The sequence below is a fragment of the Coloeus monedula genome, assembly GCF_965178545.1.
Source record: "Coloeus monedula genome assembly, chromosome: 2".
Lineage (NCBI taxonomy): Eukaryota > Metazoa > Chordata > Aves > Passeriformes > Corvidae > Coloeus > Coloeus monedula.
This window is the reverse complement of record NC_138782.1, coordinates 68,919,511-68,991,599: the sequence shown is the minus strand read 5'-3', so window position 1 is coordinate 68,991,599 and position 72,089 is coordinate 68,919,511.

Here is a 72,089-nt window from a genome sequence, read left to right as displayed (position 1 = left end):
CCTCTACCTGATTAAGTTTCATAACATAATCAGGAAAGCTCTTCCACTGGAAATAAAAGTTACTTTTTGAACTTAATTACATGTCAATACTAAGTGACATAAATTAATTGCTAACAATCTGTAATGACTTTTAACAGAAATCCTAACCCCTTGTAATTTGCTAAAATGTTAATTTGATTCCTTAATTGAATTTTAATTCACCTCTTTGATATACAGCTAGTAATTGCATTGCATATGACTTGATGTTTTTTCTAAAATAAATTTCTTTTTAATTTACCCAAACACCTTTTTACTTGTAAATGTTTAAAAGATTTCTTTGGTGTCCTTGGCAGACAGCTATGGTTACTGACTGGCGGTTGCCTTAGTAGCACAGAAAATGAGGGGTTCACTTCTGTGGACATTTGAAATTCACCACATATGAAATTGCCCTGGGGACCCTTTTGACTAGATCAGTATATTGTCATACCAGGAAGCCTTGAAGGAGGTGTAAGGTTCTTGTTGGCAAGGTGTGCATGTGGTTGACTGGGTTTTCTGGCAAGCTTTTTATCACTGCAATATTGTCTATTGGCTCTGTTAGCGCTCATCCCTGTGTGTTGAGGCTACATAATAAGTTACTGAAGAAGAGAAGTAAAAACAATGAGAAAGAGGAACGGCAGCTATAAAAAGTATCAATCTAATATACTCCAGACCTGTCTACCATAATTTTGAATTCTGGCTTTGATATCATCATAACTGTGGCCTTAACAAGCAAGAACAGAAAAATATGTTCTCAAAACTTTCTTAGGCTGTGGCCTGAGAACTTTCTAAATAGATAAAAGCAAGGAAGAAGTTCCCACAAGCCTTCCTCTGTTAACATCAGTCCACTCGTATAAAGAAGAGGGAGAACCATTTCAATGGAGCTGGTGCAAAAAGGTTCTTATGATTTCAGGATGAAAGGTCCCTTTTGTTCTAGGTATTCTGAAAATTATAAATGCTTTTACTTAAAAATTAAATAGACTTGGGTTTCTAGCTCATTTATCTCAGGTGGTTAGAGCATGACACTAATGCCAGCGTCATGGGTTTGATACCTGTGCAGGCATTTCACTTAAGTGTTGGATTTGATGATCCTTGTGGATCCCTTGCAACTCAAAATATTCTTTGATTCTGTGATATATATGCCAGACTCTTTACACATTTCTCTATTTTCTTCAGGCTCTGATTTACTTCTCAAACTGAGACCTGACTTCTGGTTATATTGGAGTGGGTTCCTTATTTACTTTATTTGGCACAGTCAGTAAAACCTTTCCAATGTTAAAACCACTCAGAATTCACAAGGACATATCTAAGCAGAGAGCATGTTTTAGGGGTAGCTAAACTTTAAACCCACTCTAAGTTGTGCAATTTCATATAATTTTTTTGGGATTATTTTCTCTTATAAAATCCCAACCACAAAGTACTTTTAACATTTAGTCCTTGAATTCTTCATTTTAGTAGCTACTGTTTTATTTTAAAAAACGCTGCTTCACAGATTCTCATACAACCTCCCTTCATTAGTAATCCATCAAGATTTTCCTATCACAGGAGCAGGCTCTGCACAAACTCAGCATACAATGCACAGTTTGTGTTTTATTGTGCATGTGAACAAGACTCTGTGGACCCTGAACGGCTTTAGGTGTAGAAGTGAAACCATACCTTTTTTTTTTTGTAGGATCAGTGCTTTTAAATTAATCAGGAGAAGAGCTCTGTCTTTGAAGACATGGAATATGTCTGGGTTGGGTCATCAGTCTGGGTTGGGAGAAAAGAAAGATGGGAGTATTTTTTCCTCTTTGACAGAATTTATCATGTCTTCTCATTACAAAGTCAAAGGGAAGTAAACTATTATGAAATTTAGATGGTATTTTCTTATTTTTTAATATTTTCTGATAAAATTTAACTCTTAAAAGAATATTTTAATTGTATGGTAAAAAATAAAAATGTTTATAAGGACATTTGAAGATTTAACAGGCTTTAACAGCTAATTGATTTAACTGGATTTAACAATTAACAATAAATTAATATATTTAAATATTTGCAAGAGGGCCTAGGGTTTTTGTGGAATGTGGAATAAAGACCCTCTCCAAAAATAGTCTTAATTTCTTGAAGTGTGCAGACATCTGCAAAGAATGTACATACTTAAAGCATCTAGAAGAACTAGAGAAGTTAATAAAAGTACTTCAGCTCTTCAGAGGACAAAAGCTTTGGAGAGCAAGAAAACACTTGAAATAAAAAAAAGGCCAAGTCTTAGGTAGATTCAAAATGTCAGGGAAATGAAAACATGAAGAAATGATGCCGGAAGAGAAGGAATAAAGTTTCTGCTGGTGTATTTTGTGTAATTAAAGTGAGAGAAGTTAGAAGACAAGGAGATGTGTGTGCATCTCCTTCTCGAATCATTTCCTAGTGTGTCCTTGAAGGTGAGTTTCTTACAGTGACTTTAACAGTCAAATGTAAAATTAATATAGGAACTGATGATAAATGTAATCTAACTGGGTCTGAAAAATCAAGGTCAGTTAATATACATTAACTTGTTTGAAAACAGTTTTGGAGGAAAACTTAACTCTGCAAAAGTTTTCTAGAAAATAATTAAACTAAGGATATTTATTGCAAGGGTTCAACCAGGAGTGCTGGTAAATGATTCAAAGTGTCTCAGTGAACACTTCTGCCAGCTCCCTCAGAAGCTTAGGGTGAATGCCATCCTACCCCATAAACTTGTGGGTGTCTCAGTGGTGTAGCAGGTTGCTGATCACTTCCCTTTGGGTTATTGGGGCTCCATTCTGCTCCACATCCCATCTTCCAACCCAGGGGCCTGACTACCCAAAGAACAACTGGTCTTACTGTTAAAGAAAGCAATGAAGGCACTAAGTATCTCTGCCTTTTAATTATCCTTTGTCATTCTGTTTCTCCATGAATCCAACAAAGCATCGAGAACCTCCTTAGCCCTCCTTTTATTGCTAATGCATTTATAAAGATGGTTTAATTGTCTTTTGCAGCAGTAACCAGGTTAAGTTCAAGTTGGTCTTCGGTCTTTCTCTTTTTTTGCCCTGCATAACCTCCCAACGTCCTAAGTTGCCTGCCCCTTCTTCTGAAGATCATAACTCTCCCTTTTTCCTCTGAGATCCAGTCAAATATTTCTGTTCAGCAGGGCCAGTTTCCTTCTCCAGTGCCTCATCTTTTGGCACATGAGGACAGACTCCTGCTCCTTCAGGATTTCCTTCTTGAAGAACATTCAGCCTTCCTGGATACCTTAGGAGTCTTTAGCAGATAGTCCTGCTTTGCATGGGTGGTGGGAAAGGGCAATCAGTCCAGTTACTGGTTTTAACAACTTCTGATTATTTACATTTTCTATATGAAAAATGGTAAGGTTTCAACATGTGGGACTGAGCACAGACCTGATTCTGAAGCCTCTGAGCAGGCCATACAATTGACTGAGACAAAGGAGAAACAAAAGCTTTGCTGAAATCCTTCCCAGGGCTCTACAAACTATGGGCACAAATCAGGAGAGTCTTTTTCTGAGAGTAGTTGAACTATTGAACTATTGGAGAATAGCAGGAAATATCACCAATTGCTACTTTTACCAAACCAACTCAAAACATATGCCTCTCACTTAAAAGGACTGGGTGAAACTAAAGTAAAATTTGCAAACAGTTTGAGATGACAGAAGCCAAATTTTTGCTGAAATTTCCATTCTTAAAAATTCTTTGTCCAGCTTTAATGACAGCAGGAATAGGTTAATTAAGTAACAATTGGCAGAAGAGCTGCATATGCAATTTACAGAAATATTAATTCTCACAACATTGCATAGTGTCACAAATCAGGATACGTAACATTTCAAATTATGGAAAAGTTTGTTGTTTTGGTTTGTTTTTTTTTTTAAATCTCAGTAAGCATGGTAGGTATTTTGCCAATCAAAATTTTGGAAGGCTAGGATTCACAGACAGCTGGGTAGGTAAAAAAAAAATGTTCACTTGGAAAGAAACAGTACAGTTAAATCAGGTCTATTTTATTTCGATTAATTTAGATTTTGGGTTTTTTTTAACAAAAAATTATGTAACTCCTGACACATCTTGCTTGCACTGGGCAAAATTTTTTCCAGATTAACAAGCTGCTCTTTCGCTTGCTTGAGGTCTTTTATTTCCCCCCAGAATTTCTCTACATTTATGAAGTGTCAAGTTAGCTAATTTTATTTAACAATTTGCATGGACTCTTTCCTCTTGACATCATTCACACATTTCAATTCCTAAAGAGGAAAATAATAGTAACTGCAGCACCTGAAAGCTGATTGCTTACAGGTGGTGGGGTATGACCTTTTTTGAAGAAGAACATAGTAAGTCTATTATAGTGAAACAATTAAATGTGTGGGCCTAAAACTCAGGAGAAATAAGTGCTGCTGCCTTTGTTACAGCCATTCAGAGCTCCTAGGAAACAATTAGCAAGCAAGTAACAGATCCAAATAGAGAGAAGGCAGCAGCTAGTAAGATAGCACAAATTTCTGAATTCATTTTGGAAATGAAAGAGTTCCTACAACTGTTCACTGCCTCGTCTAAATAGTTAGGATTTTTTTTAACAAACACTTTGCAGGAGAGAGAGACTCTTGAAATGGATGGTTTTCATACATAACTTAGTCAACAGATAGGAAGAAAGACAGAAAGTAGATGAAAGCAAATAAGGACAGCCCGGTAGAGAGTTGTCACAGGTGAGGCAGACTGAACCACAATCTGTGGTGGACCTGGGTGCTGGAGTTTGTTTAAGGACTGACAAGGTGAGAGCCTTTACTATGCTGGGTGTTTCACACATTCTCTCAGTTAGTGACTGACTCACCCTCTCCTCACAGTGCTACCTCAGGTCCTGACTTCCCTGCAGCAACGTCACTGCTGCTCCAGACACTCGTGCACAAAGATGAGTGTTCCACTCTTCTCAGGTACCAGAATTTGGCATCACTGGCCAAGCTCCCTGGGCATCCCTGCATTCATTTCCACACAACTCTGATCTCCAGGATCCAGGCTCCCCACCTCTAGGTCCTTTTCTTCAGCCAGGATTATGAGCTTCTGCTTTCCAGTTCCCTTATCTTTCCTGAGACCACTTCTATTTGGAACCATCTCTTCTTTCTTGGTCCCCAAGTCTCCCATTCTCTCAGTCTAAATACCTTATTTGTGGAAGAACAACACATGATTATCCTTCTAATTGGTGATTTTGCCTTATGCTTTCTTAGGAGGTTTCAGGATATGTCACTTTTTTCAGTCTGAGTATCATCAAAATTTGCAACTAGCCACATCAGCTGCATCTACCAAATCGTCTGCTTGAAAGTTGAAGACTTTCAAAAATTCAGTTTCAGATGCTCAGCCCAGCAGACATACACCCAAGTAGATGCTGCCAATTAGCATTCAAAATTCAAGCAGGGTTTTTCACATACAAATGAATATTTGGAAAGTTTGTTTTCTAGTTGTACCTTAAAGCACCTTGAACATTGCTATTACCTATCCCTGGTGGGGATTTTCCTCTCTGGGCTCTACCTGGATGATGGGAAAGCTGAAAACATCATTGAGTATCTCAGGCTTGTTGGATACAAAATGAGAACAAATGCACAAAACCTTGAATCCCACTACAAAATAGAATTTTGATTGTTTTTTTTTCTCTAGTCTATGCAGAGATCTCTGAAAGAAGACCTGTTTTTCTAAAACAAATTCTGAAAAATGAAAGCACTTGATATTGCAGCAAAATATAGAAAGTAAGCATCCATCAGTTTGGATGACCTGGAAGGCATGCCAGTGTTTCCTTCTGTACTGCTAGTGATTACACTCAGATAGAAGTGAAGAGAGCAGTAAGTGTGGGTCGATAGTCAGCCAAAGCAAGCTGCTCAGAGATTGAGGACACTGAAGGGATACTGCATTTTGTTATGCTCTGATTGAGATGGACTGCCTGGGTATGTTATGGGCATGAGAAGAAACTGCAAAATGATCCTATGGATTAGATTGCCATCAGCTTTTGACTGACAACAAATCTCTCACATGATTGAAAAATAACAATAGGTTCCAGTGAGAAGTCAGATAATTTTTATGCAATTGGTAGGCAATGCATGATCATGCAAGGGCCTTGCTTCTTTCTTGTCTAGACACTCTCTGAATACTACTATTATTTCAGATTCACTTTACAGAAATGTCTGGAAACAATGACAGGAAAGGTATAAATAAGTCTGTTCCAGAGCAACTCTTGAGTACAATGAGAGAAGAGAGAAGAAATGTGGGGGATAATGAAGATGAGCCCCTGCAGTGATGTTAGAGAGCTGCATGCATTGGTTCAGCTGCATATGTGTACTTCTGAAATAACTCTATTGGAGTCTTTGCAACCACAGTAAATTGAAATTGATGAGAGGTCGAAACTAGAAACCTATTGTTTCAGGTGTGACACATAGATGAGTGAGCCAGTCCTCTTAACTGTGCAGAGGGCACACATTTGTAATGTGATAGAGGATTTTGCAAATTCTAAGAGACATTTCCAAATCTCAGTGATATACTGCTTAGCCTCCTGGGTCACTGACAGTTTATGACTTCCTGGGCACTCACTGTTGACATTCCACACTGAAATTTATCTTTTTAATGTCTTTAAATATTTTCTATTAATGGGAAGAGGGAAAAAAAAAGAGGATTAATTTTGCACAGGTGTTTTTATTCTTCTGGTAGAAAAAACTATATAAATGTAGCCTTGCAACAATGTCAGCTAGACTAAGAATATGCTCACATAGAGTACAGAACTGTTTTCACATCTCATTTCCTTAACAGCTGAGATGGAAAATTAATTTAGAAACAAAATCAAATAAAAATATAGGCTTTTTTCCGTATTAAAAAAAAAAAAAAAAGACATTGCTGGTAAAATAAAGGTTTCACAGCATAGGCAATAACACTAATCAACCTTCCTCGTTAGGCAAGAGTAGTATTCACCTTAACCTATGTTATTATATATTTTTAAGACTAATTAGAATATGACGAGTAACAGGTTTGTTTGTTATTTGTCATGAAGAAGAAGTCTCTAAGTAACATAATTGCCCTGAATGATTTACTTACAATTTGATTTCTTTTGTACTAGGAAGTATGACACAAAATATTACATCTAGATGAGCAAAGACACAGCGTTTGGAAAAAACGGTTAAAAACTGTTATCAACAAAACTGGGTTTTAACACAACTACAAGAACAACTATGCAGAGCTGAGGTTTCTGTTAAGGCACAGTATTTTGTCTCTTGGTTTAAAAAAATCTGTTTTTCACTGGATCATAGATTGCTAAACAGTAGCATATGTGCCACAGGTGGCATGTTAATCCCCTTGAAATGATCAGACACACAGATGGGGGCTGCTTCCACCAGCAGTGTTACCTGCTGCTTACACTGTTCACGTTCAGGGGCCTGTAGTACTTTATCTCTGCTAGATCCCTCTTTGTCACGGACTCCTGCATCCGGTGATAAGACCCAATCTAGGTTTTAAAGAGTATTAGAAACTGCTTTAATATAAATTGTATGGGAACTATAGTCAAATGTATTTTTCACATTACGTTTATCTTCTCTAAGAAGTAATTGATGACAGACTGTGACTTTACTTCTCCTTTCAGACTATCAGCCTCTGCTCTTCTCCTAGGCTACTTTCTGCTCTCAGATATTCAAAAGGTCTCTTGCCTGCTTTCCTCTTCTAAGGTCCCTGCCCTCTCTCTGCAATGGCACCAATTCCTGAACTTAAAAAAATATCATATCTTTTACAGGCAGATGTCACACTTTCAACTCCATGAAGAGATGTTAATTAAACTGGAGAACAGGTTATCTTCAAAATAAATAATTTATATGAAAGATTTTAATTATCTATACAAGTTTATCAGCCAAGGAAGCTTTGGAAGAGCTCATGAAAAACCCACAAACCCCAGAAAATATATGACAAAATAGTGCTGATTAAATTTGGAACTAAAATATCCAATTTTGAAAAAAATCAGAAATTGCTCATGCGAGTTTAAAGTATGCAAGTATTCAAGTATTTAAGTGCTACTGTGTGATGGAACTTTTGCCACTTTGTCATAGGGAGAGACTGTTTCTCTTCAGCATGAGAGCCCAAAGCAGACCACTGATTGAGAAGTCAAACAGATTAGGCAGGTACGTGTGCCTTTTCAGAACTGAACTTTCTGGATCCAGCCCATTGCATCTACTGGAGCTGATGTGACCCAATGCAGCTTGTGCATAGCTGGTCTCATAAACTGGAAGACAGGAAGGCTGTGCTCCCCTGTTGGCCAAATATTTCAATTTAAAACTAAATCTAAAGAAAATGGGAAATGCCAAGCTGGAAATGGCTGGAAGGAAGAAGACAAAACTATTAAAATCAATGCATCTGTTGCAGTTTGTGACTCATTAAATCCCCTAGGTCTATGATTGCTGGAAGAAAACAGGATACACCAAGGGATATATCACTCTGTACCTTTGCTGCTTTTTAAATGCTTTCCCTAAACATTTTCTATTTGTCATTGCCACAGATAAGCTATTGGACTGCCTCAATCCAATGGTTACATTTACCAAGTTTAAAAACAGCAACAAAAAAAACAGTCCAGGATTGTTCTTTGTTTCCAGCTGGCACGATATGACCTATGTCCATACCATTAATGCTCTTACCCACCTAAAGAGGATGACCTTAATCAGACAGCCTGGTGGAAGTGATTCCTGGCCCATACAAACCGTTGATGCATGTCCAGGGTTTGTTTGAGAGGCTTCTAGTTGAAACAGGGCTCCTAGTAACAGTTTAATTGCTATCACAGCAATCCTCAGGCAGGAGACTGTGTGCTCTTTAATATGCTGCTATAGATGTAGCCAATGTGTCACTATAAACAGGGGGGAAAAACAAAAAATCTCCTCTCCTTCTCTTTAGGCTTTTAAAGCTCTCCAGTTGTCCGTTTATATCTTTTAGTCAACCCTTGAAAATCATCCAAAAGGATTCTTACCAGTGTGTTAGATGAGAAACAGCCCAAGAGCCTTCCACCTTCACAGCACAAAGTTTGGGACATTTATTGCAGGACTGGACTGTCTTTACCAGGAAACAAATCTGCTTTGAGCAGTCAGAATAGACAAACACATGGCACAGAGCAAAGAGGGACGGTCAACCTCTTCATGCTGTGTCGATACATTACAGTACCCTCTTGCACTGCTGTTTATATGTTGGCATATTCAGGGCAATTTCCCTGATCTCATTGTCATTTTCATCTTTCAGTGTCATGTTTTCCTTCTGGTCTTTTTCTGCTAGATGTCTGGTCCTTTTCATTTCCATTTCCTTGCAGGACTTTTGAATAAAATACATGACATCTGGTTTTGCAATAAAAGTTGGTTAAATCTCTAAAGACACAGATTGTTGGCAATCCATGTTTACTTAGAGTTAGTAGGAAAATATTGCCTATTTTGCTTGGAATTAAAAAAAAGAAGTTATTCTACTTAAGGATTAACACGACCAGGTGTCTTGTAAGAAAGATTGAAATCTCCATATATTAGATGTGATTTTCAGAGAAATGCAATTTCTGTTGCTAACTGATCTATTTCAGTAAAGATCAAAGAATGATTCGAAAGCCACTCACACCAGGTGCAGCTTTAAAAATAATTCAGATTGGTATACAAAATCATCAGCATACTCAATCCTGTTGACCTTTAAAATGGCTATAGACATTAATTTTGAGTACCTGTAAAGGTGAAGTCTAAATAAAAATATAAATTGGTCCTACACATATTCCATCATACAGGGGTTGTGACTCTTACATAAACCCTGATTCATTAGTTTTCCATGTTTTCAGCTCTTTGACTGATTAATTATTTAGTCTTCAGCTTTTGCAAATGCCTGATTATCTAGTGAAAAATAATTAAGGGAATCTGGACTGAATCATTCTTTAGAGGAGGGTGTCAAGTTAACCTTCTCTTGAACAACCATGCAATCAAATGAGGCAAAGCTGAACCATAACTAAATTGTCAATCAGAAGTCTCTGAAGATACTTTAATATTTAGTAAAACTTTGTCTGAGAATGGATGATTCTCAGAATTGAAAGCTGTTAACTACAGAATAGCAAAAAGGTTTTTCAGCTTAGACTGAAAATAATTTTTTTATTTTTTTCAGCTAAGTCTGAAAAGCACCTGTTTCTTGGATTTTGGTGCTTGTTGCTTGAATTTCTCACATTAAAATAAAAATGTCTAACTCACACCTTTAATTTATGTATGCTTAATAATGAATATATGAGCTCCTCGCTTTTATCCTGTTTCCATATGACATCATCGTTTGTTGCATAAATTGCATTCACCATGTGTTATTTGTCATTGGACTGACCTTAAGCTGTGTAATAGGTCTGAAATTTATTTTTTAAATCCTAATATTAGATTTTCCCAATTTTCCCTGATCACTAGTTAAATTTTCTATTCTTCACTTAATTTTCACTAATGCAAATCAGAAACTTCTTTCTTAAACTAAAATAAAAGCTGCTTTTGCATGTCACAGGAATACACACTCTGTTAGGCATTAGATTGTCTGGTGGCAAAGGGGAAATATGTTGTATTTGGGCATAGAGGTCTCAAGTTCTAAAAGTGAAAAGTACCTTAAAGATTAGCCACAGCACTGTGTAAGAAACACCACGACTCCCAGAATTTTAGGATGCAGTTCTGTGCCAGTAATTTTTCACTTTGAACTTGTATAGTGCACCTTTTCCTCTGTTAAGTGATCCTAAAGGAAAATTCTCTCAAAGCTTGTATATTCATCACTAGCCTTTCTGAAGTGAGAGTATGTGGCTTCAGGGGCACAAATCCAAGTTTTGGAAAATCTTTAGAGAATTTATTTAAAGAATAGGTTGACTGTCTTTGATAACTACATAGTTCATGCCAATATGATAATTTAAAATACTGATATATTGTCTGCTGAGACAAAATTGTTCTTCTATATATTTTTGTTCTAATTTTGTTTTGTTTTGTTTTCTCACATCTAGTTTAATTTTAGTTTTTAATTTTAATTTTTATCACAACAGCCAATTACTGTTGTGATATTCTATATAACTGTCAATTTCTTGAATGCTGAACTGGGTGGTCACTAATGCATTTATTCTGACAGCTGAAGAGTCTTATCTCACCTCTTTGTACTGTGTAGTTTATAATAATGTGCTTTCCAGAAATTTAGAGAATTTTTTAGGACTTACATCATCATTTCAAGATTTTTACTCCTGAGTTACCTGTAAAGGTATGTATCCATGACTGAAATACATGCAAGAGAGTTTTGTGGGGTTTTAAAAATAAATGTATGCAGCTCCAAAGGTAGATACCTGGACTTTATGGCCTAGAAATTCTAGGTGACAGTCATCTCCTCTACCACAGTTGTCTGGGATGTAGGTATTTAAACTAATAATCTTGCTTTATGTCCATAGTGAATAAAAACTAATGGAATTATTTAAAAACCAGATCAACTAGACTACTTTTGTCACTTTTTACTTTGGAATAAACTGCTCTTTGGAAGTGCATATGTTCCAATAAGTGTGGAGTTTATTTGCCAACTTTTTGACTAACTGTTATTATCTTTTGTTTGGTAAGTGGCACAGCCTGTATATTACCATCTCTTTTCTCCACTGCACTGTTTCGTATCACATAATGTTCTTCAGTGTATCATGCATTTCTTACAATTTTTAATTTGATAGAATACTTAGGAAAAAAATAGTGTCTGAAAAGGTTTCATTTTGACAATAATTACACTGTTCAATCAAGCAAGATTTTTCTTATATGATTTATTAATGGAGATGTTAAACGCCAATCATTTCTTCAAAATTATTTCAAGTGATCACCCTGAAAGACTTCAGTGAATGCAGAGTAAATACGTAATAGCTGTACATATTTATTCTAGGTAAGTTTTTTGATATCATTCGTTATTCATTAAAATTCTCCTGAACTTTGAATCCTCCACACAGTGTTGAATTTATTTTAAAATTTCAAGAAAGGATCAGACAAATTAAAAGCAAGTAAAAGTATGGCACTCATGTATATGTGCCTCTTCCCTTCCTTCCTCCATGATGATAGCAACACTTTTTATATGTGCAATTGCCAAATAATTAAGCTGATATAGAAAACAATGTTGAAGTGTTAAAAGAACAGCCCTAAGGATTTTTAGAAGCAAAAAATATTATCCCCAGGTTGTAACTGGAGAAACTGCACACATCTGATGCAAATGGACTCAGTCTCCCTGCATCTCAGAAAGATGGATTATTTCAGGGAAGTGTGCTCAGTGGTGTGTTGAATGAGGCATTGGCCGTAAGGAAAAGCCTTTTAGGATCTTGCAAGAAAAATTGATTTTAGGCGGCTCTTGCCTTGGGAATATAGAGGTCCATTCTGACCACTATCCTACCCGTAAAGGTTTTAGTAAGACCTTTCTGAGTCTTTTCCATCCTATGCTACATACATGGATATTCCTGATGACAGTGAGCTCAACACCACAGGATATGTTGCTCCTTGGTAAATAACCCTCTATGGGTATTTACCTAGCTCCTCCCAAAGCTGCCAAAGCATGGGCTGGGCACAAAAAGTGGCCCACAAGGCAGAATGAGAGAGTCACAACTCCCTGAGTGTCCTGCAACTTCATTCACAAGGTGTGTGTGTGCATCAGCAATGGCATTCTAAGAGTAATCCCAGAATTTTGTAATTGTCCTTTTTTTTCTTTTTAATTTTTGTTGTGCTTCTAGAAATCTTTATTTATATATCCAGGAGAGGTTGCTTAAGCATTATTTTGTGTTCAGATACAGCATGATTTCTATAAAAGATTTTCTATTATCTTGATCCCATAACAGGACTGCATTCATCCTTGATATTTTCTATAGATAGTATATATATTTTTATTCAAGTTAACAACTAAATTTCACACTTTTGGGAAACATAAAATCAGAGAGACTGTTCACTCATAGATATTTGACATAGTCTTGGACGATCAAATTCAGCAAACTGGATAACAGACAAAACAAACAAAAGAAAGGTGACTGAGGAGTGCAGGTTGCTAAATATAATGAAAATGTTTTCTATTTTAAGCCAAAACCAGAGTATCAGTAAGGAAGATATAGTTTTAGTTTAGGAGAGGAAGAAGAGAAAGAATTATACCTCAAAGCATGTCCAAGGTGAACTGAAAGTAGGAAAGGTATCCTAATTAGTTATTACTGGAAAACAGAGGAGTTGCACTTTGAATCTGGAGTATAGGAATGAGGACAGTTACCTGATTGAGTTGCTCATTTAGGATCAGGGAGAGCTGCAGTCATTGCATTGCTCTGTTTTGTACTGTGCATGATGTTGGGCTTTTGCCTGTTTCTCTGTGCCTGTTCTAAACAGAACAATAGAACTTGTTAAACTCCTTAGTGTAAAACAAGTGAGCTGTTCATCTTCCAGGATAATAAGAATTTGCTGCATATTGCCGATAATGGTGATTCCAATATGGTAACTATTTTCTGTCTGGAAATGTCTCAAGAAGAGGAATTTATTTCATCAGCCTGGCTTGTTCTGAAAGACAAAGTCTGTATTTTCCTGAACCATTGGAATTGTGTGTCATAATAAAAATTACCATTATACTCACTCTAACATACAATGACATAGATGTTCCTGAAACCACAGAAAAAACCCATATTTGTGTGTGTGTGCACTTTTGTGTTGGATGATGTAAAACTGTTGGATAGATTTCTTATGGATTGCTAAAGCAAGGAACAGTATTTAAAACAGGATCAGCAAATTCTAGCAGAGGCCACTGTTGGGGCCCTCCCCCTGCCATGTGGTCCTGGGAGAGGGGCCCTGGGGGGGAGGCACAGGATTTCCCTAGTCCCTGGTCAGCCTCGTTCCCCATTGGTTGTTTTGTGTTCCCCTGTGCAGGCAAGGACCCTCGGGTCCCGTGATTGCCTCAGTTCCTCAGCAGAGCCAGGCCATGCGGCTGGAGGAAGAAACATCTCTCTGAAACACCAATCAAGAATCGGTTCATATATATTTCGTTTCCACGGGCCTCGTTGTTTGATACACGTGTTGCAGTATCCGCGCTGTAACAAATGGTGGGAAATGCGAACAGAACTGTTGGGGTTTTAGGAGCTCTCCTGGTTCCTTTTGGTTTTTTCTGTTAAAGGAATTCCCCCTCCCCCCCCCCTACATACTGCTAGGGGAACAAATGGCTGGGTGCTTAAGAAAAACAAAAGACCTGGCTACTCTTTTTGTTTCACCTGGGTGTGTGGGCAGTCGGTCTCAGCGTTCGGACGGAGAGGGAGGCTGTTTTCTTCAGCCGCTTTTCCTTCTGCTGGAGAAAAGCCCTGGGATCCCAAAAGCCCGCCTTCCCTACCCCGCTTGGAGCCGGGCTGTGGCTGCCCTGCCCCGCTGCTGCTTCGAGCCTTCGCTGCGTTGTAGCCGTGCTCGCTCTGCCTGCCCAGACCTCCGGGGGGGTTGCCCGTTTGGATACATCGCATCTGCCACCCGGGATTTGTGCTCGTCCCTGCCATTCTAGCCTGCTGTTCCAGCCTGCTGTTCCAGCCTGCTGTTCCCGAGGGTCCGGCCGGACACCGGGATCGGCTGCCCAGGGGTTTGTGAAGCCTTTGTCCCATCCCTTCCCGGGATCCCAGGCCGCCATTGCCGCGTGCTCCCCGAGCTCGCTCCGGAGCGCCCCCTGCAGCCGCGGGGGAACCATCGCACCTGCCCTGCTCACCGGGAGCCGCCAGCGCCCCTGCCGGCTGCGAGCGGAACTGCACCCGAGGGGAAAGGGCCCGACAGCCGAGAAGGCTGGCACTGGGTTTGTGTGTGCTGTTACTGCCATAGTTATTGGTGTTTGACTTGTTATACACATATAGATATATAATAGTAAAGAACTGTTATTCCTATTTCCCACATCTTTGCCTAAAAGACCCTTGATTTCAAAATTATAATAACTCAGAGAGAAGGGGATTGTATCTGCCATTCCAAGGGAGGCTTCTGCCTTCCTTAGCAGACACCTGTCTTTCAAACCAAGACAAGAACGATCCCCGATCCCTAAGGACAGTGACTGATTTGTGAGTAAACTCTGGATTTCTCTTCTTGTTTTTGTTTTGTTGTTCCATCTCTAAATTGTGGAGGAACCGTGGGAAGACTCTTGGCTCTCAGAGCCACATATGGACATTTATCTTAAACTTGAAAAGATTCTTGAACAACAGTTTGTAAATTTTAGCTTAATTCAAGCTCAAAAGGAACTGAAACACTTCCTGGCATGGTTGTTTAAGAACTTTTTCTACGTTTCTTGGGATTTAATTCTTACCAAAGATTTTTGGAAGACCGTTTGGACACAGTTAATTTCTGAGTCAAAATATATGCCGATGGAAGAATATTTTTGTGAATATTATTTAATTACTGCAACTGTTGAACTATGTCAGCTGTGTCCTGGCGAAGGGAAGCGTGCCTCAGGGACCGTGTGGCCTTGGCCACGTGGACCGAGCCCTCTGCGAGCAGCAGCGAGGCAGTTCCTGAGCGCAGGCGGAGCCGCGCGAGCTGCAGTGTCGGCAGCAGAGCGAGGCACAGCGGGAGTGGAGCAACCCGGCGGTGCCCACCCAGCCCCACGCAGAGCGTGGTGGAGCGAGCCCCGTGAACGCCCGACCGAGAGGGGCAGTGCACGGGTGGTGGCTGGTGGCGGTGGCAGTGGAGCGGGGCCGCACCCAGCCCAAACACGCGCTGGAGCAGGGCGTGGGGGGGTCATTGGTCAGGGGCCTGGCCGAGATGTGGGTGCAGCGCCTGGCAGCGGCAGCGAAGCTGAGAGCAGAGGCAGCGGTGTGCGGGGAGCTGAATGGCACAGCTTGTCCCAGCCCGCGCGGCCCTGAATGAAATCCCGAGAAGAGCACGCAGGCATGAGCAGTCCTGATGGCCCCGGCAGCCCTGGCAGTTCCAACATGGGAGCGAGCGAAAGTGAGAGAAAGCAAAAACACAGCAAGACAGAAAACAGTGAAAAGGAAAAAAATCACCGTAGCTAAGGTTTTAGGAATAGTAAAATGGTATAATGTTAAACAAAATTATGGTTTTATAGCAAGATGTGACAACCAACAAGACATATTCGTTCATAGAACTGCTATTAAAAAGAATAACCCTGAAAAATGCATCCCAAGCTTGGGAGATAGAGAGGTGGTGGAGTTCAAAATTGTGCAAAGTAGAAAAGGGTTACAAGCATCGCAGGTCACTGGGCCTGATGGTGTTTCTGTAAAAGGCAGTATATATGCTAAAAATCGTAGTCATGCTAGACAATATCTCCATTATAAGCCCCCCCTACAGTCTCCCTTTCCTAATGCCACCTTTCCCTTTTATCCTATATCCTATTACCCCCAGTGTATTCCCAATCCATTTTTTCATCCATGGTTTCCCTCACAAAACCATGCCTTTGCCAATTGTTTCCCCAAAAATCCCTTTCCAATGCTGAGTGGGGGATGAAGAGGGGGAGGGAAGAAATTAACTATTGTTGTTTAGAGTTCCAACAGGTACAAATGGAAGAAACCCTCTCCTGCCTCAGTTTCCCCACAAAGCATTCTCAGAGAGTCCTGTCTGCCTTCTGTCAGCCTTCAGATGTTCCAGAAAATGTGTTTGGACATTTAAAGACTCAGGAGGGTGGCTTGTTTTGTTTTGAAACTGTCCTTGTTATCTCATGTTTATCCACTTGTTTTCAATGTTAAGTTTTAAATCTCTTTTTGTTAAAAATAAACGGGTGAAATTTCGGGGTCCCTTCCCCCCTGCCATGTGGTCCTGGGAGAGGGGCCCTGGGGGGGAGGCACAGGATTTCCCTGCCCCTGATCAGCCTCCTTCCCCATTGGTTGTTTCGTGTTCCCCTGTGCGGGCAAGGACCCTCGGGTCCCGTGATTGCGGCAGTTCCTCGGCAGAGCCCCGGCCATGCAGCTGGGAAAATAAACATCTCTCTGAAACACCTATCAAGAATCAGTCCATATATATTTCTTTTCCACGAGCCTCCTTGTTTGATACGTGTGTTGCAGTATCCGCACTGTAACAGGCCACATGCTGATTCTGAAGAAATGATGCAAGAGGTAAAATAGGCTACTTCTGATTGTACTAATTTCCAATGGCCAGAAAGAGTGAACATGAAAAATGCTTCTGTAATATAAGTACGTTATGCTGTTTACTGCTTGAAAGTGTCTGAGGATGTTGTCTAAGATAACAACTCTTAACTTCTGATCTTTAATTTCTCAGAATAAATTCAGGTTTAAAGACTCAATCCCACTCCAGTTCAAGTCAAAGCTGAAAGAACAACATAGCTGGAAAAAACCCCCTCTCTTAATAGTTCTTAATAGGATATAAAAATGTACTTCAAAGACATGTAACAGGGCAAAAATGCCCATGAAACTCCATACAGCAAATCCTATGTTGTGCCAAAAGCTCCAGAAGCCTGATTTCTAAAATGTTTGTTACAATCTAGATTTGATTTTCTACATCAAATTACTAGATTCAGTAAAAACATTGGATAGGTCAAAACACAGAGAAAAGAATAACTGCAATAATAATAAAGCTTCCTAGGGCTTTATGTTTAGATCAGAGCATTTGAATATAAACTTAAAAATGAAGCAATATTTGAAGGAGAAAAGTAATAAAAATATGCTGGGAGGAAGTATTAAGTGCATTAATGAAAGAACCTTTTGACTGATTAACAATTGCTCAGTTAGAAGAAACAACTTTCAAATGCCAAATGAAGGTAATGTGACTAATAACAAAATAGAAAATGATCACACTTCTTATCAGCCTAAAGGCAATGTAAATGTAAGAGTGCGCAGGTTGCTGTGGCAATGTTGTAAACTGTTTATCTTGGCTAGCAGTAAGAAGCCAGGCACAGAGGAATTTTATGCACAAACTCTGCAGTGAAATGGAAAAAGGAGAACAGTAGCTTTGAGGTTAATACAATGTTCCTTTTACTAATCAAGTTCCTTGTTCAGTATTTGAAGAACAAAAACATTTCATTGACTCTCTTCCAATGCCAGGAGGCAGATCGCAAATCTAGAGGTGTAAATGAGGAAGAACACATGACAGTTATCTCTTTTGATACATGCATCTGGCCACAACATTGTTGTATAGACTCCTCCAAAGCCTAAAATCATCCCATAAAATTAAAGAAAAAAAAAAAAAATTAGTCAAGGGAAATGGAATATAAATGCCTGAGAATGACATTTAATTGTGTATGTGCAGTTCTTTCCTTGAAAAAGCATTGTTTTCCTCCCTGCTTCAGGGGAGACAATGGTGACTGCCATTTTGAGATTCAGATGCAAACTCCTACAGGTGAGTAAAACCTGTCTTGATAGTTTTATTTTATTCTTTCACTATCTCTTTCCTGAGAAAAACCACTCTTTGAGGCCTGTGTGAGGTCAGTTGTTCAGAACATGGCAATGAAATTTTACCTTATTTCAAAAGGGATTTAATTTCAGCCAAGATTGAATTTTCCATAGAGATATCACATAGGCAGAATAGCAGATACCAAATATTCTATTCTGATGAAAAATTAAAAGAGAGCCTGAGTTCTTGCTTTAATATAGTTCGAATGTGTGGGCTGGTGGCTGAAATTCAGCTTTCCTATTCTTAATTAAATTATTGCATATTTTAAGGCTGACACAATTGTCTCTAATATATTTTTGAGCTATTTCTGCTGTCGTGATGGTCTTGAATTTTATCTAAAATTTTCATAGAGTTAAAGATCTGAACGCATAGATGGCAATTGATCTAGCTGAAAGAAAAACATCAATAAATAATTAATTTCTTCACTAACAAAGGGGTTTTTTAGTGTAATTTCCAGATCCCTATCTCAAACCTTGCCAGACTGATTTTTTTTCCTTTAAACAAAGCTATCATTGCACCAAACACTTTAAATATACACTATTAAATGACTTTTGGACTCAGTCATTCTCTGTTGGACCTATGTTTTATCCAGTTTTTTGAAACATGCAGAGGTTGATAGTTAGGAACACTACTAATAGAGATGAATGAAAATAGGTCTAATTTCCTCATTAACAGTACTTGCTTCTCTCACTGTTTGCAATCAACGAGTAACCCAGCCTTTTAAAAAAGGCCCTTACCACTCACCATATCTACACAACTTCTGCATTCAGATACCAGCCATGGAGCTCAGTTTCCTCTTCCATTTCCTCTTTGCAGCAAGTAAGTAGCTCAACAGACCCGTGAAAGTGATTTGACTCTGGCAATGCCATTTTCCAAATGGCAGCACCATTTCATTTTCACAAACATCTGTCAGACTGTGCTGTATGTCACCTTAATAGAGGTTATTGCAGTTCCCAGCCTGTGTGTATGTACTCTCCAGGTGACTCACAAATGCACGAGTTTCCAGCTCTTCTGTACATCAAATTTACTGCAAATGTATAGGCCATTGGTTCAGCACATTTTCAGGATGTCCAGCATATCCAGGAAATTTAAAATGTATTTTTCCCTCTTTACATCTGCCTTCTGTCTGCTGCATCCATCCTACAAGCATGGCAATGAGGACATGTGTCATGCATATTGCACGCTGGGTGCTTCCTCCATGCTCATGCCTGGGGCACCACAAATTACAGTGCAGAGATTCCAGATTCCACTTGGAAAATATTTCCCGTCAGGAAAAAAGATAAGCCCAGAAAAAGCCAATGTCTAGCAGCCTCAGCTATATCAGGAATTGCCATTTTCTGTGTTGAAAATAGGGCCAGAATGCACTGTGCACAGCTTCCAGTGTGGGACAGTGCTTAGGGGGCATGAATAAGCCTTACTGACATCTGTGTTTGAGTCCAAGGAAGCCTGAATTATTCAGCATGTGCTGGTGTAATTAGTGTCATACACACAAATTAAACAGTGGCACACACTGTGAGGGACAATCCCTAGCCACCAGCTGAAGCTGTCGTGAATTAGTAATGCTGACTCATGGGCTTGGTAATGGGCATGTGGTTGGCTAGTTAGAGAAGATTCATTAATTACCCATATATGGATCCTGTAGAACTGAGTACAGCCTGAGATGTAAAACTGTGCAGTGACACCTTTCTGGGGAATATTTTCATATATCTGCTTAGCAATAAGAATTCGTTTACCTAAATTAGACAATTTGTCCTGTGTTTTTTTTCATTCCTGGTGAATGAACACTTAACCTTATGAACACTACAAATACTAGAATTTCCATGGCTGTTAATACCTTGATATTATGATGTCTACATACCAGCCAAACTTTTTATATGTAAAAACAATACCCCTGCTGTGGTTTAGGAATGGTATTCTCCAATTTAATGCACCCACTTGGAATTACTCCAAACCATGTACCACTTGCTCACTCCTCCTCTGCCTCCCCTGCAGTGGGCTGGAGAGGAGAAATGGAGGCACAAAAGGTTAAGATTATGGGTTGAGATAAGAACAATTTACTGGAAACAGCAATGAGATAAGAAAATGAACAGTAATAGTGATAATACTAATGGCAGAGGGTGCAAGAAAAGAAACATTATTGCTCACCCTGTGGAAACCCCCTGACAATACCCTGATCGCTCCCTCCACCACATTATCCTGGCGCAGAAAGGAGCCCTTCCCCTGTCCCCAGAAAATGATGTGAGCTCGTATAGAATAACCTCTGAGTCCTAGCCATACCCTGTCCTGTCTACTGCAAAAATTAACCTTATCCTGACTGGAACAAGGACAGCCACATATTTATAATATTATTTTAACATAATAATATTGAATATAAGCCCAAGCTGTGTCAGAAGAAGTAATTCTTATCTCAAAGTGTTTGAGATAAATGATTATTTTCCAACCAGTTACTGCAACCCTGTAATAATATGATAGTCTGCCTGGCCCTAACCCATTGCTACTGTTTGAATGTCTATACTCTCATGCTCCATTAAAACAAGCTGGAACTGATCCAGATGGTTTTCAGTAAGACTGTCTTGAAAAGTCTTTAGGAAGCTGGAACAGTCCTGGAGGCTTGACTCATAAATAGTGTTCATGAGGGACAAAACAGAGTTGAACAAGGAAGGTCAAATATCCTAAAATGACTCTGAAAAGGAAGGGGGAGCTCTGCAGATGGCATTGGTGAGAATAGTTCATGACCGATATTTGAATTCTAGAACAGCCACCACAGAGCTGGAAGACAGGTCTGAGACAAGGGCAGCTCCTGGGACAAGGTGCAGAAGCTCCAGACAAAGCTTTTCACATCTTTTTCTACCAGCTTGGACGTTTACACATCAATGTGATCTGAGGTTGCACTGCTGTGCAACATGGGAGCTGGCCCTGGAAGCAGGCAGTCAGCTCCCCAGTGGAGGCACTGAAGGAGAGGCTGCAGAGCCTGTAGAGTTGGACAGAGACAGCAAATCTCTCAGATCTCCTGCACAGCGAACAACTTCCTGCAGTATCTTCTGGTTTCTTGTCATGGTTCATTGGGAGCATCATGCCTGTAGCACATACCTTTCTCTTGCTCTGTGCTCCAAACAGGGTACCTTTGTAAACCTTGTATGTTTGAAACGGAATGTCTAACATTATGGGTTTTAACCCAATCCTTGTAGACAATATTTTGTCCTGGACATCATCTAACATTGCTTGGAGACACAGGAAAATTGCTGCTCTCATGATCAAGGTGAGCAGGAGAAAAAGACATTGTTACCTGCGCTGTCTTATGAATATCCATACCTGTGGGTCAGTAGTTCACTGTTATTTAACACCTATACAAATTCAGTTTATTTTTATAAAGGCAGTGTGGAGTATCTGTGGAGTTATCACTTTAAAAAAAGTTTATTGTGACTCTGGATTTCTGTCATAAAGATTTTAAGTATTTTCCTACTTTGTATTAAGAAAAAAAATGCTTTAATAGGATAAAATAAATCAATAGGAAAGCACTCAGCTAAGTATGTTTTCCAGGCTTTCATCTTCTTGTTGTTGGTAAAAAAACAAATTGGAGAAAGCATCTTTAAATCAGTGTGATTAATTTCCAGGAAAGGTGTACACTGGCCAGGGTTCTATAATTTACTGTGCAAGACAATGCATATAATTGTCTTCCATGAAAAAGTGTGAATTATGTAGTTATGTGGTCATTTGCAGATTAAGAATAAAGAGGAAAATGCAGCTGAAAAGTGCAGTTTTGTTTCAATCACTTGTATTTTTCTATCCTTTGTTGATGGCTTGTCCTGACTTTTGAAGCATAAAACCTGACTCCCAGCATTCTCACTGTGTGAGGAGAATATGACTGTGTAGTCCCTGTAAAGCTAAGGTGGCACATTAATGTAGATGATGATTCACTCTGATTAAAACAAAACCAATATATGTATGTGGTATCAGGGGAAATATACACCCTCCCATAGAATCATACAATGGCCTGATTTGGAAGGGACCTTAAAGATCAACCAGTTCCAACCCCTCTGCCACAAACAGGGATGCCACCCACTACACCAGGTTGCTCAAAGTTGCATGCAATCTGGCCTTGAACACTTCCAGGGATGGGGCATCCACAGCTTTTCTGGGCAACCTGTTCCAGTGCCTCATTACAGGAGAGAAGTTCCTCCTGACACCTGATCTAAATTTCTCTTCATTTGATTTGAAAATGTTCTCCCTTGACTTATCACTATCTGCTCACGTTAAATATCTGTATTCCTCTTTTTAATAAGACCTCTTTAGGCACTGGAAGGCAGCAATGAGGCATCCCTGCAGCATTCTTTTCTCCAGGCTGGACATCTCCAGCTCTGTCAACCTGTGTTTGTAGGAGAGGTGCTCCAGCCCTCTGATCATCTTGATGACACTCCTCTGGGCCTGCTTTAACAAGTCCACATCTTTCTTGTGCTGAGGAGTCCAGAGTTGGATGCAGTTACTCCCAGTGAGGTCTCATGAGGGCAGAGCAGAGGGGCAGAATCACCTCCCTTGACCTGCTGGCTTCTCCTCTTCTGATGTAGCCCAGGATCCAGTTGGCTGCCTGGGCTGCAAGCACACATTGCTAGGTCATGTCCAACTTTTTATCTGTGAGAACCTCCAAGTCCTTCTGCTCAGGGCTGCTTGTTATGTGTTCTTCTCCCAGTCGATATTCGTGTCTGGGATTGCCCTGTCCCAGGTGCAGCACCTTGGCCTTATGCATTTTCAGCTTCCTGAGGTTCTTGTGGGCTCACTTCTCAAGTTTGTCCAGGTCCCCCTGGGTGTCATCCCGTCCTTCAGGAGTGTCAGCTGCACTGTTCAGCTCCATGTCATCTGCCAACTTGCTGTGTGTGCACTCGATCTCACTGTCCATATAATTGATGAAAATATTAAAGAACAACAGTCCCAAGACAGAGCCTTCTCACCAGCCTCCAGCTGGACACTGAGCCATTGACTACAACTTTCTGGCTGTTCCCATCCTGACAATTTCTTATTCACTGAATAGTCTGCCCTTCAAATCCATATATCTCCAGATGGAGGTAAGGATGATTGATGTGTGGGACTGTGTTGAAGCCCTTACAAGGTATTTTTAGTATTATAGGACGCACACAAAAAACTGGATTTGGTTTTGTTTGTTTTGTTGTAGTGGTTTTGTTTTGGTTTATTTGGTTTTGCTTTGCTTTGTTTTCTCTCCCACAACTGAATTTCCCTTGTTTGACTTTCACATAGATTGAGTTTTGCTGTTGTCTGGGACCAATTGAATAAGGACCAGGCAGCAATCTGACATTAAATTGAAATAGAAGACATTCAGTGTCCACATCCTGGTGTTGACTCAAACAGGAGGAAGTGGACATCAGGTTTGGAAGGAGGGACAGAGTGATAGAGCATGATGATAACTTTCTACTGTGGGTGAAAACCAGCCAAATGGCAGCTTTTAATGGAAGTCTAATGATGCTAAGCTAAAAGAGAGCTTAAAGAGTGTTTCCTTCCTTAAGCAGCTGTGTATTGGGAGTGAAGATATCTAGATTTAGGAAAAATCTCTGGCTTAAAACAGATAGGAGGGCAAATTGTGGTTACTGCATCAGTCCACAGCTTATTTTTACAATTATCAATACCATAGTATTACAATTGTCCTCTATTATATAGGGCAGGTATGGTGCAGTTCCTTCACTTAGAAAAACTCAATTTCTATAAAAGAAAGGAAACTAAATGGCAAAGAGCAACCTGAGGGGACAATGTAAGCAGATATTAATGTCAGCAATGATATCTCACTGATACACCACAGACCTAAGTCAAATATGTGCAGAGAAACCCCACAGAAAAGGCCTGTTGGGTTGTCCAGCTCTTGGAATATTGTGCCATTGTCTTTGTCTCCTCCTGCTTCCCTGACTCAGGCAGTTTCCCTGCAGCATCTAACAGAGCTGTATCTGAGAATCTCACAAACAGCCCTCTTCCTCTCAAGTTATACATAGTGGCAAATGTTAGAATATAATTTAAGCATAATTCTGCCAAACTGATTTGTATTTAGTACTTCAAAATGGCAAAACCAGAGCAAACCCTTTCAAAGAGTGCTTCAGTTTTATAAAAAAAAAATTAAAAAAAAAAATCAAAGTCTTTATTTCCTTTTGCCTCCTGCAAAGAATGTGAATGTTTCAATGCTTGCACTTGAATAAATCCTGAAATATGCTTCCTGCACATGCCATTTCATGTACTTAGCCAAGCACAGTAAAATATTATAACTCATTCGTCGCCCATTACACAGTGAGTTGGTTGTTACAGCAAACCATTATAGGCTTCTTAACATATGTTCAAGAGCACAGTAAACAGGGCAGAGGGGGGATCTGAATCCCATTTATCTTGAGATCTTTCCAGTCTGCACTGCTGATTAAAAAGAATCTTACAGTAGGTGCCAATGAAAGATACGAGACCTTTGTAATGGTCAAGTTGTATAAAATACCTTTGTGTAAAAGTGAAGCTGGGCTGAGATCACCGGCAGTGAGACTTAAAAGATCAGTTCAGGTAAAGCCAGGCTGTGGAGATGATATGAGAACTGCTGCTGTGGCTTCAGTGATGTGATTTCATCTTTAGAGTATGAGTGTAACTCACAGCTGACAACTTTATGCCTTTTTCCACAACTCTTTCCTCTCTGTGCCTTTTTCTACAACTTCTTCCTCTCTATGCAGGGCTGTCTGCCACCTGCCAGTGAATCTGATGTTATGGTTTAGAAATCCTGTTTGAATTGCTGACAAGTTAGCCAAAACATGGCCAACTGCCCAGCCTCACAGACACTAGTTGCACCTGCAGTTCAAGTTATACAGCAAGTATGATCTAGTAAGACATCTCAATGAATCACCAACCCCATAACAAGCTGCTATCCATGTAAATTGTTTATAGCAATAAACAGAATTCAGTGGAGGAATCCATTTCTAGTTCTCGTGCTGACTGTGTACTTAGTCAGCATCTATTATGAAGTCTGGCTGTGCTTTGGGGAATAGTCCTGGTGAGGTTGATTGCTGCTGTATCCCTGGCTGACTTCAGATAAATCATACAGCTCCATCTGTGCCTCAGTGAAATAGCACTCTGGAAAGCTTACATTTCTTGTATGTGCCTGAATACCTGTGATCATCTGGGCCACAAGAAATGATATTTAAAGTCCCCTGAAGCAATAACTAAGTGTTGCAGGAATAAACTGCTCTCAGCAGAATAGCTCTCAGCATGTCTATACCATCAGTTAAGTACATGTCCTCAAGACAGATTTCCTCACAACTGCACATTATAAATCCTCTAACTTCCCCTTACAATTGCTCATCAAAGCCCAAGCTTGGAGTTTTCTGCACGTGGGACCCCTAATTACAGGTATAGGTTTCTACTGCAATGTCCTAGATAGACTGAGGTGGTGTGGGACAATCTGTTCCAGCTCAGCTTTTCCAAGCCAAGCACAGATGGTTTGGTTCAAGGCTCCAGCCAGGAGAATAGACTGAACACACCCCCATGTTCTCCCCTCTTAACTGGAAACAGAGTCCAGGGTGTCCAGCAACCTGAGCCTAGCTGCTGAAAACTTGGTACTATAGAGAAGAAAATTGAAGATATTTGGAAAATGGAAGGAAAGTATTTAAGTGGGGGGGAAAAAAGAAATTTCAACATTATCAATGTTCTATAACTCAGTCTTGTGCAGAAGTGCAGTTGTGCACAGATTCAAGGCTTCACCACATACCTCTTTCCAAAGTTTGAGATTCTGGGACATGTTTTAAATGCTGAGTATTTATTATTGCTTTTGCATGTATAAACTGCAACTGTTTAAAAGGAACAACTAAGTTAGGCTGTGACCTAGAATTTTTGAAGTAGAAGTCAGCAGATAACTGCCACCTCCCTGCATGTTCCCACTCCTGCCAAGATCTAGACAGAGAAAGTGATCTGACTTGAAGAAATAAAAATTTTAAAAATCCATGTGATTACTTCCAGCTTTATCAATTCCTTGGTCTGGCTTGCAGCAAAGCATCTCAGGCAGCTGTGCCAGTACTACTGAGGAGATAATGTGCTGTGACAGGAGCCACTGGTGCTGAAGGCTTTGTTTTATGAAACTGGTCTCAAGTCTGTCTACAACTTGAGCAAGGATGAACTCTAAAAATGTCTGGTCTCTTAAATGATCAGTGAACAATGTCCCACTTCATAGAGAGCAGGGTATCAAAAGGAGGGACTGTGAGTGAAGGATTTGTTTAAGTTGTAACTCTTGTTTGATTAGATGTTATTAGGTTGATTATCTGTGAAGTTTTGGTCAATTAGTGATCAATTTTACATTTGTAACTGATTCCTATCAACACCCTGTCCCATTTCCAGCTTCACTTAACAGTAGTAAAGTGCAATTTTACCATCCATTTAGAATGTTTCATGCAATTGCATAAGGTGTTCTTGTAATTTAATTTCATAATGATACTAAAAGTTTATAATTACATCCCATTTTGACTTGTGATGTAGATTTTTGAGTTACAGTGGTAATTTCTAAATTGTATAATGATAACTCATATTTAAAAATGAAGAAAAAATAAATACAAATGAAACAGTTGGGATTTCATGCACCCTCAGCAAGTTTGGTGATGACACTGAGCTGTGTGCAGTTGACACATTGGAGGGAAGGGATGTCATCCAGAGGGACTTTGACAGTCTCAAGTGGGTCCATATGAACCTCATAAAGTTCAACAAGGCCAAGAGGAAGGCCCTGCACATGGGCCAGGACAATCCCAAGCACAAATACAGGCTGGATGGACGAGGATTTAGAACAGCCCTAAGGAGGAGGACTCGAGAGTGCTGGTGAATGAAAAGCTCTGCATGACTTGGTGCGCTCACAGCCCAGAAAGCCAAACGTGTGCTGGGCTGAATCAAAAGCAGCAGGGCCAGCTGGGCAAGGGAGGGGATTCTCCCTCTCTAGTCTGCTCTGATGACACCCCACCAGGAGTACTGCATCCAGCCTGGGGTTGGCCAGCACAGGAAGGGCATAGGCCTGTTAGAGTGAATCCAGAGAAGAGCCACCAAGATGATCAGAGGGCTCAAGCAACTCTCCTATGGAGAAAAGCTGAAAAAGTTGGGAATGTTCAGCCTGGGGAAGAGAAAGCTCCAGGGAGATCTTATAGCAAATATTTCAGTTGCTGAAGGAGGTCTGCAAGAGAGCTGGATGTTTGAGAAGGGTATGCAGGGGTAGGAGAAGGGGGATTAGTTTTAAACTGAAAGATAGTGGGGTAGATTAGATTAAGGAAGAAAATCCCCCACTGTGGGAGTGGGGAGGGATGGGAACAAGTTGCCCAGAGAAGCTGTGCATGTCCCATTCCTGGAAGTGTTCAAGGCCAACTTGGACGGGGATTTGAACACCCTGGTCTAGTGTGTGGCATCCTTGCCCATGGCAGAGGGGTCCCTTTCAATCCAAACTATTCTATGCTTCTATCTTTCTATGAAAGGAAAAGACAGTGGATGCTGATTTGCAGGCCTGATTATTGCTGAACAAAAGCCTTTGTGGCTTTTTCATGTCAGGTGTCTTCTGAGTGACACCTGAATGTAGTTCAGTTTAGCTAAGAATAAACAGGCTAGAGAATTCACCCTCCACCCTTCAGGGCTGTAGCACAAGGAGCATTGCTGATGAGCAATAAAGAGCTTTTTGTGCAAGTGATGGATGCTGTGTTTTGTCCTCAGCCACTGGTCGGAAGAGCAGTGGCAAGTGGTTGCTTGCAGCAGCAGCTGCCAAAAATCAGCTGGCAGACACAGATGGTCTAACCTGTAATGAATCTCTTTTTTTGGTCAGTTGTACTTTGTGTCTGAACTGTCTCATCTGATGCTTTAATCCCACCTTGCTCCTCTTTTTCAAAGACAGTAGAAGTGAGCTGTCTTTCTCTTTCTCCTTCCTTCTTTCCTTGCTTCTTTCTTTTTTGCCTTTTTCCCAAATCATAGAGCTTCGGCAGAGGTTCTTCAGGTACTTCACTGTGTGAAACTTTAACAGTGGTTGGTAGTGGAGAGTTTTGTAAAAAAGAAGCAAAGCTAAAAGCTCTTTTTTTCATTCAGGGTTCCAAAGAGAGTGTGCAAAGGATTAAAAGGGGCCTCAGAACAGATGAATTTCTAGGTCAGACTGTCAGGTACCTTGCACCATCTGTGTGCTTGTACACCAGTACAAAGGCCCCACAAGCGCTTGGATTGTATTCTTCTTACATTGCAGGGCAATAGTTGATGGTCTATTGAATCAGAAAGCTGAGGGCTTTTATTATATCTGTGATATAATAACATAGACTATTCTAATACATATAATATAATATAATATAATATAATATAATATAATATAATATAATATATTTAATATAATAATACATCAACTTAGGCACTGGGGCAGTACCCTTACTTTTCTGCACTGAATGGCCTGCGTGTTACTGGACCTGGAAACCATTCAGGAACAGAAAAGGTAATATTTGGTCTGCTCAATACAGTTTTTATTCTCCCTGCACACTCTTATTTTATTCCTTAGAAATAACTTTTGCTACAGCTTACTTGGAGAATGAGAACTGTCATGTATGCATTATCTCACATTTTCTGGTTCAGACCTCTGCTACAATTGGAGGCAATGAGGGATGTTTAATACAGCAGTATGACATGATGAGTTTCAGTTTATTGTGTTGCTAGTGTATCCTTTGGGCATACCATATGGTGAAGCTGCCCTACAGCTTCCTAAATGATTTCTATTTTTTTTTTTTATAACTCCAGCTGAAAATGCCTACCTGAACAGGAAACTGTTTACAGAAGCACAGGAGGGCAATAAGAGAAAATCGGGGCAGTGGGGTGTGTGGGGGGGTGTGTGTATCTGCTCTTTCATTAAAGAACATTCTTGTAGAAATGTGCATGGTTTTGGTTTATTTATTTGTAAAATTCCCAAATTTATTTTTTCAAGTGAAAAAATCAAGGTAAAAATTGCTGATGATATATAGCAGGCAGCAGAAGGGAAGGGAAAGTAAAAAGTGCACTAAGGAGATAATAAGTATAATAAACACTTGGTTGCACATTTTGAGCCCAAGGCCTAAACTGTTTGCATTAATACAGATTCTTGAGTTCAGCTTAATTATGTTTGCATAAGCAGTAAACAATTGTATAGAATTTTTTTACTTCTGTAGTGCTTCGTAGAAGATATCAAAATAATTTTTGATGGTTTGGTTATTCAACCAAATGGTCCTGCAACTGTTACCTGGCCTTATATAAAGTTCTTCTTTCAGTTATGCAGTTAGAAAACTCCACAGTTAGGCTTCTGTAAATTACTAAAACTGGCAAAGCATATACCTTGTAGTCTTCCCTTTATCTCTTCCAATAGTTTCCTCTTCTACTTTAATGATTCTTTGGTATAGAACATTGAGACTGTGTCACAGGTTTTTCATTCTGGCAGGCTTCCTGATTTTTTTCTTATATTCAAATAGATCCTGATCCACTAACATCGATGCAGTTCAAGCATTTTTGTAATGAATTTTGGAATTCTCACAATTTAAAAATTTGTACCTAATGCTGGTTTCTGATCTTCTGGGTTATGTTCCCACTGTTCTTGGTAACAGTATTGCTATCCAAGTCTATCTGTGTCCTCATTGTTTTCAACCATGCTGTAAACCTGGCTCTGAGCAGAGAGTGGCTAATCAGAGCGTGTGAGCTGGATTTGGGAATGAGCTGTACAAAAATGCTTCTGAGTGCTGACATCCTTGCAGGGCACTGGTCTTAGTAAGGAAAGGTCCCAGTGGCTCTTTCAGGCTGAAAGTTCTCTCCTCAGAAGAATCAGCTGATTATCTCCTAAAAGCTCCTATTATTACTTGTCAAGATCCTAATTCTAATCTCATCCTACATTATTTGCACATGACAGGCCTTATTCTTCATTCTTCTGTATCTTTTTTTTTGCCATATAAATGTACTATTAAGTCAGCCTATTTCCCCAGTTGAAATTGCACGTGGCATGAGGCTCTGATTTATGGCTGGGTCAGAGACTTTCTGGAAATCTTAGAATTTGGCCAGGCAGAGGGGACTTATAGACCCACATTTTCTCTATCTTCTCCCTTCCTGTGGTGAACAGTATTCTGTCTGGACAGGGAACCAGTGCTACCCATGCCTATGGATGCTATTCAAAGGAGGAAGAGACACTAAGTAATGTATTTATGTTTGATTTTTTTGATTTAGGCCTTAGATTTACTGATACAGCACCAACTCAACTTTTCTTTGTATCTCTTGCTACAAGTTTTCCACACACAACATAATTAGGTCTTAAGTTTCCTGATGTGTTTATTTCCATAGTAGGATAACTTGTACTGACATTCTGTCACTCTGACACTGATTCACATTAACAGTGCCACAAATGTTGTCATTATTCTGGCATTACAATATCATCTTAAACTTTCCAGATCTTTTTGAAGTTGTTTTTCATTCAAAGAAAATTAAAACTCATAGGAATGTTTCTGACCACATTTCCCTTCCCTATGTGTTGCACATTATTTTTTTTTTGAAGATCTGTGAAGAATACACACAACCCAGAAACCTACATAAAAATGTTCTGGAGGGCTCATATCTGATGGGGTTTTTCCTTGTTTCTTCTTCAATCTTATCAAAAGCCTTCTTGATCCACATATACGTTAGCCAAAGTGTTCTCAATTAGAGTTTTCAGGTTTATATCACCATAAAATTTAGGATGTGCAGCTGAATTAAAGTACAGTACAGATAACACAGAGAGGCAGAAGGCCCAGAGATGCCTTGCTTTATTAGCTTCTTTCATTGCATTGGCTTTGTCTCCTGCTACTCCCCAATGCTATTAACATGAAATTTTAACCATGAGTAACTTGTGTAGAACAGAGCAATAACTTGTTGCAAATGTAAGAATGTTTTACATAATCACATCTGCCCTTCTTTCCAGCAAAACCATTTTATTCCCGGGAGTGTGGAATATGCCAAACAATGCAGAATCATAACATTTTCAACTTCTGTTATGGGTGTAGGCACTAAAGTAAAGGTGGCATGGCCTCAGGAAAAAAAGTGAGCTCCAGACTAGCATTCTTCAGCTGATGAGTAACAGCTCCTTAGAGAGGGTCTGAAGAGCTACCAGAGGCACTGTGAAGCACTGAAAGTTTTATTACAAGTCTGAAGCAGCAAACATTTCATTCTCTGTTCCTCTGCACACTGTTAGCTTTCACAGGCAAGTGTTCTCTGTCAGCTTCCTGATTTGGTGATATAAGTTTTTTAACTTTGTCTGTGATATAAGTTCACCTATATTTTTACAAAAAATGTGAAGTTTTTGGTAACTAGAATATGAGATGAGGAGGTTTAATCTCCTTATACACTAATGCGAATTTAGCTACTTTGTATGCATCTTCCCAAAACCCTAAGGTATAGATAAGGTCATGATTGTTCCCAAGTCATTACCTAGTAAAAAACTGTACAGTGTCAGTATCTACAGGATCAGGAAGCAGACTCTGTGGGTAGTGGCTCCAAAGTGTCCCAAAGCATTCTTCCTCCTGATCTGGAGTGTTCTTTTTTGGGATAGGGACCCATTTCTTCAAGTGTCAGAAATCCAACAAGGAGGAGTGAGAGCCACCTCCTCCAAGCTATCTTGTGTTCTGATGGAGTCAAGGAAGAGATGGATGCTCAGACCCTCTCTTTGCCTAGTTTATCCCATGGGGTTAAATAAAATTTTCCACCCAGAATACGTGATGATGAGAGCTGAACTCAAAATAAGAAAAAAAATGAACCTAGATTTCTAGATATGGCATGCTAACTCTACCATTTCATTAGTTTTGTAAGCCTATTCCTTCCTCCAAAACTTTTGATGTGATATTAGTTTTCAAATTATTTGGAAATGGTTGAAATTTTCTTCTCAACAAGTTCAATATTTATTGACAAGAATTAATAAAACAAAAATGAAGGAAACTTTACTGCATTGTAGCTGTTAAAATATAGGGTGGACACACATTAAGCCACTTACTTTCCACTCTGATGAGACTCCACCCAGAGTACTGAAGCCAGCTCTAGAGACCTCAGCACAAGAAAAACATGGACCTGTTGGAAAGAGTCTAGAAGAGGGTCACCAAGATGATTAGAGGGATGGAACACCTCTCTTGTGAGGAAAGGCTGAGGGAATTGAATTTGTTCAGCCTGGAAAAAAGCCATCTTGGGAGTGACCTAACTGCAGTCCTCTGGTACCAGAAGGGAGCCTACAGGAAAGACACAGAGTGACTTTTTACAAGAGCATGTAGTGAGAGGAAAAGGGGAAATAGATTCAAGCTAAAAGAGAGCAGATTCAGATACGATATTAGGAGGTTGGCTGTGAGGATGGTGAGGCACTGGAACAGGTTGCCCAGAGAAGTTGTGGGTGCCCCATTTCTGGAAGTGTTCAGGACCAATTTGGATGGGGGCCTGAGCAACCTGGTCTAGTAGGAGGTGTCCCTGCCCATGGCAGGGAGGTTGGAACTAGACGATTGTAAAGGTTCCTTCCAGCACAAACCATTCTATGATTCTAAAACTGTTTTATGAGATGTAGCATTTTGAGTGTTAAGTTTGGCAGATAATCTGAGATCCAGTCCAAACTGTTGCAATGATCTTGTCAACTGATTGAAATGCTTTGGCATGTTCAGAGAACCCCATTTGTTTCAAGGAATTGGATGTTTATCAGTGTGACAAGAAAGAAAGACAACTGACTTTTGCTTCTTTTGAACAAGGGAGCAGGAGGCAGGACTTAAGTTGGTCATAAAAATGTGGTTACTTTCCCCTAATACAGAAATCAAAGACTTCTATACTGCAGATGGGAAATAATAAATCTAATTCTAATTAATAAACAGCTCATTTAAATGCAACTGATTTTTCTGAATTTAAATAGCTCAAAACCTTCTCAAATGCCTTTAACTATGATAATGTCACATTGTGTCAGACTGGAGGCTCTGGGAATTGAATTCAAGATACTGATTGTCAGAATTAAATACTGTGGAAATTCATGTATGAGTGGAAATGGGGATGAGTTAAAGCAGCCAAGAGTAATTCCTAAAAAAGGCAAAATTTGGTTTCATGTTTGCTGCTAGTTCTTTGTAAATTTTCAGCATTTAGGGTTATGTCACGTTTCACAACCCAGAGCAATGCACTGAATTACCTGAGCTACTGAGGAAGGCCAGGTGTAGTGGCAGTGACTTAGGCCAAGTATAACTTTTCCAGATCTGACTGTCTCATCCAAAATAAGGAGGGTGACAAAAATGCTTGGAGAAGGCAGCCTACTTCCACCAAAACACTTCAAATGAATTTTTGAAGGAAACAGTAACATAGGAAACATAAGCTTAACTACTGAAAACGTTCAGAGCAAAGACATTGGAAAAAATACTTTACATGAAAGATGTAAAGATTGATTGTTCCTTTCGAGGTTCTGAGGCACCCAAGCGATTGCTTAAAGAAGATTCAAAAATTACGTAGTTCCCCATTTCATCACTTATGCTTTATTTATTTAGACTGTTAAAATATTCATTGATGCATTTCTTCTTCCATTTCTAAAAATTCTTTAAAAAGTTGGGTCTTTTTAAAATGAAATATGAGACTTTGACTTTTTTTGATGCCTTAGTGTAGATGTTGGGTACTGGATAAAGGGGTCAAGCTGAAACCCATCTTGTTCCAATGTAGCCTTTTATTCTCCAGCTGGAAATAGATTCTATTTATTACAAACATATTACCATATTATGAAGATATGTTGTTATTATTATTATTGCTCTTGCAAGCTGTTGCTCAGTGAAGTGCCAGACTGAGTGTTTTAGCAACCAAGCTGTCATCAAGCTTAGGAAAGGCAAGGACAGATATTCAGATGAACATGACTTCTATCTTGACACATGAATGTGGGGTCGCTGACAGCCACATTCCTGCAAAGTGTTGGGATGTGCTAATTGATAGCAGCCAGAAGCAGTCCAATTTCTGTAAGCAAGAAAATGAGAACAAGCTGTCATTACAGTCTTCAACTGTTTACACTGCTGGATAACTTTAATGGCTAAAGCAACTCACTTTCTGTGTGGTTTGGAGGTGCATATTTATATCTGCAGCTTGTAATTACAGCTTGTTCTTGCTGCAAACATAACACTCCCCCTCGCTCCCCCAAGCTGAGCTGTCACAGGAAGTTTCACAAGTGAAACAAAGATTGCAAGCAACATATTGGTAATTGAATGGGTTTATCACTTAAATATTAGAGGAGATACAGTGGTGCTCTACAGATGGAAGGTTTATGGAAAAAAGGGTATTTTCAAAACTAAAGTCTGATATGTCTGCAGCAGTTTATCAAAATGAGTATTATGGTGAGAGACAAGAGTGTTTAAAGGGATCAAAATACTATTAGCTACTAGAGGAAAAATGTATAAACATTAAATCAAAATTAAATTATGCTGATTTATTACTAGCAGCAGCTCAGTTTCTCCTGTGTAATGTAGTACAAAGCAGCTGCAGCTGCTGGTTACTAGTTTATACTGGCCAGGGAACAGCTAACAACCTCTAATTGCAGCAATGGCTTAGCTCCCATGCTATGGATGAAAAATGAACTGAGTCCTTCCCAATAATTTCATCTGATTCTCTTTTCCTTACTCCCTAGGAGAGGAGTTGCTAGCATCAGTCAAAGGTAGTAGCTTTTCCTCTCTTTGGGGACAAGGAGTAGTACAAAGGCAATGAAACTTAGAAAAGGTCAGGCTTGCAGGGAGCTTAAGAAAATCTGACCTAAAATCAAGAGGCTTCTTTCGTGTGCACCTGCATTTCAGAGCCTGCTTTCAAATGCACTTCTGAGAGCGTGTTTTCCTTCTACAGGGACTAGTCAGAATATTTCCATTCCTGGGTTAAAGAAAGCCTTTTTAAATATCCCCACCTCTCACTGGATTCACTATTGTGACACCCTGATTAACGTTTTGGTTTATTCTTTTTGTGTCTTAATGAAAAAACAGATTTCTTCTGAGAAATCAAATTTACCTCTTTCCCAGGCAGAGAAATTGTTGTGTCTTTGAAAGCACAACACTGATACCAAATGGCTCAGTAGGCTGGAAAGGAACAGGTCTCTGGGCTTCATTGCTTCAGCAAGCTGCCTTGCACTTTGGGTGATGAGCTGATGCAGAAATTATAGAACTACTCTGACACTTTTTCACCCTAACGATGGAGTAAGCAGCCTTGGCTCCTGGCTCGTTAGTCAAATGCTGCATGCTCTGTTACTGATCCCCTGTGTGCTGTGTTGCATCTTACATGTGAAGGGCTGTAGTAGCATTTTGTGCTTGTTTCATAAACGAGTGGCAATTACATTGTGCCAGATCAAGACTGATATTGTAAACTGTGTTGGAAAACATGTAAGCCAAGACTGTCAATGGTAGTTGGTCTCCCAAAGGTGCAGAGAGTGGGCACTAAGTTCTTCAAACTTCTCTCTGAATGTTAGATGCATTCCATAAAATTAAAGAAGAAACAGCAAGAAATGTTAGGTAATAAGTCATTGTTTTTTGGTTTGTTTGGGTTTTTTTTTTCAGTTTTTTGCATTGGTGGGCACCAGCTTTCCAGAAAATCTTACTGTAGTACTCAGAAATTGTGTCACAGTCAAAGTATCAAGAATAAAGTTTTCTCTTAGTTCTTTTTCTTGCCATTGGTATAAGATCCGTTGATGCTGACAGAAAAGGAAAACACATTTATTTAGCCAGGGCATCTGAAACCTGGAAAGGAAATAACTTTTCTCTATGAGCATACAGACCCTAAATCTGTGAATTCTTCATTGCAGATCCCAGATTCTAAAAAACTAAATATATTGCTAAAGTAGCAATGTCTCTTGAACCGTTAAACCAACACAGGTGAAAAATGCTATCTGTCTTCCGAAAGAGAACGCTCACTAACAGTAGTCAACTCTGAATATCAAACATTTGTAAGTAAAAGCTATATTTTTCAAATACATTATCTATTCATTGTAAGTAAAGTACTCTTGATTTCATATCTCTTTGAAGAATTAAGCAAGTATTTGGAATTTGTTTGATTTTTTTTTCTCCTTCTGTAAACCCACGATTTTAGTTTAATTTTTTTTATCTTTCTGTAAACCCACAATTTTAGAAGGTCTTTGGAAAAAATCTAACTGGAAGCTGATGAAAATCTGCATCATCCTCAGGGGATTACAGCCTGCCTTGATATGAAGTGAATTCTTACATAGCTTCTAAAACTGAGGGCTTGGAGCACTGGGATGTAAAAATTGAGGACGGCTCTGCCAGAGAGATTGAGGTGGTTGACATAATTTGTGTAAGGAGTAGTTGTTGATTTGGAGTAGATGCTTTTTTCACTTTCTTTAAAGATTACAGCTGCTTTCACCACTGTTGCTTGTGAAGGACTGTTAAGTGACTTAGTGGTATCTCTTATCAGACTAGGATGAAAGTCTATTTTTCAATGTCTTCTTTCTTCCTCTTAGATCTCAGGAGATGAGTATAATAATATTTTTTTCCCCAGAAAGATAATTCTAGTGAGGATAGGGCTGGTCACAGGTTTGGTTTCCACTTCTGCTCAAACAGAAAAGGGGCCATTTGGGAGTTAGTGAGGGATCTAACTTTGGGGTCAAAAAAATCTGGCCAAATCTAAGCTAGACACTTTGACTATCCCCACAGTGAAGAGAGAGAGAAGCAGCCTTTGAAAGCAGCATAAATATAAACTTAAACTAGGTCTAATAACTTGCTTTCTGGACCTGCTTTTTTTGCCTTTTTTTTTTTTTTTTTTGGTGGCGGTATGGGAAAAAACAGATTGGGCTTCAGGTGGCTAACTGTTAAAATAAATTAATCCCGTCCTTAGGAAGTATGTGATCTTTTAATTTTTAATCTATTGACAAAGAAAACATGTATGAATCTCTATCTTCCACTTATGATGGATGATGCAACACCTCTGATCACAAAGAAGAGCAAAGTAGAGATATAAATTAGCTAGTTGAAGATCAACTCAGATTAACTGAGATTGTGATGATAGGTTGGGAAAGCAGCCAGAGGAGACAGAGGGAGTAATCTTAGCTCCTCTGTAGGAAGAAATGTATCCAGCATTAGTTAAGAGTACCCACAGCTAAGATGTGATTGTAAACTCCCAGGTGCTATTTGACAACTATATCACAGCAGAAACGCACACAGCCTTGAATTATTGGTGTTTGGCTAAGGAGCTGTGACCTCCCTTGTGGATACAGACACAGGCAGTGTCATCCAAATCCTAACCTCTTAAACATTAAATTATTGCTAAACATTTGACATTTATAGAGGGATGCTAATGGGCATTCTGGCAGTTTGATTCTGGGGAGAGCAACTTGATGGGAGAATAGTTCTTCTCAGGTTTGTACAGGCTTCTTGCAGACTCTAGAGTGAATGCAAATAACATTTGAGGCACAGCCTAGCTCTTGTTCTTTGCCATTATTGCTGTAGTTGGTATTTATGTCATTGACTGAGTATCAGTACTCAGGAATTTGGTACCTCTGATCTGACATTTCCAAAATTTGGTGATGTCCTTACCTTGATGAAAACACTCTTGAGTATCAAAAGGTGACAAAGGAGATGGGTAATTCTTTGGAGCAAGTCAGCTTCCTGGATAATCCAGTTTGGCACTATCTAGTTATTTTTAAATCCTGGTTAGTTATGTAAGGGTGATGCTAGGATTCTGTGTTAAATTCTATAATTCAGTTTATCTGTTTTTCTAAATGCATATGAGGATTTGTTCTTTTAAATGACACTTTAAATCTGAATTTAAACCCAGATATGTTTATTCTAAGTCTAAGCAGAGTGCATAAACTGTGTTCCTCATTGTAGATAGGAACCATTCCCAGACAAAAAGTGAAAACTTCCATCTACCCTCAACTGTTGCTATCAGATTCCTGGCAAAAATTCTACATCCCTGTTGAAGATACAAGCTTCTGCTGCCACTGTTTCACAGATGCCATGCTGAATTTTGTTATACAGATTTCACAAAAGTCAAGAAAATTTGCTTGAGTGGTGATCAATGATTGTTCCCTGGCAAGAAGTAGCTGCTGCATGATCTGTGCATTTATAGGTAGGATGAAACTGGGATGTTTGCCATAGGAAACCTCTGTGGTGACAGACAGGAATTTTGCCAGCAAAACACTAATGCATAATGGTAACTGTTGACACTGGGTGGTTGCTTTAGAAGAAGAGTAGCAGTTTTTATGTGAAGATGGTGGAAAACAGCAAAATACAGACTTGCCACTATGTCATTATCTTTTACTCCCAGGAAATGAAAGCAGTTCAGTTGCAGCAAGTTAGCAGTTCCCTCCTCTCTTCTGCTCTCCTATCCTTTTTCAGAATACCATTGAGACTAAAAAATATTTGAAAAAATGAAAGGAAGGTGAAGATAGAAAGTGGTGCTGCATAATGGTGTTTGGAACATTGTGCTTTACCTCATTACAGGAAGCACAATAGAGATCAGGAACAGTATGGGACTTCATTATCTCTGGGAATACTGGTACTGGACTGTGGGGGGCCTTGTTAGGTTATTTTCAAAAGATCTTTCTTTAGGTCCAAAGATATTAAGACCCCTCAATTTAAACAGCTGGTAGTGTGAAAAGTTTGGCAACATCATCTGAATTGTATATGAAGCATTGCCTCTGGTTAGCAGCAGTAAAATGTTAATTTAGTCTTTGATAGAACATATTAGCATGATAACGCACAAAACACTTCTGGTATGCTAATTCTGAAATAAAAAATGTGTTCTGATTAATGCCTGAATCAATATAAAAACTACTGCCCGCCTAAAATGACAAAGCTGGTCAAAGCTGCCAAAATTGTGTGACAAATATATTAACAGCAGTAGAGCCTATTTGGTTTTTTCCTCCTATCCGAAACACTGTGAAATTTAATTTTAAGTGGAACCTATTTAAATATATAAGTTTGCAGAGCTAAACCCGTGTGTTCTGTCCTCACCTTAATCCACAAATTATCTGATTTTGCTGTCACAGACTTTGCAGCTAATATTTCTAATGAGTGGTCACAAGCGTTAACCTCCTCTGAACTGACATTAAGGATTTTCCTAAGAATTTTGCTAGCCATTACTTCATTAAATATTGCTTTATGTTGTTGTTTGAGAAGTTAAATTACTACTTTACAGTATGGATGGTTCACTGGATGTGCAAGCTACTGGAGTGTGAAGAAGTTCCCCATAGATCATGTGTCAGACATCCCATTTTGGCATGTTCCCTGTTTTGTTTACAGTATTTTTCTTACTATTACTCTAGTTTAAGTAGCAGAATCATGCTACTTAATGTTAAGTAGTGTGGTACCCCTGCTACTTAATGGCTTTGAGATGCACATGGAAAATCTATGTCTGCCTGTTCCGGTTTGGCCAAATTTAGAAATATATCCTCTGAGAGAAGGTACAACCACCCCTCCCCCCACCAGGTTTGGGAAAAAATAAATTTTCCTCGAAGGAAAGTGAAGAAGATAAAACTATTTATTTAACAAACACCCGGGAAAGGAAAATAATGTTAAATGGTAAAATCTTTCACTGTGGAGGAAAAAACCTGGGAAAGCGTTAGAGTCCTCCCTTTGGTCTCCTCGGAGCTGGGGCTTGGGCCAGGGCCAGGCCCTCTGTGCCCAATGGAAAGTCCTCCCGATGTGCTCTGAGGTTGAAAACAGTCCAGTAGGAAAGGGAGAAAATACAGAATTCCAGAGAAGGATAAAGCAAAGTCCAACTCTCAGTCTCTCTCCGGAGAACGAGAAACTCAAAAAAAAAACTGGCCAAAAGCTGAGTGCAAAACAGCAAGCTGGGTCCTTCCTCACTCCCCTGCCGCAGCTGGGGGGGAAAAAAACACCTGCTATCTTTATATGACCTTGAACGAGCTGCAAACTGCTTGGAGAAAGTTTTGCTCAGTTTTTTTTTTTTTCCTCTTCCCCCTCTCAGGCTCAGTTTAGAGGCATAGAAAGGCACAAAAATTAATTTCTGGGCATAGGCAGCGATATGGGATACACATCATAACGTCACCCCAAGACACTGCCTTGAAAAACTGTGTGTCTGATAGCAGCATTAGAGGAATGACAGTGAGCCACACGAGAAAAATCTGTGGTACAAATTAAAGCCCTAGGAAGATGAAATACTTCAATTTCTTAATATTAGAGACCACTGTAAGCTTTTTCAGATATTTCTAAGAATGTGGACTGCTCAAGATTAAGCCTAGGTTGTACAATATATTATACAGGCTTGTAGAGCAATATTCACAGACATGGAGTGTTTAAGGCCTGGTACAGAGAAAATTCTGCTGTAAGCCATCATTTGAGAACACATTTGTTTCAGCAGTGTCTGTGGGTCTTGAATAAGCAACAGTGGCAGTGCATGAGATCTCCTGAACAAACTCTTGGGATATTGCATTAGGCAGCATAACAATGATTGTACAACAGCCCTAACCCTCCCATTCAGACTTTCCAAAAAACTGTGACACCACATCATTACCATATTATGATCATTTCTTGTAATATACTTGGAAGAATGCACAATAAATCTTATTAATGACGTGCTAACACATTTGCATGCAATTAATTCTGTGCTGTATAATTATGGTATAGAATATAAAAGTATAACACTATAAAGTACATTAATATAATTACATTGCAGCTTATTAAAGCCCCAAGTCAGCAAAAAGTCTGTCATTGATATCAGTGATGAAGTGGAAGGTAAATGAGAATATTTTTGTATTCTCATGGTGTGGTGCTCTCAGGAGGGAGAAGGGTTTAAATTAATCTGCCAGGTCAGACCAGCAATTAAAACACAGGTGTCTACCCTCCTCTGCTCTAAAGAGTGGGAGGGTGTCTCTCTGACAGAATTGGCATTTAGTAAGTCCATAAAAATGAAGCTGATCAGTGCGGGGCAGCTGGGAAAAATCTCCTGTGCTGGCAGTAGGCACTTCTTTCAGGGATGAATTGGGGTGGCCTTAGCTGGAAGTTGGGGCTGAGAGTGCCACACAATGTTCTTGTGAGTGATTGATTACTGATATTAAGTAGTAGAATTGCTCCACCAGGAAACATTTATCTTCTTTAATTTTGTAGTTACGCCCAAAACTAAAATGTTTCAGAAAGGTGTGTTTGGTGCCCTTTCCCTCTTTTTTTTTTCCCCAAAGGGATTAGATAATTTCACTCAGCAAAAAAATCTTGCATATATATAATGTAACTCAGAAGAAGCAGAAGCAAGGATTCAACAGTAGGTCATTTTGAAAATGTCACCCCTACTCCCAAAGGAATTTCTGGGACTATGGATGCTGTTGTAAACAGGAGGAATTTGAGATGGTTTTCAAGCAGATGTTCTTGCTTTGCTTCTTGGGGCAACAAAAACAGGTCTTTCTAGTAAAAGGAAGGATTCCTTCTCTTCATCCATCATCTCATCATCATCTCAGGAGATGGATGAGGAAGGCTCCTTTGTAAAAAATGGAGTTATGCCTTGATAACTACTGCTATCTGGTGCCAGAGGAAGGGAAAGACAGACAGGTCTTGCAGTGATTATGACTTCTGTCTTTTCTATATTTTATGCTTTTTTCATCATGTCTAGTGATTTTACAGCTGGAGAATCATAGAAAGGTTTGGGTTGGAAGGGACCCTAATGACCATGTAGTTCCAACACCCCACTACACATACACTCTGGTCAGGGCACCTTCTACTAGACCAGGTTGCTCAAAATGCTATCCAACCTCTCAGCCTTTCCCCACAGGAGAGGTGTTCTGTCCCTCTAATCATCTTCATGTCCTCCTCTGGACATGCTCCAACAGGTCCATGTCTCTCCTGTGCTGGGGACCACAAAGCTGGATGCAGCACCCCAGGTGGGAGGTTGCCCCAACTCAGGTCTAGCACCTTGAACTTGGCCTTGTTAAATCTCACGATGTTTCCATAAATCTCATGATGGGCCCACTTCTCAAGCTTGTCCAGGCCTCTGTGGATAGTATCCCCTCCTTCAGGTGTATCAACTGCACTACTCAGTTTGGTATCATCTGCAGATTTGCTGAGGGTGCACTTGTCTGTCATTGATGTGAACATTGAATAGCACTAGTCCCAAATAGACCCCTGAGGGACATCACCTGTCACTGACACCCATCAGGACTCTGAGCAATTGACCACTCCCCTCTGGATGCAACCATCCAACCAATTCCTCATCCAAACATTCCACCCATCAAGTCCTTCTCTTTCCAATTTAGAGAAAAGGATGTTGTACGGGACTGTGCTCAAGGCCTTTCATAAATCCAGATAAGAGACAACTGCAGCCCTTCCCTTGCCCACTGGTGTAGTCACTCCATCATCGAAGGCCACTAGGTTGATCAGGCAAGTCTTGTCCTTGGTGAAGCCATGAGAGCTGTCCCAAATCACTTCCCTGTCCTCCATGTGCCTTAGCACAGCTCTCCTTAGCACCACCTCTATTCCATGATCTTTTTGGGCACAGAGTGGAGGATGATCAGTAGTTCCCAGGATCCTCCTTTCTACCCTTTTTAAAGATGAGTACAATGTTTCCTTTTTTCCAATCATCTGAGACTTCTCCTGATTGCTATGACTTTTCAAATATGATGGAGAATAGCTTGGCAATGACATCAGCCAATTCCCTCAGGACTCTGGCATGCATCTCACCAGGTTCCATGGACTTATGTACAATCAGATTCCTTAAGTGGTCACAAGCCTGTTCTTTTCTTCACTTACAGTGGGAAGCACTTTGCTCCTCCAATCCCCTTCTTGCATTCCACTCACTTGAGAGGTGTGGAAAGAGAGGTTCCCATTGAAAACTGAGGCAAAAATGTTGTTGAGTACCTCATCCATTTCCTCATCCATTGTTTCCAGTTTCCCATCCTTTTTTATTGGGTGAGGGTGGGGGAGAGGGGCAATGAGTGCCTTCTTTGACCTTCCCCTTCTGTCTGACATACCTGCCCTCCTTGTTATTTTTTGCATCCCTTGCCAAATTCAGATTCAGCTGCTCCTTGGCCTTCCTCACCTCACCCCAACACAACCAGACTATGTCCCTATACCCTTCCCAGGATACCTTGCTTCCATTGCCTGTGCATTTGCTTCTTGCCGTTTTAATTTGACTAGCAGGTCCTGATTCAGCCATGCTGAATTCTTACATTCCTTGCCTGATTCTTTTGTGTTGGGGGAGAGGAAGGGAATGAGCAGAAAAATAAGAAATCAAGAAGCAAGTGACAAAATATGCAGAAAAGTGATCAGAACTTGGGTTCTAGGAAGACAAAAAGAAAGAATGGAGAGAAAAGGGAGAAACAAATAGAGAATCAGGGAAGGGAGCTGGAAATTATGCACAAGTCTAGAGGGAAGGAGTTAGGGAAATGAAGGGGAAATAAGGTAACAAAAGGGAAAAAAAAGCGCAACAAAGAATAAAAAAAATCCTATCAAAATTTGTCACTTTCTTATATGTGGGGGAGGGATAAATAGTACTGTGGAGTAATATGGGGGAAAGATGAAACAGGAGGAGAAGAACATAAAAGAAGTGAGAGCTTAAGTAGAAACTGTGAAACTATTCCTTTTGTAGAACAAAATTGCCAAGGGAGGCAAATAATTATATCTTTCAGTATCTTCAGTCATAGATTAAAAACACCTCACTTTTCTTTTAAAGATATGACACCTTTTTTTTTTTTACATTCAAAAGTGTCCCAAAGTGATAAACTAATATTGTAATTTTTCTCAACAAGATTTTAGTGCTTAAAAACTCCCATCAAATAGAAACTATCACTCCTAAGTTTTTTCTTTTTTTCTTCCTTTCTTATTTTCTTTAGCTTGCAGTAATAACATGAAAAATTGGTGTTCAAAAAAACCCTCCTGACCAAGTTATCTTGGCCTTGACTTTGGAAATCTGCTTTTAGGTGTGGGATGTAGAATGTAGAATTAATTTCTTAACTAGCATCTCTCTCAGATTGTCAATGTGGATTCCACTAGCAAAAGCTGTGGAAAAAAGCTGTGGATTCCACTAGCAAAAGCAGCACCAAAACTCTCTTTCCTCTTTGTCCCAGCTTCAACTTCCTTTTGAATGTCATTCCTTGCAGTGTATGAAATTGACCTATTAAGGAACCTGTGTTGAATAAGTCTTCTTTCCTTACCCTACTCACAGAGAAGTACTTCATTCAGGGGATACAGGTGGGGACAGTCAGTGCTGTGGCATTGCTGGGACAGGAACTCATGGCCCCAGGGGTCCAAAATGGGATCCAGGCCCATGGACAGGGGGGATGGAAGCACAAGGGGGCTGGGCAGGAACAGCTAGAGCTCAGTGTGCCTGGGTTTGGGCTGATGATTTGCTTGAGTTCTACTGAAATTTGCATGAGGTAAATCAGGACAAGTGGTGATCATATCCCCTTATTTAAATATCTCTGACACCTAATTTAATTTCTTTTCTGTACCATGTGGTTGCTAGAACTCCATCTACATTCTTAGATACAATATATGCTACAGAGAAGCCAGAAACACATATTTTCTTTTCTTCACATTGTTTATCAGGATTGTGGTTCATGCAAATTATATTTTTATTCATTTGAAGGCTTTATTTACTTTTTTCTTTTAAATTGATTTATTGGTTTAGTGATTTTTTTTGTGTCTATGGCCAAAAAAGCATTCATTAACTGCAAAATGGATGGATATAAAGTGAATTAGTCTGATTTAAGTAACTTATGTTAAACAGCTTCAATAAAATTCAAGGAAATCCATCGTTTCACTTGAACACTTTGTACAAATTTTAGCCAATTTAGCAGCCTCTCATTGTGGAGGGCTGTGAGCCCTTGGCACAGGAGCCCTCTGCACTCCCTTGGGGGAGAGAGGCCTGAGGCCAAGATGACTTTCCCCAGAGATAAGCAACATTCCTTGGGCCGTGGTGAGAAAGTGAACCACCCCCAGCCTGCCTTGTTTCTATATGGTAATAGCCTGTACCCAGTTGGCTGGTTGGTTTCTACCCCACCTCTTGCCTTTCCCATAAAAAGCCCCTGTTTCTGCCTCTGATCAGGGAGCCTTTGTTCTTGGCCTTCCCTTCACAGGAGCTGCTGGACAGTAAAAGCTGCCTCTGTGGAACTGCCAAGCGAGGCTCCTGTCTCTCTGTCCCCGCGTTTGCCTTGGGTGATTTCACAAAGAGCTGAATCACAAGAGCTGGTATCACTTGTACCTGAGAAATCACTACACTGCTGAAATCCCCTGCTGCCCATGGAGGCCTGCCACTGCCCCTGGAAGAGTTGTTCCTTGCAGGACACTCTCTCTAGGAAGGTGGCAGCACACCGGTGCTGACCAGCATTGGACCCACTGCGATATCTCATTACTGCTGCTATTTTTGTTAGAGCTGATTCTTGAAGCTTACTCCAAATTACAAGACCCAAAGCACTACCTAATACCAGCTGCTACATGTGCCTACTTCCTTCATTAAATTGTTTGCTCACTTTGTCACTGATCTAAGAGATAATAGTCCCGCCAAACAACATATCCATAGTAAAATAAAATAAATTATAATAAATAAATTCTTGCCCATAGTATCCAAACCTGCCAGTGTGGTTGCGTTATCATCTTCATTTGTTTTGTTCTTAAAACATAAATTCAGTGTCTAGTCTCAACTATTTTCTTAATGTAGAAATTTAAGCCTAAACTTAAAGCATGATTCCTTCATTCATCCATCAAAAAGGTTATTAATTGATCTAAGTGACACGATAAATATACTGGAATATTTAACTATGCTTATAATCTGGAATGTGTTACTCTTGGCAGAATTAGTTGAACATGGAGAGTTACTAATTAGCATAATCTTAATTTTTAAACTTCTACTAATCTTTGAGATTGTGGCTTTCATTTTTAAAGAATGTTCTGACTTTACACATCACTGATTAGTTGCAGGTATCTCATCAGGCATATTTCAATGAAGATTGAGCAGAAAGGATCACCTTCCAATCAGCTGATCTTCAAATTACTGGGGGAACAATTTAGGCTAGGAGAACTCTGCTCCTCTGCACAAATATTCAGCCTCTTTGGTCCTACTCCTCCACCAAATAAGGAGGAAGCACTGCCTGTCCAGGCACAGCTATGGTACTCAGAACCTGAATTCTGATTCTGGAGACAGCTGCTTTACCAGTGAATTTGAATAATGGCCACCTCTTTGCGTTCACTTAACACAGATGAAAAACTTTTTTTTTTTTTTTTCTCCCCTGGGTCCTTTCTTACAGGCTGATCCTTCTTTCACCATTCTACTAGGAATTTTATACACTTGAATTTCTCTTCTAGCAGCTGGACAAAATGGGGACAACATGCGTTTGGGGGACATATTTTGCCGGAGACCTTTTTTGCTAGTCCTTAAATAGGTAAAAAGTTTGCACCTTTCTTTTTACTGGAAAACTGTAATAAGGTGCCTCAAGTTTTGTAATGCATGGTCTCTATTCATACAGTATGGACTCCTCTTCAGCTGGAGATTTCACCTCCCCTGCTTTCTTCATATGGCAGAGTCTATCATGAATTGCTGGCCTGAAAAAAAGAAAGTAGGAAGGCAAAGCCCTTTAAACAGGTGTCTTCCTACAGAGGTAAATGAATGGATAAAGAGCATTAGAAATTTATGATGCATAGTATGTATAATACTGGTCCCTAGTTCTCTGGGTACTCATCCTAGACTTGCTTCTGTCCTGGGCAAGATGAGCCCAGGCTGCTAAGTGACTTGTCCTGTGGGGATGGGAATCTAGGAATGGTTAATGGTGATATATTGAGACATATGAAGAATTTATTACAAGCTAATCAGCATCCTGAGATCAGCTCAGTTGGTCAGAGCACAGTGCTAATAATGCCAAGGTTGTGGTTTTGATTCCTGTATGGGCCTTTCACTTAAGAGTTGGACTTTATGATCCTTTGTGAGTCCCTTCCAAATCAGGATATCTGTGATCTGTGGTATCTGTTTCCCACAAGGACAATATTTTTTTTTTTTTTTGAGAGAGAGCAGAGTTCTACAGGTGAACCAATAGATCCACTTAGCAGAAAGACATAGGGTCTTGGACTTGTATGGAAAAAACCAAACCCATAACAACAAACCAGCAATCGTCTGAATAATTTTGTGGAAATGGTCTGTCTTCCTTCTTCCACCTGATAGTCATGAAACTCTACTTCTCTTTTCAAATCCCAGGGAAGGATAAAATTGAAGCAGTCTTCAGTTTTCAAAGTTGTCTCATCAATATCTTATAAAAGAAAAAACAGTAAATGGGTCGCTTCTGAAGTTGCCTTCTGTCACTATTTATCTGCTCTCTTTGCAGCTGTTATATCTCTCTAAGACTGAAAAAATGGTGTTGCAAAAATGGCTTGACTGGGCTTCTAATGAGTTGCATCAAGGTGAGATAGAAAAAAACAGTGACACAAGCCTGGCCCCAGACTAGAAATAGTTATGTATCAGCTCTTTTCAGCATCTGATGGGGCATAAATGCTGAAGTAAACTTAGTTGATGTTATCCTGGACATTTTTAAATAATTATTTGTGTAGCAGTGCAAAACTAGACTTTTTTTCATCTGTGCCCTCTCCATAAAAACTCACAGGAAAGAGGAACTATGTAACAAGATCCCAAGTTGGAAAAATTGCCTTCATAATATGTGGGTGAACAAAAGTTATTCAAGACATGTTGCAAAATCTCCTTTCTCTACCTAAAAGCTGCTGACAGATTAAAGGAGGAATGTTTCTAGCTGGAGATGTATTTTATAGTAAGCAGACACTGTTATTCTTTTATCTGTTTTCTTAAGAAGTGAAAAGGCAGGAAGACAAGGGAGAGAGTACTGGATTGTAGCAGATGTGAAACTAAATAAGAGACAGTGGCAGACTAAGGAAAAATATAATGGTTGTGAATTCATTCTCGTGGAATGCCCAGTGGAAAAATTTGATGCAGTATCACTGGGTCATAGGCATTCAGCACAGGAATCAGAATCAACTAAATTGAGCAAGTAACAAAACTCTGTTGCAGCCTTTACCTGAGATTGATGTGCTTCAGTCCACAGAGCTTGAGCTCTCTCCCGATCTCCCAGTATTAGGGTCACATCATTTCACCTCATAGTACCAGTCCCTATAGCCTATACTTCTGCATGAAAAAGAATATTAAATCATGGCTCTGATGGCAAGAAAGAGTTAAATGGCTAATACTGTAGCTAACATACTGTTCTGTATTTCTAGTTGCCTAAACTTCATTTCAAGCATCTGCTCCCTGGCATTCACTCAGTTCCAAACACTCTTATGCTGATAGCTGTTTGTCAAAGCACAAAGGGAAGTATAAAACACAGTTAAAAATATAAAATAAGAAAAATTATGAATAAGCAGATCATACATAAAACTGGAACATCAAGATATTCCCTGTCAGGGAGCAGGGGGAGGCTAGGGAAATAGAAGTAGTTCTAATTTTCTCTAGAGCTGTAAATTAATTGTGCATATATATATTTATTAAGCAATATTTTTTTCCACTTTATTTTTGACACTTTAGTCCTATTCCCTCATCAGTTATTTTTTTAAAGATAAATATTCATTGATGAAGTGTAGTAACACAATAAAAATGTGTGTTCTTCTTTACAAAAAGGATATTTTTGGGCCAGTTACTCATATACGTATAAAATAACTGTCTGATTGTCAGTTTGAGTCCTCTTTCTCTGAAACAGTGGAGTATTTGAGATTAATTATAGATTAAAAACAATATTATCCCACAGTTCTTATTGTTGAGAAGGGACTTTTCTGAAGTGACTGTGTGAAGTACATGGATGAATTAATGAAATGATCTTATCTGTCTTCCTAATACATTCTTTCAATTCAGTGTCACCCTCTCTTTTCTTTTTTTCTTTTCCCCAGTAAATGGAGGCCTCATAGAACAGAAAAGTACTGTACTGCCCGTGGGATTGCTAAGGGATGGGACAAAGGAAACATGTTTTGCTGAATCAGTGCAGAAAAGTTCTTAATATTTTTCCATCAGAAAATGGAGGAATCATGCAGTGGAAAATTTCTAGGGGATCCAAATATACTGTTCTGATTTTTAAACCCCAAGGATGATCTTTTCACAGGCTATGAAGAAACAGATCACACTACTGTGTTTGAGCATCCCAGCTGATGCTTAGTATTGGGTAACAGATTTTGGCAGATGTTGATGAAACTGTGAATTGCTAGTATGAAGCTTTTCTGAAAACACACATTCTTTTTGTATTCTGATGTTTAAACATTATTTTACTTGGACAGCCTCTCCTTATGTCTATTCTGAGTTCTAAGTTAGACCCTCAACTTGTTTCCTAACCTGATAGCTGTAGACAGCGTCACATCTCTCTCCTATTTGGAATAACCTTTTGTATATAATCCCTTTCCTAGTGTTCTCTCTCTTTTTTTTTTTCTTTACTTTCCCGCACAGATCTTGTTTTCTAAGACTCTTACTCTTGCATTTTACTTTTTTCTCCAATTATTCTAGATAAGACCTTCCATTAGAAGCTTTAGCAGTGTTGAATGAAAAGGTGTAATTCCTTGCCTTTTGTGGTGTACACAAAGCTCATTCTAAAGAATGCCTACTAAAATGTCATTTGTCCTATTTTCAGTAACATGTTTTTGTGATATGTGCATTCCACTGTGTCAGAATTTTTTTCTACACTGCAGTTTTTGAGATAGTTGTTGCTTAACATAAATTTTTATATAAGACTTTTCCTACTTAGATTAGTTCTTTATCCTTGTAATTATGTAACTTACTGTATTTATAATTTCTTCAATTTATAAGCATAATTTGAATTCTTATCCCACTTCCAAAGTCTTTGTATTGTGGTTTGGTGTCATGCCCAGTATTAAGATGTGTACTTTCCCATTCCATTGTTTATATCATTGTCATAAATAGTAATTGGATAATAAATACCAAATAGGTGAGACCACTGTGTGAGCTAAAATGTTCTCTTTACTTTGAGACTAACTCAGTAACTAAACTCAGTCTTTCAAGTTGTTTTTGTTTTTGTATTGTTTTTCTTTTTTACCCTTATAGGACTACTTGAACTACTATCAAACTAGCATTAGTTTGATAACAAGCTTAAGCATTACTAAAGTCAAAAGAGATTACATCTACTTTCTCCTGTGTCTTCTAGGAAATTTGTCCTGTTAAGAGGAAACAAGACCATTTTGAATAAAACCCAATAATGACTAACAAATGTTGGCAGTTCATTATTACTTGATTATTCTTGAGGTTCTTGCAACTGATTAATAACACGGCTCCTATTATTTTTACAGGCATCAATATCACATATTCTGTGGGGCTTATACCTCCTCTAAGCTTTCTTCTCCCTACTCCCTCCCTTTTCCCCTAATGGATACTGGTTGTTTGCCTTTTTTTAAGTCCACTTTATGAGTCATCCAAGAAATCTGCTTAAACCAGTTGCCTTAAGTGATTCTCATCAGGGAATAACTTGAAAAATCTAAGTTATCTAAATATAATTGATCTGTTCTTTTTCCTGTGATATTACCTCTTTTCTTCATTGTTGTTATCAGTATTAACCATGCTAAGTGACTGGTCTGAATCAACCCCTCTACATAGAATAAAGCAACCAAACTGAAGCAAGAGCACTCTGTCCTCTTCTGTCCTTCTTCCTTTAACTAACAAGCCCGTCTTTCTCTCATCCTGTTATTACATCTAATGCATTTCAGAGCATTTCCTGATTGCCTTTTATGTTTTATTCCAGCTGTATATCATTTTGTGCTGTAGGCATTTGTGCCTATCCCTCCATCATATGCTATTCTTCTACTTTGTTTTTTGGCAATGAGTCCTTGTTTCAATTGTGCACAACTTTTTTCCCTCTTCCTCCTTCCACTTCAATCACTGAAGAGCTTCCGCTGGAGTTGGTGTCTTACCATGTCCATCAGCCATTTTCTGTAATAGGATAGGTTATTCAGACTTTGCAGTCTTGGTATAAACAGCTACTCCACTAAATCTATGAAATCTATTATTAAAACAAATGATTACATGAACTAAAGTCAATAATTCCCAGGGCTGTATCAGAAAATTATTTAAAATGATTATTCATGGTTGTATATAAAAACATCTATTAAAACATGGTGTGGTAGACACGTATCAGCAGAGATTCCATAAATTAAAGTAGTGCCTCTACCATCAATAAACAGTGGTTGATATTAATTCTCATGAATGAAAGTAATCTTGCTCATGGCTCAAGCCCTGAAATGTGCACACTTCATGTAATAAAAAGGGTGAAAAAATAGTGAAAAAATTAAAGAGATGAACATTGCAACCAGTCTCTGAAAATCATCTTTGACTAAGGTTGTGAGACAGGGCACTGGCTCAGGTGGTCCTATGGGGATATTTAATTTGTGTTTTCCCATGAGAACCTTTGAAATATCAAAGGGTTATATACGATTAAACAGATCCATCACCTTCCACTGGTGAGAAAATCTTTTTTTTGAGTTTCATAGGGAAGTGTTGCAACCCAAGAGCAAATAGGTGTTACACAAAGAAACAATTGAGATTTTTTCAATACAAATTCAATGATGAAATAATGTAGAAAGGTTTATATTTGTGTGATTAGAGAAAATAGACAAAATTAGAAATGCCTTAGGTCTTGATGGAAAGAAACACTCATTAGAAGCTAATAAAACCCAAATATTTTCTACCATTTAAGGCGAGACAGAGCAGATTCTAGTTGCAGATCAGAAAAGAGAGGCTGTGTGTCTTAATTTAAAAATGTCATGATGTCATACGTGATCAGAAAAATTGTTATTTTCATTACCTGACACTTGAGGGCATAAAGGGGAAGTGTGTGGAAAGCTTCGTTGGCTGATATTTGTACAATGCAAAATAAAAAATTATAGGAAATTTGGCATATTTAACTGTGTTATATCTGGGTTTATACCCTGTGTGTATCAATTCTCAATTTTGAGTTCAGTAAGTATCTTCTAGCTCCTGTCATTCAAATACAGATGACCTCCCACAATGACATAAGTCCCTTATGGCACAGCACAATGTCTTGTGTGGGAGCAGCATTGCTGATACTAGCAGCTATGCAGGAAAAATACTGAAATATGACTATATGTATAAGACGGATCATTTCCTTCCAAAGCAGGATGCAGTCATTGAAGTGGCTAAAGGACTCACAACATAAGCAAGCTTTAGTGGGTTTTGATTGTTTTTGTTTATTGGCTTATCAGTTGCCAACCAAAATTCAGGTGAGAGCAATGAATTACAGAAAACCCAACCTTATTTTTTAAATACCTTTTTAAAAAAATCACAGGCTGTGTGTTGGTCTAAAAATGTGCTACTCTACCTCAGTAGATCCACAGTGCAACCACAGCTCCTGAATAAATACAGCAATTAGTGATCCTTATTCAAGTGCTGAACAAGCCAAGAAAAAAGATGAATGAACAAGACTGTCAGACAAGAGGAAAGAGTTGTAGTCTGACCGTAATACAAAGAGCTGGTGAATAATTTGGGGTTGTCTTCTGGTTCTGCTGCTCCTGAGCAGAACTGGATACCCTATCATGTGGGGCCACCAGAGGTCTCATTTTCCGTACTGGAAAATTCTCATGGTTTTGCTTATAACTCAGTTTGAATTGCTATGAACTCTCAGCTGTTTCAGAGGCCCAGGGGCACCACTCCACTCTCTGTAGCTGGTCAGTGATTGCCTTCATCACCTGGCAATTCTCATCTTATATTGCAGCAAACCGCTTCTCATTTTCCTGGCTCAGTGGCCAGCCACTGCGATATTTGCTGTAGTTCTGTCAAAGCAGAAGAAACAAGACTTCTTTTTAGATCTGACAGAAGAATTACACCAACACTGTGACATCTGTGCTTGTAGCCATTTCCAGCAGAGAGACTGGTAAACATGGAGGATCAGAGCATGGATGTTGCAAGAGGGATTATGGGAAACTAAAAGCTGCAAAAATGGAAATGTTCAGTAAAAGAAGCTTCCGCTTGAAATATGAAAATATAACTGGCAACTGTCACTCCACAATGCACTGTAGGTACATTTGACAAAGAATCAGCAGTTCAACATTGATGTGGAGCAGTCTGGTATATATAGTGCATATTTTGTGACAAAGATAATATCCCCATAGCACACCAACCAAAGGTGTCAGATGACATCTGTTTCCTGATACTTCAGCCACTGAAAAAATCTCTGACAATAGACATGGCTTTTTCACCTACTCCCTCTTTTGATAGATGAACATTTTCAATTAGGAAGAAAAAGACCCAGAAGGACAATGACAGGTAGGGGAATCCCAGTAACCCAGAGAGGGACAGGAGTCCCTGACCCAACCACCAGGGCATTCCAGGAGGATATCAGTCTCATGGGTGGAAGTGACTCCTACCACTGTGGATCTCTGGGAGACCTACAGGGTAGATTGTCTAAACCAGCTATCAGAGGGATCTTCTACATTGCATATGTTTTTAATGGGAAATAAAATAGAGAATGTAACAAAAGTGTGAGATATTTGCTAAATACTTCAGCTTATAGGTAAGTAGATAAAACAGAAAATGTAAGCAGGAAAAATCTATTTGCACCAATATGAAAAAATTTATTTATGAAAAATAAAAGGTGACTAAATACTTTCATAAAATACAAAATTATCCTTGAAATTTACAATTTTGGTCAACCTGAGGCAAAAATGTGTTATTAATATCATAGATTTTTAACTCCTTTTTTATTAGTGTTGAAATGAAACTACTGCATTTAAAAGGAAATTTTTTAAAAAAAGTTTATTTCCTTAGAAAAAAATCTTTAATGAAAAGACTTGGATATATGTTATTTAAATTTTGAAATAATGAAAGAATATATAATTTTTAGTCTTCAGGCAACCCAAATGCTTGAAGTTCTTATTTTTGGACTCATTATTGTTCCCATTGAATATTTTTTTTTTGGTTAGTTTGTTTGGTTTGGTTTTGGTTTTGGGTTTTCCCACTATATTTCAGCCATCTAAAAATTTACTTGTGCCCATGGATGCATTCAAAATTGACAAGTCCCAAAGACAATATTTTAAATCACAGGGATCATTTTTTCAGACAGAAGAAGACAGCACTAACTGGGCTTCCAATTCTCCAAAACACTTTTTACTGTGCAAGGGAAAGGGCCAGAAGGAGGCAAAAAGAGGAGCAGGAAGAAGTTGTGCTCCACTGCCCTGGTATAAAAAGTGAAAGGATTTAATTTTTGTTTTTGTTTCAGATCAATTCATAAATTTTTGCCAGCCTTTAGTAGCTAAGAGCACTAGGGACTAATTTCTTGGTTGGATCCAAAACCAAAGACATCCAGCCTAACATTTTCTGAGCAGTAGGAATAGTTACTATTACAATCCATTTCACTGCCCTGTGGTAAATTTATCATTCTTCTCATTGCTCACTCAGGGATTTGCTGATCCCTGTTTGAAGCAAAGGCTGGTGCTTGATGATGTGGGAGGAGTGCTATGCTCTTATATTTCTCTCTGTTTTTTTCCTTTTTTCATGAATTCTGTCCTCTTGAGAAACCAAGTTGCATCATGCCCTGAAGCTTGACTTATGCTGGCATGTGTTTCTAAGAAAATATCTTGAGCAGGAGTATTTTTTGTTCCTAGAAAATGCTCAGCTTTACTGTGAAGTGATACAAGAGACAGCTTGTCTTTACAGAGGAAGGTAATGTCTGGTTGAGCATCTAGAAGTCTGGTAAAGGTTTCTCCACTCCTGCTTCCTGGAGCTGCTGCACCCTTTAGTGACACTGAAAGCAGTTGAGAGAAAAGTCATGATCCTCTTATAATTTGATTATAAGACATTTGCCATAACAAGGACTTTATTCTATATAAGTAAATTGCGTCATTTAATTAGGGTTTCATCAAATGACAGAACTTAAGCCAATGAAATCTGCTGGGGTGTACTCTTATTTCATGGTAGAAGGTGCTTGGTTTACTTGCAGATGCTTTGGTTTAAAAGTACAGCTTTTGAATCATGCCTTTCATTTATGTAGATCTTAGATAACTAGTATACTTCTATTTCCCAAGGAGTTGGATATATGGTGTGAGGGAGACTGTCTTTCAGCTGTTTACTTAAGGGGTAGCTAGTTGTGTTTAGACTTGTCACTTTAACAGCTTTTAAGTACTGCACCAAGTATAAATATATTTTGTTTGTCTAAAATGCCATTGGGGGAAATGGTATTGGTCTCCTTTTCCATGAATCAAATAAATACCAACCTTTGTTCACTATTTTCTTACCCCAAACAAGTTGAAGAACTGCTGTTGAACATCAGACAATTAGAACAAGTCAGCAGAGGGCTGAAATTTCAATATGGGTTGGTTCAGAGGTGAGGAGCAAAGACTGCACTTTGCATCCAGGAGCAGGAGAACTCCAGCAGAAGCACAATTTCCAGTGTTCCATCATGATGGAGACGATGGTACACTGTGGAGTTAGGTGCTAACAGATGGAAAGAACTAGCTGCAGTTTCAAGAATTACATCAACATAACTGGACCAAGGTTTGCCAGCAGTTCCTTGACTCTGCAGAGATATCTTCCTCAGTCCTAATATTATTTACTGTGTTGAATACCATAAAAATCTTTAAGTTCCATTATTCAGATTAAAAATTCAGATCTTCTGCCTAATGTTTCTGGTGACATGATGATATATAGTTTTTTTTTTTTTAACAGCTCTCCTCAAAAATCTGTTTTTTAGGGGTTTTGCACAACTTTCTTAGTAAAGCAGAGGGCCCACACATGATAAAAAGAGAAGTAGTGGAGTGAGTGAAGCTTCCCTGTTCTTCCCAAACACTGAGTGAAGAAAATTAAACTTTTGAAATAACTAAAAGAATACTACAAGTCAAACAAAAACCTAGAAACCTTCTCTGGTTACATTCAGATAATCTAAAAACTTTTAGAGGAAGGAAGGACTTTCAGAGGAATTTCTTTCTCTCAAGGTCAGGGACAGAAGTTTTCAATTGCCCATGGAATTCCCAACTCACATCAAACTCTCTGTGGCTCTGTGTATTATCCTGAATAATGAATAAAAGCAGGGACTCGAGGTGTTTTGGAATTATGTCATTTCCACTAAGGTGAGTGTTAGCTACACTGAAGTAATGTTTACAAAGTAAAAGGCAACTTAGTCCTAGATCGGAGAAAAGCCTAGACAAAAAGTGACTTCTGAAGGTCCCTCATATAAAGGGATTAGTTTAGATAGTATTTTATTTATTCACAAGGCAAAACTTTTTCTGTCTTTGAATAGGACTGCACTAGCCAATCATCTTGGCAAGCTCCAAGGCAAAAAACCCTAGGAAAATAAAATCATTTCAGAGCTCATATTTTATAGATGCTGTTTTGGAGTTAGATCACACAGAATGAAGATATTGGACTCTTCCTCTTGGCTCACTCTGATCAGCTGTTTAGTAAGGTGGGTGCCTACTCATCACAACATACTCTAGGACTTGTAGTAGTTAAACATATTGACTGTGGGTTTCCTAACAAAATAATCTGTCCTAAACTTAAGTTTGTTTACAAATAAATATTGGCAGGATATCTATTACACCTGAAATTTCTGTTTTTATCCAGCACACCTGGAACCACTGCGTTTATTTCAGCCAGCTTAGAGAAACTTGAACCAGTCTCAGGACGCAGATGAAACCTGAAAACTTAGTCCCACTCATACTATTAGAAGCTGAGGACAAGTTGTGGCTTCCCTGGAATCAGAGCTCTTTTCATATAGAACCATAGCAAAAATCACAGTTTAAAGCTATTTATGGAATTGGCCTCTTGAGATTTCTCTCCTGACTTTCCTTGGTATGTAATGTGAGCTCTAGTTAAGAGGAATGATGCAGATGCTGCTGCAGCTCTGGATAGCACTACTGGTGTCATGTCCACTACAAGAACACGAGGTAGCTACAGTGTCAGCCCTGGCAGGAAATCCCAGGAAAATTGTGTTCCGCAACAGCAGTCAGTGACAGACTGTCCCTTCCTCTCTCTACCAACAACTTCTTTTGGAAACAAACTGTTCAGAAACCAGGCAAACTGTTATAAGAGTAAGTATTGCAATTTCAACAGTGATCTACTGCATCCTTATTTATTGTTTTGATTTAGTGAAAAACATGCCTATCCAAAAGTCAAAGAATGTATGTGAAGTAAAACACAGTCAAAATCAGTGGCAGAATATAAAAGCCTTATGAAAGTACTGAAAATAAGGTTTTGCTCACCACCCAACACAACCCACCCACCCCGGTTTCCCAGAAGAGCCTTGTAGAAAAAGGTGTCCTTTGTAGCATGACCTAGAGGTCAACTAATTCTAGCTTTGTGGAAGGACGGGAAAAGCAAGTTCTGGAGTTCAGAACCTTTTGGCAGAACACTCTGTCTCAGCTCCTCACAATTATATCAGGTCTCTGTTAATAGCTCAGGCAATTTTCACTGCCATGCTATTCACCTGAAAAAAAACCATCTGTGATAAAGGGAGACTTCCAAGAAGCATGAAATAAGTGTTTATGGGTACAAGCAAAATACATTATTTTTTCTATGGCTAATATTGGTTTTGCACCCTGCTATTGCTTGTTATGAAAAATGATGGTTATTAATTAAATATTACTAACACAAAACCTTTGTGGTTGGAAAATGTATGGTTATCCTAAAACAGAGATTTTGTTTATTCTTTATATTATGGTAACACCTAGAGGCCAGAGCTCCACTGTGCAAGGCACTGCACAAATATACACAAGGGGCTGGCTCTTGCTTTGAGGAATGTATTGTAAATGTAAGCAGCAAGTGAGTAACGCAGCGAAGTGCAGTACAAGAACAAGCAAGATGTTGGTGGTCAATATGAAAAAAGTGATGACAGTAGTGTTGAACTGTAGTTGGGTTTTGTAAAGCCCTACATCAGAGAAGACTTCCCAGAATTTATTTGTAAGAAGCCTTTGGACCCTAGATAAGCTTTGTGAGGAATTACATTGAGCATGTGGTGTGTCAGATGCATATACTAGCATCCCTCACTAGCTTCAGTTTCTAAATATTTTGATAGGATTTTAAGTGTCTTTTCCTCAGTGACTAATAGACTATGAGTTAAGAGTGGGCCTGAAGATGGTAGTCCCTTCTATAAATAGTCAATATGGGATTTACATTTGTCCTGAGAATGAGAACTTTGGGTTTTCAGGTTTTTCTTTTGAGTGTTAGCAAACACATGTGAAGAAAAGTTATTGACAATCTTGAATAGCCTTAGAACTACGTTGTCCCCCTCCTCTGCCTTTGCGTACTGAGTTGGTGACAGAAAAAGTAAAGAACTATTATGGTTTCAAAAGGTGCCATGAAGTCCTGGAAAACATTATTACTGGTATCTGTTTAAATTTCACAGCAAGTGCCCTCTACCCTCAGCTGGAGAATGTTATCAAACCTGACAGTGACTTAAGACATAGGGTCAGATTTGGGGACTGAGTGTTAGTATTGGAGTTGGTTCAAGTACTGAGCCAGTTGTAGAGGGAGTTTATTAGTGTCAGTGACTATCTTTTTCTATTTTTTATAAAACAGCTGTGAGAGCCTCCTTGGAAGTGGGCGACATTTGGCTGGTGAGCTAGCTGTGAAAAAGTTGCAAGTTTTGTGATATTTATCACATGCCAACATTTTTCTCTGGCAGCAAGTCTTCCGTGGAGCATTATTTTTCTCATTATCAATGGCACTGGACAGCTTTCTAATGTCTTCCCTGAACAATTTCCAAAACTATCTGGTTGGGTGGGAAATACTCAGTGATACACAAAGCTCACATATGCCAGCTGCTGACCCATCTGTGGTGTCTGGCACATGTTCTTCACATGGACTGGCATGAGATGAAAACTGCAGCCCACAGTTTGGGAGGACAGTCAGATCCATGTCCAACAGCCCTGAAATAGGACTGGCTTGTCATGTATCACATATAAGTCCCACCTCACTTTTCTTGTTGCAATGAAATGGTTAAAAAACCAGAAGGGTTAAGAACTCTACAATGTAAACACAAAGTCACACACACAAAATAGATGACAGAGAGTTTTGTAATGCATGTTCAGCTCATTTTTATGTCCAGCAATGCTGTCTTATTTCATTCATCTCTTCTAGATAACATTTTTCTATTTCTATACTGTTATATTTCCACTACAGATAGTTGGAGAAACCTTCCTCCTAAAATCCTCAGAAACTGATTTCAATAGTGGAGTCACTATGAAACATGAAATAACAAATCTTGAGAAATCTTGAACTGATCCTGGTAGCCACTGGCACAGGTATCTTTCTAGACGCACTACTTCAGACTTAGCATCACTTCAGTAGCATGTTTTTCTGATTGTTTCTTTTTAAGCATTTTTTTCTATGTCTAAAGTTAGAAAAAACTGTCAGATGAAGAGACAAGACAATGCAATTACATTAATTTGACAAGAGAGAGTATTAATAATACAAGCTTCATTTTTTATTACAGATAATTGAGGGTTATTAACTGTACAAGTGTTTCTAGTATCACACCTTATGAGGTCTGGAGAAGACCTATACAATAGCACAAACGGCATTTCAGGCAGCAAAACAGTGATGCACCATGAAGACAGCTGGAGATATGATTTTCTTCAATGGAATATTATTGCTAGTGGAAAGCTGAAGCTTTCTTCTCCCATCAGCTTTCCTCTGAATACAAAAACAATGTCAGCAGACATTTGACTACAAAGGCTCTGTATCTGGATGTGTTTTTTCCCTGCTGTTTCATAGGCTTCATTTTCCTTGCAGCATTACCAGGCAGAGGCACCGAGGAGGGCAGCAAAACTATTCAATTGACCCTTGGTGAAAGCAGCAGTCTCCTTCACCCTCATGCTTTTCTGTACTCACTCTAGATGTGAGTTCATGATGATTGCAGATTAACATCCAGGCTCGCTCCAAGACCGAATGCTGTTCTTCAGGTAGATTTATGGATGCAAGTGGATGCCTTTTCATAATGTGTTGCATGGTGCAAAGCCTTTATGTTTAGCCTTGCAAAATTACATCGCAGATTCTGTAGACCTAATAGTGCAGCTCTTTGATTTCTTGTTCTGGGCCCCCTTCAATCTCATGCACTGCCAAGCAGATTTCATTGTCCAAATCTCACTTTGTTTTCAAGCATTAATTTATGTGCCATGTTTTGTGTTCATTTAGGGCACAGAGGCACCTCCTTCAAGAGCTGTAAAATGGCTTTTACTATTGGCAACCGGGAATAAAATCTCTGCTTTGAAGACAATAGCTCTGATTCCTTCTTCCTGTTATGGCACCAGGGAAGCAGTGAGGAATTAGTCTCAGGAAATGTCACTTCGTGGTGCGTTTTGTTCTCCCAGGCTTGAGAATCAAAGGGCCAGGGAGAGAACAGAGTGACCTGGCTCTTTTGTGAATAAAGCAGCACTGTGTACCACCAAGCTATTACTGAAGTGACTAAGAGAGGCAATTTAATCGAATGTGATTTGTTCAGAAGCTCACTTGCCTGGTGCTGGCATCTTCCTAATATTCCTATGAGTATTGTTCAAATCCTGACTGCAAAGGGAACAATGTATTATTTGGACTGGCTGATAACTCACATATCAAAATATACTTTTATCATCCATGTGAAACAATTTTCAGTGACTATGCAAACCAAAGAGGGAAATTTTCCTAAATGGATAGAACCATTTTTTTTTATTAAGTATCTATTTCATAGTTCTTATTCTTCACTATCACTCTTAGAACCTGCAAGCTTGTCTCAGTAAAAGATAATGTCTGCAGTCACCAGTCTTTACCCATTTAATTAAGAAATACTTTGCATAGTTCTATCAATAATCTCTAAAATTTTGTTTTGTTTTCTATTTAGGGAATGCCTGACAGAAGCCATTTCCCAAGCCAATACTCCTCCCAAACACAGCCATTCAATACTTAAAACATGCTTTGCTGTTAAATCAAAACAGCTTTGTTTTGGACTTGTTCATAAATGTGGAGCATTGTGCAAATTTGACAGTCCTGGGGAAAACTCTTGAGTTATTCATTGGCAAAAGTGCAATAGTTTTCATCCCCATGGTGAACAAACCCAGGTGGTCAGGACATTGATGAAACACATGGACTTCTCATTCCCCAAAGAGACAGAACACAGAGACACAGCAAGTTCCTCTGTGCCAGGCCCTCTGAGGTTTTGCTGCTCAGTGAGACTTCAGATTGTGGCTTAATATTTGTCATGACACAACAAGTAAATAAATACCGTGGCACAAAGCCTGGAACCTGTCAGCACTGCTCCAGCTACAACCTTCTGTTCAAAATACAGAGCTCTATCATCTTTCACATAAAGCCTGTTTGGAGGAAATGATCTAGGATATGTTTAATTTCCTTCTTTGGCTTCTCAGTGATGTCACCTAGATAAACCCAAAGTCCAAAGACTTTCACTGAGAGCATTAGCACAAAATAACTGTGAGGGCTGTTCCTTGTCAAAGTCATTTAATTTATAATGAAGTGCTTCATAGTTGGTCTGTGCAAAATCAGCTTAAGCAAAAGGCTTCTATCTGTGTTATTTCTCCTAAATGCTAAAGTATGGAATTGTTACAGCAGCTGTTTAATGAAACATTTCACAACCATGAGGATTTTCACTCTAGATAGGAGCCCCAGTGCTGAGTCTTTTTATCCCTTCAGTGCTGTACATCCTCCAAAGCATTCTTGCTGAAAAGTAAAATGCTATCAAAAATGTACTAGGAATAGGAAAGTAGTTTTTATCATTAGCTTTCCTCCAGCAATAATTACTGAGTTCAAGTATTACAGTGGTGGAATTGGGTATATTTCTGATGAGGGGGGGTACATGGGTAAGAAGGACAAAGGTGAAACCAAAAATATTGTGGATTGTATACCGAAATCAAAGAGCAGAAAGAGAAGAGTGCTATCCAAGGAAAGATATTGATGAGAGTTACCAAATCAAGTGTGACCTACGGATGGAGAAAAAAAATAAACAATTGAATTTGTGGTCATGTCCTGGAAGAGCAATACATACTGTTGGAAATCTATGATTCTGGAGGTCCTTCCCCCTAGACACCTTGGATTTAGCTACTTTGAGAGGAGGCTTTCAGGAGACAGAAATTTTGCACAGCCTCAACTTGCTGTAGATGATGAGGTCCCCAGGGTGCACACCAGGGACCATCTGCCTCTCAGTCCATACAGTGAATCTCTCTGGGGTGTGAAACATGTCTTAAGGCATCTGACAAGGAAGACAAAAAGCAATAGTACATGAATAGAAAGGTGTCCTTGGACTATCCTTCTGTCCCTAAATCTCTGAGTCTGTGAATACCTCTCTTGGAAAAAAAAAGGGTTCTCTGGTACCCCATTTCTACCCTTTTTGGAAAGTATTTAATTTTTTTTTAAGAGATGTAATACGGGTTTTTCTTCTTTCATTCAGAATGTTAACCTTTCAAAGTCAACAGGAAACACAACATAACCCAGTATGTCAATTCTATTTCACTTCTGATGGCTATTTATAATTGCTACTCAAAGAGAAGTCTGCTTCTGACCTTTGATGCTGGAATATACTTGAAATGCATGCCTCACTGTGCCGTCAGATCCTTTTTATGCATGCATTTTTATGTGGGCTAATAAATATGGGTTTGGGAGAAAAAGCTCTAACAGTGAAATCCAGCTTGTGATTTTGCTGTGAGGTATGCTTGCAAAGAGCTCATATAGAAACTGAAGGAGAATGATTTATCACTTAGAGCAGCTTTGAATATGACATCACTGTTTCTAACTGACATTAGGAAGAAATTTTAATGTCAGAGTCAGGCATATGACAGTATCACTAGAGTTTAAGTAACCCAGAGATGCACATTTTAATTAGTGCTCTATGTTGAAACTTATTTTGCCTGAATCTGGGATATAACAGTTTGTTTTAATATATTCCCGGCTACACTTTTGTTATTACAATACATTGCATTTCAGTCTGTGTGCATCAGAAAAAAACAATGGCCTGTATATTCCAAACAGTACAATACTGTGAAATGAACTCAGCTATCTCAGGCTACATGTTTATGCTCTAGATCTCCAAAATAATATACTAATCAAAAAGAAATTATTTATACAGGTGATGCTTGGCAGACACTGTGAGATAATGGGATGCATTGAATCCTTTTGTCCTCACAGCTAAGGCTAGGGCTATTCCTTAGAGTCTTAGACAGTGGATAGCTAAGGATTTCAAAGTGGATAGGAGTTGTAATTTCTGCTGAGGCACACCCTAAGCAGTAGTTTCACAGAATCATAGAATCACAGAATCACCAGAGACCTCCAGAATCATTGAGTCCAACCCATGCCCTAACACCTCAACTAAACCATGGCACTGAGTGCCACATCCAGTCTTTTTTAAACACATCCAGGGATGGTGACTACACCACCTTCCCAGGCAGGCGATTCCAGTACTTTATCACTCTTTCAGCAAAAAACTTTTTCCTAATATCCAACCTGTATTTCCCTTGGTGCAGCTTAAGACTGCATCCTCTTGTTCTGTCAGCTGTTGCCTGGAAAAAGAGACCAACCCCCACCTGTCTACAACCACATTTCAGGAAGCTGTTGAGAGTTTCTAACAATATATCTCAACCTTATATCTTTGGCATACCATACATCCAATTCCTCTGTATCTCAATCACACTATAATATGCTACCTGAATATTAAGGCTAAAATAAATTCAGGAAAGCATGCCAATTAAAAAAAAGACAGTAAAATAACCATTAGCTTGTAACATAGTGTTATGCTCCTAGATTTTGAGAAACAGAGGAGAAGATTATTTAATGATGAAAGTTGTGTGCGAATAGGCAAGGGTTTGAGAAGAGAATCTCTTTCTCTTACCTGGAAGTAGTCAGTGTAATCTCTGCAGGAATCTATCCATTATGACAGAGCAATATTTGGGCATTGACAACACCTCTAGAGATTTAGGCACATAAGGACAAAATTATCCACAGTTCTGGACTGAATGTAAAACTGCAGGAATAGGATGTTTTTATTTTCAGTTTTCTGTGTCTTCTCCATGCCAGATTCAAACAAAATCCAGGATTGTCTTTCAAGGCCAAATCATGTTTTAAAAACTAGGCAGACTGTTTTTCCTTTCTATAAACTCAAATGCACTTGTGTAAAAATGCTTCAGTAGAACATAGCACCAAATACCTCTAAAATTACTGTTGTGATAAAGAATTAATTTTTAAACACATTTTCCTGTAACAACTTGGAGCTGAAACAGCTGTAATGGAAATAACATTAAAACCACTGCCTTTTAGAGAAGTATTTAAGAGTCCACATATAGTTTGGTGTAAGGATGATGGTGACTGAATTGTTCCTGCAACTTTAACAGGCAAAGAATTCTGAGCATTGGAGTTAAGAGAAAAGACTTTCATTTGGAAATGGTTTCTGCTTGATTTGGTTCAGTATAATGTCAAACCCACTATTTTTCACACTGAAGTATTTGTATTTCACTTATTTGACTTTGGAAAAGGAAACCTCAAAATCCAATACTTTTTTCCCCCTAAATATTTTCTTGTTTGGATCCAAATGACAGCTGTCTTTTCATTGAATTCAGTAGGCTTTGGATCAAGTACTGATTCCTCTAGGGTGATAGCAGCTGCTTGGGGCTGGTTGTGGCTTGCAGTAAATGTTGTCGGGTTCTCAGTTCAGTTGCAATCAGACAGGGATGCAGACACACGAGCTGATACAGGAGGCAGGGCAGGTGCTTGGGGAAGGGTGGTGTTGCCAAGAACTGAAAGCCTGAACTCTTACCTCTAGGGAGGGGTGTACAGGACAAAAATAAGGCAGAAATTATCTGGTAGTTTGAGAAATACAGGATCATTTTGTTTTATCTTGAGAGACAACCCAGAGTGTTTCTGGTTGTATCAGCCCAGACTCTTCTATATACCGTCTATTTTACTTTCAGCTCCTCAGGGGACTAATGGTCTGATTGAAGTGCCCTCACTGTCCCACTGATCTTATTCCACTATGTATAAAGCACTGACATTCTTATGAAAAAGTGGCTGAAATTAATGTCAATGACTCCACAAACTGGTAGCTAGGACATCTGTGAAAGAGACACTGTCTCAGATTTGCTCATGGCTGATTGTGAGCAGGTAATGAAAAAAGATCCCAAACCCCTAGGAAAGGTCCACAGTAATGTATTCCTAGGGTCACATGAGCAGGTCTTCCTTGATCTCACTTATTGGAGCTATTTGATTTTTGAATAAAATATTTAAAATATTAATCAGTTCAGAGAGTCCCTGGGAATGGTGCTTCATCCTGGCAGGTAGAGCACTTGTTAGAGAGGTGGAATATCTGTGTGCAATGAATTTTTAATAATTTTATGTGCAGTTGAAGAGACACAGTAAGAGAGTTTGAGAAGACATCATCATTTTGCCCTAGAGTACCAGCAGTCAGGTCATTGTGATAGCTTTTTCTAGGCAGGTGGCAACTATACTGACCCTTGTCCTGGCTGCTGTGCATGAGCTGCTGGCTAATTAGATAAAACAGGCTGACAAATTTCTTCCCTTGTTATCCTGAGAGAATCAGCAGAAAGCATTGTACATATGGTGAATTAAAATCAACCATTTCAGCTATTTTTTCTAGGTTTTTAAAAACTCTTTAATTTACAAAAGAAAAAAAATTACTGAAACATGTTCAACACTCATGGACACATGAGCCTAAGCCCCCCTTGTGGCTTAATAAACCTGTATTCAGAATACTTTTCACTTGATCCATTAGTTTTTACCAAAAGAGTAAAACACACATCCATTATAAGAGTGACAAAGACATATGTTTTATATTTCAGTGCTTGTTTTGAGATCTTGACAGAAAATACTTGATCTTGAAGGTCGAGGAAGTGTGGCTAAAAGTGAAAAAAAAGGTATTAATTCTAAATTGGAATGTATTTTCAGTAGGACTATTTTGATTCTTTTTTATGATCTCTTATCCTTCATATCTTCTGGCTGAAAACAATTGCACTTGATACAATTTTTCATTCCTTTCTTGTGGCTTGTTTTATCAATTTTCTTGCAAGTCTAACTATCCTATTCTTACTTGCCTTTTCCCAGTCTTTTATTATCTGTAGCACGTAATTGCTCCTCTTTCCTTAATTCTTCAGCTGCCTTCATCCAGCTCCTGTGACCTGGATCCTGTATTCTAAATAAGGAGACACCACTGGTTTTGAACAGCATCCTATAATTTCATCATGGGTTTTTGTCATTTTTTGTGTACATTCTACCACTTTAACTTTTCTGACAAGTCTATATTGAGCCAAGAGTTTTACTGAGAAGCCTGTAAGGGTGCTTCTTTGTCAATTCAAGCAGGTAATTTAGGTTCCTCCGTTGTTTCCATTTAATATTGTGTGACATAGCTGAATATGCTTGTGTAGTCCTGTACAAAAAAAATATTTACAAAATCCAGCATCTGAGGCTGTAGAAAGGCCATTGTGTGAGGCCCTAGTCACACTTAAAATTTTTTTTTACTAATTTACCACTAACAAGCCCGTGATGACTGATGAGAAAATAGTGTAAATAAAGAGGGAAAGGTAGGTTGTGCCAGTGCACTTTTCTGTTTATAAGTACCAAGACATTTTCATAAGCTTGTTTGTATATTATATCTGTCCCTCTGTCTGCTTGCCCTTTGTATTTGCCAAGTTATTTGTCTGAGGAGACTGCAAACTGGCAAGGTAGAAACAATAGTTTATAAAGCATTTGTACTAAAAGCATGGTTCAAGGAGACTTCAGTCCTGATGTGAGTTTCAAGAGACCATAATAATGCAACCAAGAGTAATGTGGCAGACAAGGAGGAGCAGGTTTTCTCTAATGTAGCCCACTAAGTAATATTGAGATGAAACTGGACAAAAGCTATTTAGCCTGACTGCTGATGCACTTTCTAATGGTGACATCTATCAGAGTGATACAGTCTCTAGAGGGAAGCAGTAGAAACTCCAGAAGTGAATCATTTAAAAATTAGTCTGCTAAACCACTTGAAAATGTAGTAAATTGAAGAGGTCTTTTTTGGCAGGGGACAGCTATAAAAACCAAACCATGTTCTTTCCAGTTCTCAGTAGAGTGAATCTGGGACAGCTACAGCACTCTTGCCTTTCACTTTTCCAGTACATCTAACCAAACTGGCTTATTTTGTTACACTTGGGAGAGGGAGAAATGTACTGTATTAAATACTTCCACTTATGTGCTGCATATATGTAATGAAATTTATGGTGGTTCCTTTCTTCGCAGTAGAGGAATTTCTTCTAACAGTCTTTTCCATCAAAACAAATAATTCAATGAGATCCAGGTGGCAAAATAAAATGTGAAAAGGTACAGCTCCTCAAAATGGTCAAAGTGAACTGCACAAGGTGATATAGTTCAATGCCTGTAAACTGTATTTTTCCAAAATTGCATTTGGAATACCCCATAGAGTGGAAACTAATGTCAACTTCATTTTCTAGCAACAGCATGTAAGCTACAACAAGACAAAAAAAAAATCCTCAAATTAGTTTTCACACTGTGTTAAGTTTTCTATTCCTTTATACTGAAACAGCATTTTCATTTTAGTCAAATTGGATTATTCTCCAAATAAAATGGAAATTTAACTTATAGGGGATGGTTTAGGGATTTTTCAGATAACTAATCACCTTTAATTGTTGTAGAAAGAAGTAGAAATAAAAGTCAGTTGGATACAGTGTTTGTGTTGTCACCGATGAAGCATTACCAAAACACAACCATAAGTATGATCCATTCTGACACCAAATTAAGTATAAGTTCTTGCCATCTGTACCATGAAAAGATGGTGGTAGTTTTTTAATTATGGCTTCACCTGTAGAACAAACCATGAAAAGTAAATAACAACACTCCTCAGCTTTGCTTAAAAACAGAACCGTTGAAAACACTGATTCTATAGTTTCTTTTATTTTTTCCTACTGCAGCTATATACAGCTGAAGAAAGTGTAACTACTGTAGAGTATACAGTACCCTAAGAATCTCCAACCCTGCCTACAGGTTGAAGAAGTTCCTGTTCATTGAATTCAGCTAGGACTTTTTTTCCAAGGGCCACAGAGAGTGATGCACTCCTGCCTCCGCAATGCGTATGCATTGTGCAGGATACCAGCTCCCAAAGATCTCGCTGGTGTTGGATGAACTACAGACACAGACATTGCTCTAATCTCTTCTTTAGGAGCTTTTGCAGCCTACTTAAATGTTGATGTACAGGTATAATGAAAAGTTGGACATGATCAAAAAGAAGTGATGGGGAAACTACAACAGCACTATGGCTTATCTTGCCTGTGCAGAACTGGATAGGTTTGATGTACTTTTAACTTGTTAAGTAGGTTTAATGAAAGACTCCAAAACTGCTGCCTCTGTGCTTTAGCTCTTCACATCTTTACATGTTGCCCTCAAGCTTGCCTTTACTGCTAACATTTCCTTTGCCTTAAATAGCTTATTTTTACATTTTTCCCATGAGACAAATCTCTTGGTGTTTCTCCAAGGCACAGAATGCTGCAGAGAAGTCAGGTGTTTTAAGGCAGAGCTGCAGAGAGGACAGTTGTCTTTTTATGGGGCTGATGAGGGTCAAGTATTCCCCCATGGAGGCTGCAAAACTGATGTCTGAAGCTCGACTAGTGCCTGGGCTGTACACTAGTTTGCAAAACCTGAGGTCTTAACTCACCCCAGAGCCAGCAGCTCTTGAATGTCAAAGCAGAGGGAAGAAGTGAAAAGATTTTTGTTCTTGAGGTTCATTGGTTAGGTCTGAACCAAATGTTGATGTGCTGTGCTGAAAAGCTGGACTTAGAGCAGTATGCCTTGCTCAGAAAAGAGCCCAGTGGCTGTCACAAATGAGTGTTTTAAGATCACTTAATGATTCACTGGCAAAGGTAAACAGATTTAATATAAAAGCAACAGCGTGACAGAGTTCCTTGGCAAGGTTCACTCTACTACCGACTAGATGGTTAAAACACACTGAGGAAAAGCAACAAATAAGAAGCCAGAGTCAATCAAACACACTGAGGAAAAGCAACAAATAAGAAGCCAGAGTCAATCAACTAAAACCAAAACAAGCTAAAAAAAAATCTATGTGGAGTTGAGGGTGCCAGGGGGAGCGTGTGTGTGGGGGAGGGGAGGCAGGGAGTGGTGGTGGTGTACAAGTGGATGGGTGTGTGTATGAGGCAAAAGGATAGAAAAGGTAAGGATAAGAAGGAATACAGCCTAAAGGCCCAACAGCCCTTAATTTAACATGATTTAAACTTATCAGCACCTTAAACTTAACAGCATTTAACTTAACAACTTATAACTTTGGTTAAACAATTTAGCAAAAGATTCATATAGGATTTACTATACCATTACAGTATCTTACTTACAGACCTAACTTACTTAAAAATCTCAAGTACTTAAGAATCTAGGAAAACAGCATTTCTCCCACACTTGTGCTATCATATGCACATTTGCATGTTCATAAAGAGTCTGTACAAGGTACCTGTGAAAAATTACTCTTGAAGGTAGTGAAATAATCACTTTGGAAGCCTTTGCGTCTTAATGGATGAAGGGTCAAGCGTCAAGGAGTGGGGGTATCAGCCCAGGATCCAACATCACTTGGTGATCCTCTGAGTGCAGCAAACCAGAGAGTTTGCTGGCTCTGAAAGGCTCCACTCAGAAGGAGGTTGATGGTCACAGCCCGCTGTGGTCCAGGAGAGCTCAAAGGGTCTCATTTGGACCACTGTTTATAGGGCCGCAAGTGAGTAGGCTTTAGTCATAACAGTGTTTCCTTCTGGCCACACTTTATGTTGGAAACCTTCTTTGAAAGTGTGAGAAGAAAAATGTTATGCCATTTGGATTAAAAAAAAAATGTTTCCAAGGCTATTCATTAAAAAAAAAAGCAGAAGCTCATTAGACAGCATAAGTTCCTGGCAGCAGACAGTGTTTTTCATAAGCTCAAGAAGAGATAAACCCAGATGTTGTTGGCTGACTCTGAGGCCTGACAAGCAATTCTCAGATCATGGTGCAGCCTGGAGGCGGGGAAGGATGCACCACAACACTGGGCTGCATGGAGAGACCTTACCCTACTTTTAGTTATATTTTCTTGTTATACTCTTGAGCTAATATCTACATCCTACAAAGGTCTTACAGTTTGCTGGGCTGGAATCACTGCAGCATGGCGTCTTTGTGTGCAATCAACACACAAATGTAGTTTATATTTTCTTGTTTCCTAGAGCATGTATTCCCCAAAACAAGGGGAAGACTGGTGTCTCACATTCCTTAACTAAAAAAGATAAATGATGATCAACACTTAGTGGGCCTTGTGGTATAGTTTTCAAAGGTTTCTCCATTTAAAACAGCTTCTGGGGAATCAACAATACTACAAGACAATCAGTTAGTGTGGGCTCTGGTGTTATTTTTTCTTTGAAGGAAGATAAAGGGAAGAAAAAGTTATGGACAGAAAAAGATGTGGCGCAAAGCATGTTTTAGGAAACATAGTGGGTTTGTTGGTAAGGCAGTTTTGCAGAAACTGGAAACTGAGTATGTTGGTCATTGCGAGTACATACTTCATTCAGAGAGAAACAAGATTCCTGTAACAAATCTTCCCTTTGCCACAATAGCAAAGAAGGGAACCCTGGATCATTTTGAAATATTTCTGCAGAAAAGCACATTAGGCCTAATGACTGCACGCTGGGTGATGGAAGACACTTCACTTATCTGGGAAAAAAATGCTTTTTAATGACTTCATCTTTTCATTTTTAAAAACAGTAAAGGTGTCATGTTATAATCTCCCAGAGATAACTCCCAGGTGAGCTGTTGAATGGTAATTTCAGCACACCTAGGGCTTCACACTGTAATATAGCCTGTTGTGCCTTACAGTTTAATCACACTGTGGCATTTAGAAATCATTCATTGTGGCTGGCAAAAATGTCTTGCAATAACATCATTACCGCAACTTACATTTTTATAGCAATTTTCACTTCTTAGGCAAACACACTGAAGTAGTCTACAAAACATTTTAAGTACATAACAGGTATTGAATCACTGAGCATTATGAATCCCTTATGATCTAGCAGCATCCTTATATAGTAAAAGTATATCACTTTTTCATAAGAAGCTATCGTAGTTATAAAACACGCATATGTTTTTAATTTAGATAAAACTTCCTTTTCCAAGAGATCATACTGAGTCATGGATTCAGACACCAAAGTTTAAAATACAAGAAATTCCTTATATCCACTTGGAGACTGGCAGTCTGATAGCAATCAAAGGGTTTAAAGAAATCTATAATACAAGCTGTGGTAAAAAGGGCTTCTAGCAGATTGATAAGCTTAACTGGGGCTCACTAAACTCAGGAGTGTACAACACACACAATTCAGCATTTAATATTCTTCTTGCTCAAGGAACAGGCTGTCAGCCACATTTGGGAAGAATTCAGCTATTGATATGTCACCGTGGAATATCAAAATGTCCCTTCACAGGTGTGAAATATTCAATTTGCCAGGATTTTTGTGTCATTTATAAAGCTTTACATGTTCTGGGTATTGCAACCAAAGAAAGAGTTTACTATTCAGGTTCCTCTGCAGCAACTGCATTAGACTTATTCACTGTCAGATGGCCCCTTCTAAACTGGCTGCCTTCTCCATGGATTCTTGGATTTAATTTCCCCACATAGCTGAGAGAGCACCCAGGGCATGGTGACATACAACAGGCTTGTTCCAGGGCTTTGAGGTGCCGTGGACTCTCCTCAATTAAACCCAAAAAATCACAGAATCAGTGACTGCAAGCCTCAGAGGCCACCCAAAACAAAACATGACTTAAAGTTGCCACCTTTATCACTGCAATATTGCCTTGATAGGCTCTGAATCAAATCAGTCCTTAAATTGATTTT